The sequence below is a fragment of the Marmota monax genome, unplaced genomic scaffold (genome assembly GCF_021218885.2).
Source record: "Marmota monax isolate L192 unplaced genomic scaffold, Marmota_monax_Labrador192_F-V1.1 WCK01_AAM20220418_F8-fsc00155, whole genome shotgun sequence".
NCBI lineage: Eukaryota > Metazoa > Chordata > Mammalia > Rodentia > Sciuridae > Marmota > Marmota monax.
The window spans coordinates 3,934,297-4,006,385 of NW_026694554.1; the positions used below are offsets into that span (position 1 = coordinate 3,934,297).

Below are 72,089 nucleotides of genomic sequence, written 5' to 3' on the forward strand. Positions count from 1 at the left end.
TTTAGGTTTGTGACCGGTAAACACCACTAATTCATTACTGACTTCCGAATTTATATTTCCAACCCAATTTCTCTTCTGTGCTCCAGAACTATATGTCCCAGAAGTTCTACTTGATATCACCATCCTGGTTGCTATGAGACATCACAGACCATGTCTCTGAAACAAACAGCTACTACAGGTTGTAGCTCTGGACACCATATAATCTCTTTTTCATGCAAAATCCAGAGTAAAATTTTTCAGATCTAATGATACTACCAATAGAAACACTATAGTTTCAGCTTCTCACACTTAGAATAAAATTAAATCACCTTAATATTGCTTTTGAGGCCATGTGAGATGACACCTTTGTTTCCAATAGCATCTCATTCCATTCTGTGTGTGTGTGTGTGTGTGTGTGTATTTGCCTGTTACTGGGGATTGAACCCAGAAGTGCTCTCCCACTGAGCTACATCCACAGCACTTTTTTTATTTTTTGAGACAGGGTTTCCCTAAATTGCTGAGACTACCTTCGAACTTGTGATCCTTCTGCCTCAGCCTCCCAAGATGCTGGTATTACAGAGTGTATACCATCATGCCTGGCTTTTTCCCTAACTTATCATGCTTTGGTTTCACTGGCAGCTGTTTTCTATTCCTTGGATGTGTGAAGCTTTTTCTGCACCAAGACTTTTGACACTGGAATTCTAGATCTCATATAATATGTCATCTCAGAGACCATCTCTAACCTTTTTTTAAAAAAAAATTTAAATTGTGGATGGACACGATACCCTTAATTAATTAATTAATTTTGTGGTGCTGGGAATTGAACCTAGGGCCTTTTGCATGTGAGGCAAGGACTCTACCAACTGATCTATATCCCCAGACCTATTTATTTATTTTTACGTGGTGCTGAGGATCAAACCAAGTGCCTCACACAAGCTAGGCAAGTGCTCTACCACTGAACTACAACTACAGCTCCTCTGAACTTCTTATGTACACACAACAATCTCAAACCCCTGTGGAGTCCCAATCTTTCACATCACTTGTATATTAACTTCTCAGCACTCATAACAATTTATAAATATCTTACTTACTTGTTTGGCTTTTTTCATTTATTATTTCACCAATAGGATATAATAGCATGAGGGTTAGGGATTTTTCAATATTTTCACCACTTTTTTCAAGCAAAATTATTATGTGTTCAATAACTATCTGCCAAAGGAACAAAAGATTATGGATCTGATAACCAAGAAAGTAGTCTAAATTGGAAATACAGAGTTGTGATAGAGGTAGCATTTTAAATTATAGGAGTGAATAAGCACATCTAAGGACAACACAGAGAATGAAAAGAAGAGGGATCTGAAGATGATACTGGAGAAAACCAAAATTGGAGCCTTGGGTAGAAGAATAAGGAGTTCAAAGAAACTGAGAAAGATAAGCCAGAGGCAAAGGAAGAACATCAGTAGAATTTGATGTTGCAGAAATTAAGACAGGATAGAGTGTAATGGAGGGAATGTTCAACACCACTGCACTCTGTTAAAAGATGATATGAGAACTAACTTTCAAAGTATCCATTAGTGTTTCTACTAAAGTTGGAACTGCTGAAGACCTTTAGAATTTTCACTAGAGCATTGGGGGTGAAAACTAAAGTGCAGTAGGTTGAATGGTGGAGGGAACATAGTGAAGTGGACATAGCGAAGTGGACATAGCACAGACAATTCTCCTAATTGAAAAAAAAAAGGGTGGTGATGAGAAAAGCAAGACATGGGCTAGAGGGAGGAAATTATTTTAAGAATGGAAGGAACTATAACAGATTTACTGTATGGCATATCTAGTAACACAGGACATGAGGGAAATGCAGGAAAGTCAAGAGGGAAATAAAATCCCTGAGAAAATAGAACAGGAAGTACTGACATCTGGAGCATTGGAGATAGGGCTTAGCAAGGAAAGCTGGAGGCCTTCATAGCTCATTCCCTTGATTTTCTTGACAAGCAAGACTCCAAGATCGTTTGCTTAAGATGAGAAGGGAACAGTGCACGCAGACTGTATAGAAGGTTTGATAGAGCAACTGAGAGTAATGGGAGAGGGAGTTGAGCCAAAGAGTGCACCCGTGCACTCTCCTACCTCACCATGTTAGAAATCCATACTATGTGGCTGTATGTTGTCCTTCAGAAACTCTTGGAAACAGGGGTCCTCTCTGCACTCTCCGCATTGCCCCATCTAGCTTGCCCCGTAGAGCAGCAGCCCAACTACCAGACTGACAGGAAGAGCTCTGCCAAGGAATGTTGGTCCCAGCAGGCCTTGCGGCCAGCCTCAGTATCCATTATCTGTGACGTGCTAAGTCGTTGACGCTTTAGCCGCCTAAGAGGTTGATGTGAGAGAGAACTGGTTTTAAGGCTTGGGGCTTTGTGAAGAGAAAGGAGGGGGTAGGAGGTTAAGGAAGAGGCTATAGGATTGGGCAGGGACTGAAACACCACAGAGAGAGAGGAATTGAGAGGCGGGCCAGTTGGTAGCCCAAGGCTTACTACAGTAGAGGACGCAGCTCTGCTGACTAGGCCGCAGCGGCCATGGCCGTCGACTTCGGAGACCCCAGGAGCGGTTTCCGCCACAGCGAGGTGGTGGTGTTTATCAACGAAGAGGTGCTCAGTAATGGTGGTAGCCCAGACTTCTACCTGACCTTCCGTTCACGGCCCTGGAACGAGGTGGAAGACAACCTGCAGTCCGTCGTGGCCGACCCTCAGGTGCCGCGCGCCATTAAGAGGGCGTGCGCCTGGAGTGCCCTGGCCCTCGGGGTGCGAGTGGCCGCGAGGCAGCGGGAGCAGCAGGCGCGACGGGTCCGGCGGCTGAGCGGGCAGGTGGAGGAGTGGGAAGGAGCCGCCTGGGCTCTGGCCTCGGAACTGCAGCGGCTGCGTGAGGAGAGGGACGACGTGGTTTCTCAGTTGCATAGCGCCAGAGATGACCTGAAACAAGCGCTGGGGGAGCGCGATGCCCTGCGTGAGAGGCTGATCCAGTTCGAGCTGTCCCAGGAAGTCGCTCCTGAGTCGCCAGATGAGCAGCACAGGATTGGGGCATGGCCTGTGGATGCAGGGGGACGGAGAGAGGCGCTTGCCACAGGGTCGCAGGGTACGCAGGATGTGGAGTCTGAGGCCCAGATGGCATCCCCAACAGGTATGGCACCCCATTGTACTTGGGCCCAGGTTGCTCAACCCCCCTCTGTCAATGCATTCTTTATTTTTTGTTTATTTATTTATTTATTTATTTGGTACTGGGGATTGAACTCAGGGGCACTCGACCACTGAGCCACATCCCCAGCCCTGTTTTGTATTTTATTTAGAGATGGGGTCTCACTGAGTTGCTTAGCCCCTTCTAAATTGCGGAGGCTAGCTTTGAACTCCTGCCTCCACCTCCCAAGCCGCTGGGATCACAGGTGTTGCACCACCACACCCAGTCCCAGTGCCATTCTTCACACCATTCCCATTGGCATTCCCAGGACCAACACCTCCCCACCCAGAGTAATCTCAATAGAAGTGGCTGGAACTGCAGTCCAGATGCCCATTGGGTTCATCTATTCACCTGGCCTACAGTCGGCTCATTCAGGCCTTAGTTTAGTGGTGGGATCAGAGGAGCCAAGGTCAGGGAGTAGTCCTGTGAAGCCTCAGGGTACTAAAGCCAGGAGGAAAGTCCTGTGAGGCCTCACTTCTGTAGACTTCTCTGAGCTTAACTGAAGCCAAGGAAACAACAGCCTTAGGGACAGATGGCCAGAATGCCAAAAGATAAGAAAGCCTTTGAATCCCAGCAAGAGGAGAAACTTGTTCAGACATCAGAAGGAGGGTTTGGGACTGCCTGAGATGTAAAGTATGATTCATTTTTCCTGATATTTGGCCGGCTATAAATGTAAGAAAAATCTAGATAACCAGTGAGGTGGGAAGCCTTCACCAAAACAAGTTCCTACTGAATTCAAGGAGGTAGAAAAAGAATGGAGATATATTCCAAAGATAAATCAATTTTTGGAGGCCCCTTTCAAATAAAAAGATCTCCTTTATTTACATCATAAAAAAGATGAAACTCAAACAAAAATTCCATTATCCCACCATCAAGCAGTACTAGTATTTATTTCAGTGCTGGAAATCGAACCCAGGGCATTCCAAATGCTAGGCAAGCACTCTACCACTGGCCTACATCACCAACCTGCAATAACCATTTTTAACACATTAATACAAACTGGAGAAAGAGTTTAATATCATACATGTGTGTATATAATTTGTATGATTTTTGAAAAATATGAGATTCTGCTGAATATGTTAATTAGTCTTTGAAAGGAAAATTTCTCCAATTGCATTTAAGTTCACAGGTGGACTCTGGATGGCTGCTGTTGGTTAACATTCTGAAGAAGCTAATATTGTAGAACACTCTCTTTTTTCTCCTTTCTGTACTCTCCTTAACCTCCTTTTTCCATAACACCAGGTCTTCTGCTGGGAATAACAATGTTTTCAGAACATAAGATACATTATGTTCTAGGAACACTGGTGTTGTTTTTTTTTGTTTTTTTTTTTCCTGACAATGTTATTGTTGTACTGTAGATTGGAGCACTGTTCACATTTTTTTTCTCAGTTTGTTTTTATAACATTCATAGTGTCTGTTCTTTGTGTCTCTAAGCTCCAGGAACTTTGGGTGAAGCTGAAGAAGCTCTGGCTCCCAGTGTGTGACTCCTCATGATATACACTTCTGGCTCTCAGCAGCCTTCACCTATGACCTCAACTGGCTGGAGCTAAAAAGAGAACGAAGGCATCATGGAGAAGGACACATTCTGGCACACATTTTGGAACAAGACAGAACAGACCAATTTTGTTAGAACTTGATCCTTCTGTTGGAGAAAAGGGATTGACATTGCAGAGTCCAATTGAGAGAAGAATGGTAATCTTAGAGATTGTAGCAAATTTGTTTAATTTCATTCATTAGTTTATTGAACAAAAAGTTACTGATGGCCTAGTATGTGTTAGAAACTATAACTATGTTAATATCTAGTGTACACATTATAATCCGTTGGATGCGATTGGTTAGATGACAAAAGCAAGCCTAATTTGAGATATGTGGATCAGGTTGTCCCCTTTGTCTTGCATGAAATGTGACCTTTGGATATTCCCAATTGAAATAACATCAAGATCCAATTTTGGATAAAAAAAAAAAAACACTTTTGTGATTCTGGAGGCATGTCAAAGACACTTTCATGAAAGGGCTTGAGTGACCAATTGTTTATCACATTAATCCCAAAGAAGATGAATGAGCAGTGGCAAAAAATCAGGAAAGTATCCTGGCAAAAAGACAGGCAGGGCTTTTCTGATCCTCTGCTGATTTCCTTTCTTGAGACTCATCTATTTTTCCTGGCTGCACTGCAGCCTGCCTGAAAGATCACTGGGCTGTGTTGTAAAAAGACAGTGCTGGGGGAAGTATTTGCTACATACTCTAGTTCTCAGCCCCCGACTGTCCCCATCCCAGGTTCCTTTCCAATGAACAGTGGATGAAGAACAAAATGCATTCCAAAGAGAGACTTCAGGGCTGCTGTACTATGTGTGTATGGTGCTTCTCTTGGAAGGACTAATTGGACTATAAATAGAACTGGAGGAGGCCAGCAATCTCCAGAATGCCCCTGGGCCCCTTGCCTTCCACTGTTATCTGCAAATTCTTTGCTTCACCAAGACAGCTGCAAAGCAAGGAAGAGCCAGGGTAGAGCCCAGGGAGTGGGAGGTGCCATTCTGAACAGCTTTCCCAGAGGTCCCCTGGAGATCCAGCACAGCTCACCAAGATCAACCATTGTTGGGGGTTTTCTGATACTAACTAGTAATAAAGAGTTTATACTTGTCTCATGTCTTCTGTATAGTGTGTATAGAAGGCTTGTGGGAGGTGGCAGATTAAATCCTTCCTTCCATCTGAGTGAGATGAAGAGAATTTCAATCTCATTTCCAATTAGAGGGCCCCTTCTCTTCTTGCCAGTCACCCAAGAATTGGAGGCAACTCTTTGAGGCCTTCACTATCCAAGTCCACATGGTCCCTTCAGGTGGGCATGTGGGGGGAAAGGGGAATTAGGTGGGAGGGTGCTGCTTCTGCTTAAGCTTGATCCCTAAAGCCTAGGGAGTTACTGTCTTACCTGTCTGTAGTTCTGTGTGTAACTTGATCACTAAAGCCTACAGCTTCCCTCTGTATGCAGAAGTCATTTTCCTGAGGCCTTGTTTCCCCAATGTCCCTTGATGTCTCATGCACAGAAATTTCCTTCCTGCCTTTCTGCCCTCCAAGGCATGACCATCCCCTCCATCCTATGTATAATCCTATCAAAGTGCTCTTGATTCTAGACTGTCTGGTCACAAGATAAAAATTTCATGAGGCAAAAAGGGTTAGATGCTGGCTACCTATTTGGAATAGGGACAGGAATGGGGGAAGAGAATAAAAAGTGATCCTACCTCGCCAACATTCTCACTTTCCTCAGAGTTGTGATATTGAAAGGGCCTTGGTTACTTGGGAGGGGAGTGTTATAGACAAAAGGGTCCATCAGGAACATCAGACCTTAAAGCTAGATTTTCTGAATTAGGTGTTTTTCTGATATCCTTTTTTTAAAAAAAAATTTAGTTGTAGTTGAACACAATATTTTTATTTATTTTTATGTGGTGCTGAGGATTGAACCCAAAGCTTCACACATGAAGAGGCGGGCACTCTACCACTGAGCTACAGCCCCAGCCCTTGTGATATTCTTGTATGTACTGATAGTTCATTGGAATTTGAGGAAGGTGAGACACAGATGATATTTGAGAGTATTATGGTACATTTTAATGTGGTTTTTAATGGCCCAGCAGCATCAGGATCACTTGGGAACTTGTTATGAATGCAAATTCTCAGGCTCCTCCTCTTCTGTCTCTAGCAGTGCTGGAAATTGGGCTTAGCTGAAATTTGAGGACCTTTTTTAAAAAAATATTTTATTTTTAGTTACAGTTGGGCACAATACCTTTATTTTATTTGTTTACTTTTTTAAAGTGGTGCTGAGGATCGAACCCAGCACCTTGCATGTGCTAGGCAAGCATTCTACCGCTGAGCCACAACCCAGCCTCCCCACCAGGACCTTTGCTTTAATCCCTAGTGTAACGTGAACAAATCACCCTAGATCTCATTCTGGTTGGCTTATTTAGGTTTTCACAATACATTCTGATGTCCACTAGAATGTCTGTAGTTCTGTGTGTTGACTTTTATATAGTTTGATGAGATTACCCAATTTTGCAAGAAGACATTTTTCATGGTAAACTGCCTGATTCTCCCTTAATTCTGGGTTGAGCACAAGAAGGTAAGGGCAGTGAGATATCTGTTGAAAGAGCCTGGGTTTTGAATCCAGAGAACTTGGTTCAGACACCTGCTCTGCTATTCACTAGCTGTGTGACCTCAAACAAGCTACTGAATTTTTCCAAGCCCCCACAAGTGTTGGCTCCTTTCCCTGCCCTCTGGGTTCTGTTCTGTAATGATGAGGTAATGGATATTCACTGAGGGCCTACTCATATCATTGAGTGTCTACTATGTGAGACTTTATGGCTGTTATCCTATTGGTGACTTCTAAGGCTTGGGTGTTGTTTATCCCCACAAAGTTTATTGTGTTAAAAGCTTGGTACCCAGGGTTGCAATATTGAGAGGTGGTGGAACCTTTAAGAGGTGGCCTAGTGGGAGGTCCTTTGACCACTGGGGAATCACCCTCAGAAGGGGATACTGGTGTCCTGGAGTTCTTGCCAGAGCAATTTGTTATAGAAGCCTGAGCCTGAGCCCGAGTCACTCTCTAGCTTCTTGTTTCAAGATGAGATTTCTTCTTCACACAAGTGCTCCAGCCATGTAATGCAGCCAACAGGGCCCTAACCAGAGCTGAACAGATGTCAGTGCCATGCCCTTGAAACTCCCAAACTGAGAGCTAAATAAACTTATTTTCTTTATAAAGTTTGCTTGCCTCAAGTATATCATTGTAACACTGCAAAAAATGAAGTCATACAGTGATCTCCACAGCTACATAAATTATAATAGATACCCCCACTAAGTTCTTCAGGAAAGATATTGGACTCCATTTTACAGATATGCAACTCAATCACTTATCCAAAGTTGAGAGTTAGTGAAGCCTGGATTCCAATCCCAACTTGCCTGGTATTGAACTCCATGCTCTTTCTACTATAGCACAATGCCTTAACTTTTTACCCTTAATAATTAATAACAGTTAACAGTGTCTGCCAATAAATACCTTGACCCACAGTTGTGAAAATAGTGGAAGGACTTTGAGTTGCAGAGAATCTTCTGGTGAAAAGGGAAGTGAGTGGAGGTGGTGAAAGAATCAAGCTTCGTTCCTAGAGTTGGTACCAGAAAAGGACATGAGTGGTGCAAGGAGAATTGCGCACATGACTACTAGGGGTGTTGGCCTTGCAAAACCTTCAGATACAGAAATTAAGAGGCAGAGAAGCATGTGGCGGTTGGCATGTTCCCTACCCACACCCCCATGGAGGCCCTTGCCATCAACAATTCCACTCCTGTTTGTCTCTCTCAACTTCAAGTACTGGCTCCAACCTAGACCCTTCTTGTAAAGGCATCCACAGACAACATATGGAAAGGTGTAAGGATGAGAAGCACCTCTTACCTGTCATAGAACGCAACAATAGACCAAAAATGTGTGCTTCTGCATCTCTTCGGGGTGAGGACTATACAGGATTAGGGCCAGGTGACTGGACTAATAATCCATGTAAAACAAAGGACTCTTTTACTTTTTAAAAAATATTTTTTAGATGTTGATGGAGCTTTATTTTTATTTTATTCATTTATATGTGGTGCCGAAAATTGAACACAGTGCCTCACACGTGCTAGGCAAGTGCTCTACCACTGACCACAGCCTCAGCCCCAGAATTTTTTTCTTGATAAAAACATGTTTCAAATGAAGAGTGTCTTGATATCAGGTAGAAGTGGAGACTTTGTTCTTTCCTTGGACCAACTCTTCCTCATGTGAAGAATGCAAGAACGAACCAAGGAGATTCAAAACCCATTCTAAAGAAATCATTGTCCTAAGAACTTTCTGGTTATCAAAGCAAACTGGATTCAGTAAAACAGAACTATGAAAAGCAGTTAAAACCACCCATAAATTGAAAACCTGGATGTGACTGCTGTTTGTACTTTGATGTATTTACTTTTTACACATAAAATCTACCCCCTCCTTATATATATACACAAAAGACAGAATAAATAATAAATTATTGGGCTGGGGTTGTGGATACATGGTAGAGTGCTTGCCCAGCATGTATGAGGCACTGGGTTTGATCCTCGGCACCACATATAAATAAATGAATAAAATAGGGTCCAACCTCAACTAAAAATATGTATACAAATAATTTTTTTTAAAAAAAGAATAAATTATTTTATAGATGCCTCAAATGTACTGGCTCCAATCTGGAACCTCCAGTAGTGAACTGTACCCAGCATGTAGGAAAGTATAGGCATAGGGAGAAACACTTTTCTGGTGGTTGAGCAGTTATATAGAGAGGCAGGGTGTTAGCTTTTTCATCACTGTGACACAAATATTCGACAAGAACAACTTAGAGGAGGAAAAGTTTATTTGGGGCTCACAGTTTAATAGTTCTCAGTCCATAGATGTCTGACTCCATTGCTCTCAGGCCCAAGATGATGTACAGCATCATGGCTGAAGGATGCATTGGAGGAAAGCAGTTCACCTCAAGGCAGCCATGAAGCAGAGACAGAGGAGTGGGGATAAGGAGGCACAGGGAAGATGCACCCTTCCAGGGCATGACCCCAGTGACACCTCCTCTAGTCATGCTCCAGTTACCTACAGTTACCACCCAGTCATCCTTTCAAACTAGGATGGACAGTTCAATCATTTCACCTCACAGTCCAATGATTTCACCTCTGAATAATCCAGCATTAGGAGGAGCTTTTGTGGAACAACTCATATCCAAACTATAATACAGGAGGAGGACAGGGGTAGAGACAGAGTTTTACTTACCAAAACCAGAATGGGACATATATCTTTTCAATGTTCATTTTTTTAACTTTAACAGTAAGACATGACAGTGTTCTCATATTCTTGAGAATGTGATTTTAAGTGACTGTGTAACATTCTGTCATGTCAATGTTTCATAATATAGTTAACTAGTTCTATCTAATTGGGCATTTTAACTGTATCCAAATTTTCATTTTCACTCTCAAAATTATATTAGCACGCAGTTTTCTATACCATGGCCAAGAGTGAATATTATATCATTAAAAATACGTTAGCTGGTTTGAAAGGTATCTTATTTTAATTTGCTTTTGTTTATTAGGAAGACAGAACATTTTCACATTGCTTATCCATCTGTATTTCTTCTGTAATAGTTTAGCTATTAAAACCTCTATTCTAGGTCACTCATGGAATATTCATCTTATCTTGTTTTGTCAGTATTTGATAGTGTATTATCCTAACCCTTTGTCATACTTAAGATAGCAAGTATTTTTTTCTTGTTTTTACATTTGTTTTTAAATGTGTCTGATGGCATTATAATGGGTAGAAATATTAATTTTTACATATTAAAATCTTTTCAACTGTTATTTCTTTTCCTTTTATCCATAGGTCTTCTTGGAAATAATATATACAGCCATCTATATTTGAGTCTATTATATTTATACCTTAAAAATTTAATTCTTTAATCATACTTGAACTTATTTTGGTGTTGAGATGTAGGTGTCTAAATGTATTTTTTCACTAAATAATTAATCTAGTATCTTAGTATCTCAGCATCATTTTCAATATTCCATTCGTTCTCCACTGATCTGAAAAAACATCTTTAACAAATACTAGACAGAGAGAGAGAGAGAGAGAGAGAGAGAGAGAGAGAGAGAGAGAGAGAGAATATATGTGTATATACTGTTTTACCCTGTGAGCTGTTGGTATTCTTATACCCACCTAATATTTGTTTCCACCTTTTTTGGGGGGGGGGGGGTTACTGGGGATTGAACTCAGAGGCACCCAACCACTGAGCCACATCCCCAGCCAGATTTTGTATTTTATTTAGAGATAGGGTCTCACTGAGTTGCTTAGCACCTTGCTGTTGCTGAGGCTGGCTTTGAACTTGAGATCCTCCTGTCTCAGCCTCCCGAGCTGCTGGGATTATAGGTATGTGCCACTGCACCTGGCTGTTTCCAGCTTTTTGAGTAAATGCAGTGCAAGTTAGTACTCACTATTCATCTTTTTATTAATCTTAAGAACACATTTTATTTAAAAATTTTTAATTGACATACAATTGTACATATTTATAGGATACAGTGTTACATTTTAATACATTTTACTATACAGTATGTAGTAATCAAATCAGGGTAATTGGCATATCCATCACCTCATGTATCATTTTTGTGTTAAGAACATCCAAAATCCTATTAGCTATCTTGAAATATTCAATTAATTGTTGTCAATTATAGCTAATCTACTATGCTATAGAACATTAGAGGTTATTCCTCCTATCCAACTGCACCCCTCTACCCGTTAACCATTCTCTATCTTCCCATTCCCCACATCCTTCCCAGGCTCTGGTAGCCACTATTCTATTTCCTACTTCTATTAGATCAACTTTTTAGCTTTCACATGCTGGTGAGAACACATGGTACTTGTCTCTCTGTGACTATTTTATTTTACTTAATACAATGTCCTTTAGTTCCATCCATATTGCTGCAAATGACAGAATTTCATATTTTTAAAAATAAGTTGGATAATATTCTATTGTGTACATGGACCATATTTTCTTTATCCATTCATCAGCTGATGAACATTTAGGTTATTTCCATTTCTTGGCTATCGTGAATAGTGTTGCAATGAACATTGGAGGTCATATGTCTCCTTGACATACTGATTCCATTCCCTTTAAATATATACCCCATAGTAGAATTGCTGGATCATCTAATAGAGCTATTGATAGTTGTTCAACCTTCATACTGCTTTCCATAATGGCTGTACTAATTTATATTCCCATCAATAGTATATGAGAATTCCCCTTTCTTTACATCCTTTGCCAGAATTTGTTATTGTCTTTTTATACAGCCATTCTAGCTGTGGTTTCATCATTATTCATATTTTTCTGAACTTTTTTGGTAGTCATCACCTGTATACTCTCTCTCAAAATTTAATTCTCTATTCCTTTGAGTCCCAGATGTGCTTCCTTCAACTAGATTCTGTGAGACTACCCTGTAACTTAACAGTTTATTCTTTTAACCTAGTTTGAGTAGCTTTCTGTTCCTTAAGGTTTTATCTGAGCCCTACACTCTCTCTACTTTGTTCTTCTATGATATTATCTAAACATCTGATATTTATCATCTTTAGGAATAAGATTCAGATTGATATTTTTAAAAAGCTAACATTTATTGCTTACTGTGTACCTGGTAGCACTATCTTAATTTTCTTTAAAATCCTACAATATAGAAAATAGTGTTCTCATTTAGAGATGGGGAAACCTAGGCTTAGATAGGTTAAATAACTTGTCTAATGTCACAAAACACTGCAATATTTGAGAGAGCCAAGATTCAAATTCTGTTTTGACATACCCACCATGCTATACTATATAGCACTTGGCTTATTTTTGGAATTGAAAACGACACAAGAATCAGTTATACTAAAAGAAGGCTTAAAGGCATTGGCTAGACTGCTTGGATGATATATGATCAGTTATTAGTTAATTGACCAGTAATTAATTATTGATAGTAGATGATATCCATGTACAACACTCTCTACAGTTCCTGGTACATAGCAATTCCAAAATGCATATTTTTTTCACATTTTTAACATCTTTGAAATCAATAGGCCTTCCATTACTACAGTTTAATTGACAGTATTAATCTTACAATTGATGGCATTTTAGATTTGATGAAATAAGGCATTAAGTGCTTAATAAATGTCTAGTTTTTAAATGAGATGAGTTATTCATTCAGAAAATATTTGTCCTATGAACTATGTGCCAAGCACTGTTCTAGGAACTGGGACAGAGTAGTAAGTAAAGAAACAACTCCTACTCATGAAGTTTACCTTCTAGTGGGAAACATGAAGAACACAGATTAACAATGTCAGATAGTGATAAATGAAAAGGGATAAGGTGAATGTAAAGTGGCTGGGAGTGCTATCCTAAACAGGGTGGTCAATGGAATATTCATGCGACAAGAAACTTGGCTGGGGTGAAAGGAGTGAAAGGGAGAGCCATGAAGAGAGCTGGAGGAAGACCTTTCCAGGTGCAAGGCACAGCAAGTATAAGGGCCTTGACATGAGAGCACCCTTAGAGTCTTTGAAGAGTGGCAAGGGGGCTAGTATGGCTGAAGTGCAGAGTACAAGAAAGTAGTAGGCAAAGTAAGGTGGGGGTAAAGACTATGAAGGGAGAATTTGAAATATGTAGGTAAGGACCTTTGCGGGAAGCTATTGAGGATTGAACTCAGGGGCACTTGACCACTGAGCCACATCCTCAGCCCTATTTTGTATTTTATTTAGAGACAGGGTCTCACTGAGGTGCTTAGCACCTCACTTTTGCTGAGGCTGGCTTTGAACTCCCGATTCCCCTGCCTCAGTCTCCAGAGTTGCTGGGATTACAGGCGTGTGCCACCATACCTGGCAGGTCTTTTTTTTACCTCTTTTTTAATGTGGTGCTAAGGATTGAACCCAGTGCCTCCCTCATGCTAAGCAAGTGCTCTACCACTAAACCACAACCCTAGCCCAGGTAAGAATTTTTTTGAAACCCTTTCAAAAAGGCTCTAGATTTGAGTAGAAACTGTGTATTGGGGTTCATAACTACCTAGTAGGGGCTGCTGAGTGTCATGTCTACACTGCACTTGAAGCCAAGGGATGACTAGGAGCAAGGGTAGAGATGGCATTAATTTAAGGAATGTGAGGAGAGACAGTTCCATTTAGTCTCTTAAACACACTAATGCACAGTCAGAATGATTCATGGTGCAGAAGAGTTTGAGGGCAGAATGATAATGATACGTGATCAGAATAACAAGCTGAGGCTACTCTGAAAAAAAGTGACACTCAGGGTTCAACACTATTGATGATGTACAGTTCAAACTGGCCTTGGTTTAGATTTTTCAAGTCATGCTGCCACAACATCCGCCTGCCCTTCAAGTGGATTGGACAAAATTCAAATTATTTTAAGAATATTGAAAACATTTATAAAGTGACTACATATAAGATAGTAAAGTACAGAAGCTAGATTTCTATAACTGTTTTAATGTAAGGCATATGCTTTTATAAATCTACTGTTTCCTAGAAAGGCAAGATGTATAGTGGTTAAGAGCATGGTCTTTGGAGGCAGACCAAGCTGGTTCAAATGTCACTTTTGCTACTTCTATGTCACTTTAGTTAAGTAACCAACTCAAGCCTCAGTTATCTCATCTGTAAATTGGGAATACCACTTGACCTCAGAGAGTTGCTATGATTATTAAATAATGTGTGTGAAGTACATAGCACTGGGACCACTCAATAAAACTATAGCTGCTTTCTCCTAAAAATACATTGTATATCAAAATTTGTTATTCATTGTACATACATCTTGAAAGAAAGCAACCCAAATTCATAGTGCCATCAAAATACAGACAATAAAAGCAAAGGGAAAGAAAAACATTTCCTCGGAGTTCTAAAGGCAATACTTGCATTCAGAAAGTAGACATATTTAAATTAAAGATGAACCTTCAAATTGACTTTTTAAGATACATGGTAACTCTCACAAGAAACATACACAGAACCACTCTTCTTGCAAGCAGTAATCTTAAAGGGAGGCACAGAGCTGTGAACTATTCAATGAAGGAGCTGAGACAAGAAAAACAGTTTCTATTGAGACCCCTGTCACTAGTCCCACAAATGCAAGAGTACAGGTCATCAGTGCAGATAGACAATTGCTAAAAGTATATTTATCATGAAACTCTCATAATCATTAGACTTCCACATTTTGTTTTTAATGTTTTCTTGGAAATTTCATGACCATGTAGGCCCCCATATTTGAAATGTCTGTACAAGAGGTTCTACTGCCTTCCTAATGATGGGACTTAGTAAGCTGCAGACCTATGAGATCATGATTCCGACTGACAATTCAAGAGAATAGATTTTTTAAGGAACTTAGATTATACAAATCAATTTATGCTCTTAAACCTGAGCATATGGAATTAAAATGGAGTTAGCCATAATAACATGGAATGCATGATCTTTAATACATCAATCTAAAATCACACTATCAGATCAAACAGGAGTACCACAATATGCTTTATTTTTCAGGTATTAATGAGTTCTCTAAATTTCTATGTACAAACTTTAAGTAGCAGCAAATATCAGTTCTCCCAAAGAAGCTTAGGTGAAAAACAATTCATTCTATCCATGAGTTTAAAGCCCTGCTGTTTGATCCACTGTTGTACTAACAAAAAAATGAACTCAGTGAGAAAAGCTAATTGAATGCTCAGTTCATATATTTTGAGACTCCTATATTTTATCGGAGTTAAAGCAATGAACCCTTGGTAAATATTTTAGGGTTTTTTTTGGTGTGTGTGTGTGTGTGTGTGTGTGTGTGTGGTGCTGGGAATTGATTGAATTCAGGGCCTTGTGCATATGAGGCAAGCACTCTATCAACTGAGCTATATCCCCAGCCCCAATATTCTGTATTTTAATTATCAAGGAATTAAATATGTTTGCTAATTATCTCAGAAAAAGCCATGATACCTAATGAATAATCAGTGATACTAGTCTCCTACCTAAAAGATAGAAAACTTTGAAATGAATTCATAATTTGAACATATCTGAATATACCATTCATAGAATTAGCAAGGGTAATGAATCTGGCTTTTAGAAAATCATCTAAAAAATATCTACTGAAATGAAGCCACTGTTCTTTATGGTACTATATTAACCAAATGCCTTTTACCAAATAACAAATAAGCAGATGTTTTCAAAGGAGAACATTTTTAAAAGAAAACATTCTTATATGCCATAGCAAACAGAGAACTTGCATCTGCAAGGCAGAGCTACAGAATTTGAAAGGAGTTGTAATTGAGCAATCTGACTTTCTACTCCAGTCTGGAGTAAATGTGTGAATAGATAAGACCATAAGGAAGGATGTTGATGATCTTTTTCTTTGTAAGAAAAATTTGTAATTCCAGTTATTGGCAGAGTTTTTACATCGGCAGCAATACAGTGGTGAGCATCTACATTGTGCTGAGAGGTAGACTGGGACTTAATCCTTGGATTTAATAACAAACTAGCTTTAAGGTTTAAACTCAGTTTGTTTAGGCTTAACCTTAATTTTGAAAATTTCTGAAGTGAAGGCAGATCTTGAAGAATTTTTGCTTTTAGTTCACTGTAGAGATAAAATAGGTTGGTAAAATAAACATCTGCCTTATGCTGAGGACAGGTGTGTAAAGCTGCCATTTGGGTACTGCACAACCACATCACTGTGCTTCCGAATAAAAGAGCAACTCAGCAGCTGAACCAATCAAACAGACACAGGGATGAGTGGTCTCTAGTATTTTACTCCAGATGCCAGAGCCATTAGAGTTCCCTACAGGGATATAAGTCTTTATCAGGATCAACAAATTTACAGAACAAATCCCAGTCCAGCTTTGGCTAGGCGGCCAATTGACTGATTATATGTCAGGGCCCACTAGCCTCTAGAATTAGCACTTGCTGCTGTGAGAAAAAAAGAAATCAATGTGTTAAAAATATCAATTTGAACTTATTCATACAGGGAATAGAAAAGTACAGGAGGCACATGATAAAAGTATACAGAAGGCTTTTTTTTAAGTGCAGGATGAATTAACTTTCTGAACAAGTTAAGGCTCTGAGGGGAAAAAATTCTAAATCATAACCTTAAAAAATAGTCTGTTCTAAATTAACACCTTACAAAAGCTGAAATTCTTACTTCATCCTTCAGCATAAATGTCAAATCTGAAATCATCAATATATTTCAAACTCCAGAAGGGAAGGAAAAAAAGACATTCTTGTTAAAATATAGTAGCCACTAATGGTAATAGAGAAAACCACCAGATTTTTGCTATTAAATACATTATTGCAGTACTGGGGATTAAACCCATGGTCTCATTCATGCTAGGCAAGTATTCCACCTCTGAGCTACACTACCAGCCTTCTTTTAAAACTAAAAGAAAAACACAGATTTTAATAATCCTCATTAGAAAATTGGAAAGGAAGTCTTATTGTGAACCAAATTTTATGTTTGTCACCAATGAAAATGAATTCATTATGTTCTTGAATTTATTTCCGGAAGCACATTAAATTCTCTTACAGCTTTGATTTTGCAAATAACATCAAAATAGCAAAATACAAGTAACTGCAACATATAAAATTATACTTCAGTAGAAATACTTTCATAATTGGATCCAGAGGCTTAAAATAATTATTTACTTTAAAAAGACATATTCTGAGCCATAATTTTTCTTTCAGTTACATTTTAACAAAAGAGGAGGAAAGAAAAATAGAAACAATGGTCCTAATACATTTTTTTCTTAAATACCTGCTACTCATGCCCAAATTAGCTGGCAACTCACTGAGGTTAGTCCGAGATAGATCTTAATCAATCTACTATAAAGCATTTCCTGGCTTTTAGCCAATGGAAACATAACTTTTGATTGCAAAAAGAAAAAAAAAAGCATGAGATCTCAGTGACTATACAGACTGATAACCAGTGCGACTTTTCCTTCTTCCAATCATATAAGAGATAAATACAACAATTATAAGGAAGCCAAGGGCCACACCCACTGCAACAGGAATAAGAAAGTTGAGGTCAGAGTCAGCAGAACATTCTTCAGCTGTTAGAAAAGAACAGACAGCAAGGAGAGGAAATTAGTAAAGAATGTAATTAAGCAAAGCAAGCAAACAAGAAATAAGCATTCTGATAACAGGTTAGTCTTTTATAGCATTATCCTTATTTCTTAAGATCAATCCAAATATTTCATAGCAACTGATCACCCTATATCTCTTATTATAATCATCTAAAATCACACCAAATTCTTCAATACAAAAAAGCAGAAGTTAAAGGAAAAATGGGAAAAGGTCCAAAATACAGAATTATGCTTGCCCTATATAAAAAGATTTTAGGTTTAATTGTCTAATGGCACTAGGGAAAAGAGTAATCATCTACATTTAAAAAAAGAGACCACCAGGAAGGCAGTGGGTGAAATTTGAATTTCAAGCTCTGAATTTAGGCAAAACTGAATTTGAATCCTGACTCCTTCAAGTACTAGCTGAAGGACTTTGCCAAGTTATTTAAACTAGGCCTCACTTTCCTCATCTATAAAAGGAAAATAGTAATTGTGGTATTATAAGATATTTAAGAATTCATTCTAATTGTATTTTAAAGTATCTGATATACTTCATGCAGTCAACAAGTGTTCATTCCTTTCTCTTTTCTTCTCATGTTTGTGATCCCATCCAAAGATGTTTAGGGTTTGAAGTAATAACAAGCAGAGATCATAATAGGAGTGTCTCAGTACAGTACTATTGAAAAGGCCAATATTCAATGCTTTAAAAATACTTAAGCAAAATGATCCTGCAGTAGCTCAAAGTGCCCAACTGTGATCTCATTATTTCAAATTTAAACCAGCAGTTGTTTCACTATTGAATAATTAGATTTCATTGGGGCAGTTTTTATCAAAATGCAATGGTTTTTTTTGCCAGCTAGATATGTAACTTCAGTGAAGTCACTCCCCTTTCAGAAAATTATGTTGTTAAATAATCTTTAAGATACTTTCCAGCATAATTCTAAGGCAATTAACAAAATGTGATATTTGGTGTGATTTATTATTGTGCAATAACTTGCATTTTTCCTCTAATTTTAACTTTACCTCCTCTTACAGTTTTGCCATTCATAAAAAACAGTTTGGAAAGGTTTGGAAAACATAAGGTGAATTTCAGTAATCACATTAGCTTTTGTTGAAAAGATTTACTGTATTTTACTGCAAGCCCTCAGTTGGGGATTGAAAGCTGGGTACCAAGATACACTGTATTGTTAATCAGTAAGTTATATAAACTCTGAATAAGCTTATATATATATATATATATTTCAAACTTTCACTTCAATGTGAAAACTTCTCATCTATTAAGCTTCCTTCTTAGTTATCTATACATTCAATATCTGTGCCCCACTTATACCATAAAATGTTTCAATAAGGGCTGATTATTTAGCTAATTTTAATGCCAACAGCCTCTCTATACCCTCATCTATGTTCTGCCCCATGGGGGCTGTCTTGAAGAAGCAAGAGCCTAGTTGCTATGCTTCACTGCCTCCCTTCTGAGATTGCTGTTAGCTTACATTTCATAAGTACCAATCTGATGACAACACTAAATAGATTTTAATGCTCTAGAGATCAACAAGATGAGGTAGAAAAACACAACACAATCTGTCCTAATTAGTTCATAGAATATTTCTATCTTTCAATGCTAATCAGGCATCCAAAGAGGAGCAAAATACAAGGAATAAAAGGCAAGTAGTTAAATATACTTGAATGTTTTCAGTCTATATTGCTGAAAAATAAGTATTAAAAAAAAAACTCTAATTCTGGAGCCAGGTTAAGTTCTGTGGTAGCCTCTTGGGTCTGTTTTTTACCTAGGGGGAAAAAATCACAAACCTGAGATACTGATTTCATTTTTTTTTTTAAATTTTGAGACAGGGTCTCTCTAATTTGCTGAGGCTGACCTTGCAATCCCCTTGCCTCAGTCTCCCAAGCTGCTGGAATTACAGGTGTACACTACCACCCAGCACTGATTTAATTCTTTACTGGAACTCAAAAAAAAAATCAGTAAAAGTCGCATAACCTTAAAAATGTGGATGGCCCTAAGGACAGTGTTTGCTTCATTCCACTGAAAATCGAGTTCAAGCATATGTGATGGGCATTTATGCCACATCAACATTTACTTAATGAACTATATGCAAAGGCACAGTGATGAGTTTAAATCAGGATAGTTCTCATACATTGAAACAGAACACCAGTAGTGAAACAATATTTATTAATTCCACTAAAACACACTACATATTTTGTTTTTATAATGGCCATGTTAATAAGTTTCAGGCATCTTAGGTTAGGATCAAAATTTAGGCAAAGCTTCTTAAAACATTGCACACCAATGTTCTTTTTAACAAATTTGTCCTCAGAACCAGTAAATAAAACATTTTTTTTATTTTAAGCTAATCACAGAGAGAGAGAGCAGTTTTATTAATAAAGACTGATCTTAAAATACTGGGAATGATTTAGGAATTAAGGTTTCAATATATCATTTTTAAGAAGAAAAGTGTTTCATATACCAAGAGGCAACAAATCCTTATTATTTGCACGTATTTTTATATAATCAATCAGATTGCAGGTTCTAAAATTGCTCATATCCAGCATGATGACGCTTGAGACCAATAAAATAAGCCAGCAACACTAGAATAAGTACTCCTGCCAAGGCTGCTCCCACCGCTATGGGCACAAGGAAGTTGTCGTCATCTGCACTGCAGTCTTGAGCTAGATGTGGAGAAAGGACAATTGAGAACAGAAACAATGACAAATTTTCAAATCTGTCCATTTTAAGTTAAAATGACAGTACTTCCCAGCACACACATTTTGTTTTTCACATTAAGATAACAAGTCACTGGCATTATATTATTAGCAAATGAGATGTTCCACAGAAGTGACTTCCCAAATAACCAAACCATACACTTTTACATAACAAAAAATATGTAGTCATTTTGGGTGAAATGTATACAAAAATGATCACATTTTTCTCAGATTTCTTAAACAGAAGATAGTGAATAAATATAATTAACCTTTCCTTGATGATCAGGCTGTGAGCTTCAGAGACAAAATGTTATGATGTTAAAGAAGCACAGTGCTTGGAATACTGTATACTATTAAGTATTAACTAATGACAACTATACAAAAGAGACACAGAACTCAATACATGGAAATCTGGAGTCATTAAATAAGGAGGAAAGATAAAAACTGGCCCTAGTGGCATACTTGTTGGCTTCAAGAAGCTCAGTCTAGTGTGAGACTCAGGCAAGGAAGTAAGTGGTTATAATTTCAAAATATGCTGTGGTTGGGGCAAGCAATACACAAAGTTTCAATGGAAGTGTTTCAGAGGCACACTCAATTCAGCCTTGTTACACAAGACACACTTTTTAAAAGGTGACAATTGAGCTGAGTTTTTAAGGATGGATATGAATTACCCATACAGGTAATGAGATAAAGATATAAAGATATTCCAGGCATAAGAATCAGCACAGACAAAAATATGGAGGACAAGAACACTTGGCACTTCAGGGGCAACAAGCAAGCTGACATAGCTAGAACAATGGATCAACTGGGCAGGAGGCAGAAAAATGTATCAGAACCAACTTATAAGATCACTGTATACTCCTAGATAGTTTGGCCTTATCCTGATAGAAAAAAAAATATCAGCATCAAGATTTTAAGCAGGATATTTTTGTTTCAGAAGGTATGGCAGAAGGAAGCCTAGAGGTAGTTAAGTTAGGCGACACCTCTATTACTAGAGTCTAAGTGACCAATATTATGTCCCTGAACTAGGTTAATGAAGTGAAGATGCAGAAAGGACAGACTGGAGATTCAATTAGAAGGCAGAATTGACCAAATGGATGTAGAGGGTGTAGGAGGAGGTGCTAATAGGATAGTTTCCAATTCCACACTTAAGTAATTATGTTCATGCTGGTGCCATTCATCATGGTAATAATTCAAGAACAATACTGAACAATTTCAGTATTGTTATATTTGTAGTTATTTGATGGGGGAGGGTTGGGAGAGGATAAGCTAGAGAGTCACTCCATTTTGGATTTATGCCTGTGTTCAAACCAAGTGGTTATATGACAAGTGGTAGTTAAAACCATGTACAACAAAATTTCTCAGTGAGAGCAAGTCAAATAAAAAGAGGTCCAGAGACAAAACCCTTGGGAACACTCATATTTGAGAGATAGACCAGAGTAGGAAAAAGAAGTAGAAAAGACAGGTAGAAAATAGTGCCACTGAAGTGAAGGAAAGGGAGAGTTTCAATTAGCATAGGAGAATAGCAAAGTCTTAAGAGAAGTCTGAAAAATGTCCATTGAATCTAGGAATATAGACAGTCGAAGGGTATGAGTCAAATTGCCAAAGATTTACAAGTAAACGGGAAGTGATTGGTTAGGAAATCGAGAACATGGGATAAGGAACATATGCTCATTTCAAGGAGTTAAAAATGATTTAAGAAAAGAGAAGCAATATAGAGGTAGTTAGAACAAAGACAAGAAAAGATGGCAGGTGAGTGGAAGAGACTTACATGTTTATAGGATGAGACAAATGTTTAAAGAGCTATTAGCACATGATACGTTGAAAATGCTGACTGGTATAAGGTCTCCTAGGAGGCAGGAGGAATGGTATTTCAGAAGTATTAATCAAGAAAACCTACAGTGATACTAGAGAGAGGAAGGAATAGTACAAATGGACACACACTTGGAAAGGGAAGAAGAGAGCTCACATGTTAAACTGACACTTCTATTTCCCATTTCCTTGCCTCTTACTGCCCTAGTTCTCTTCCTAGCTTGCAATCTACCAGGGATTGATAAATCAGGCAATTAAGTTTATTTGAATTGGGTCAAAAATAAGAATGAATAGGCTGAAGGCAATTCTGAGTTTGCCTGCATTCAAGAAATGTGCCAGCCTTTTTTTTTTTCTTTTTCTTTTCCTGTAACCCTCTGGGACAGTAACTGGGAACAAGATGCAACCTCGGAGTTTATGGACTTTTTGACATTGACTTTGGCTGCCAGCTCAATGATGTTTTTTAACTTGGTTCTGTTAAGAATCCAGATAGCTGAGGTTGCCAGATGTGAGTTGTGAATAGATGATGTTAAGAGTCCTCAGTGAGTGCCACCCCTTCAATTTCCCAAATTACCATTCAGCCTATAAACTATTAGGTGACACGTATCATAAAGTATTATGCTTTGAATTTAATATCTCTTGGATTTTAAAAAATTCATTAGTAGATTAATTTCTTATTCTGGCAACAGACTCACAGTCCTCTCTTTCCCAAATTGGGTATTTGACCTAGTACTGAAACGACTTTCATAAATACTGCCAATAAGGCTTTCATGTAAGACAAATATTCCCAGAGTAGATCAAAAAGGCAATTCCGCTAATACAAAGATCTTTCCAGATGCTGTCACTTACTTAAAATGCTCTCAATTAGTGTGTGAAATATTAATTTATAATAACTATTGATTTTATGAATTCAATCTTTAAAAATTCTTTAGGTAATGGAAAGAAATTTTGGGAAAACAGTAATTTAATAGGATTGTATCCTGAAAAAAGAAAACTCTCATTCCAAAAGTCATTTCGACCTGACCTATTTGCCGAAAATATTTCTGGGGAAAGGAAAAGTACATCTGTGGAGGAGTTTAATAGCCAGAAGCAATGAATATTTTTTTAAGACTAAAAAAGTTTCATGACCAATGAAATTTCAATGAAAACTTTCATTGAAACAGTAGATTATAAACAGTTAATCTTCAATGTTCTGTTCAGAAATTTTTCAAATAAAATTTTCAGCATAAGAATTGGAAAGCTGAGATATACATTTATGACAAAATGTAAAACTCCCTTAAAAAGCAGTTGAGGGGCTGGGGATATAGCTCAGTTGGTAGAGTGTTTGCCTTGCATGCACCAAGGCCAAGGGTTCAATCCCCAGCACCACACACTAAGAATCTACTCTAAGACTCACATTCTTATGCGACATATATATGTTATATACCTTTTAGATCAATACTCAAACCAAAGTAAATCACATAAAGCTGAAAGGGTACTTAAAGCTTCTACCACTTATGCATGTCTACACTTTTCAAAGAGAACATAAAACAGTTATTGATGCAGAAAATTAGCTACCAAGGTAAGACATGGTAGCTAAAAGGAGATGAGCAAGACAGACGAATGCAAGAAAATTTGACATTATCTAACTTTAAAAATCAGATGAAATGATATTAATCTTAAAAACCTAACTCTTGTGTGGCTAAGTTAAAATGAGGCCAACCTTAGTAACTTGGCGAGTCTCTAAGCATCTTAGACATTGTCTCAAAATAAAAAATAAAAAAAGGCTGGGGGATGTATATCCGTGGTAAAGTGCCCCTGAGTTCAATTCCCAGTACCAAAAGAAAGAAAAACAAATCTGAATCTTATAAGAATTCCTCCTGGAAAAAAATGCAGGAAATAAGATAGGTGCACTATACACTGAGGGGTTAATACTTTATTGAATGTAGAGTATGATCTTGATACATAACAAGTCACTTCTTATCAGATTCCTTCTAAAAATACTCAAATGTATATTTATCTTCTTTGAAATGGAAATTATCACTCAAAGAAATAAGAGTAGCAGGATTTTAAAGCCCCAATCCCTAAATGAAGAAAATTGAGATCCCAGGAGTGAAGCAACCTGGCCAAAATCACATGGTAGCTAATAGCAGTATTGGGAGCCATGACTCACAGCATTCATATGGCTTAACTGGGTAACCCAGAGAAAAATTACCAGCTTAGTTTTCTTGTGTGATTACTACAGTGACCAGGAAACTATTTGGAAATTGGAAGATTGAAGTATTTTAAGATGAGTTAAGAGATGGATTGCACACAATCCTACTTCGGTTCAGATCAATAGCTCACTTTGGATAGCTGCTATGAAAAGCTGCTATGTACAGATATGAAATATTGGTCTCACTTTAGGAATTGAGAAGTGTAGGAAGAGATACTCTGAAGCTTTTACTGTGAAATAAATATTCTAGATTTCTGGGTCCCTCTCTGACTATGCATCAGATTCAGCAGGGAAATGTGCACGCGCGCGCACACACACACACACACACACACACCCCTCATCCCAGATCTGCTAAGTGACATACTCTAGGGTTGGAGTCTGGGAAAACCTGGGAAGTGTATTTGTAATAAAGTATGTGTTTTTACTAAAAACACAATTCCCGGGTAATTCTTATTCTGTAGCCAGTTTAGCATCTTTCAAGGCCTATGTATGCCCCTTCTTCCAGAGAATACTACACAGAATATTTCTACTTCTAAGCATTTACAAAGATTTTTCTTTTGAAAGAAATTGCGATTGTGTAGTATACAAAATCTTGACTTTAACCAACAGGAAAAAATGTGAGCAAATTTACTTAAGAAATAAAAGAATCTTTATTGTTTTAGAAGCAATGTTGAGCAAACACGCAAATATCTAAAGAGAGATACCATACAATAACTAGTGGTTTAAACATTGAGGAAAAAAACATGGAAAGTATTTACATGGACCAGTTTCTTTATACAAATGCTTTAACATGAAAAACACCCCAAACCAAATAGAATTTTAGCATCAAGGTGCAAACTCAGTAAAACAAAACAACAACACTACAAAAAATACAGAGAACGTGTGGCTATAGGAAATCATAGTGTAAATAGCAGAATATAAACTGGCCCATGTAGAATACAAAAATATTCACTTAAGTCAGATTTTATATAAAACAGTGCTTATTAGAGGTATTTTAATATGAATCAGATATATAATCTAAAGGTAGAAACTTTTAGAAACATTAACAGCATTAAGCCAATGCCACCCACTTGTGCTTCTAAGTTTTTGTTTTTGCTTTTGTTTTTAAAACTGCTGTTTTGACTCATGAAAAATCTCTAAGGCCCACATTCTTAAAAGTATTATCCAGTCTTATAAGATTAACAATTTTATACTAAAACATATTTCAAATAAAAAAAATAATTTTTAAAAATCAGATTTAGTCTTTAGGAAGCAATTTAAGCTGGCATTCAGCTCAAAGTAGCTCTAGGAGAGGGGTTAAGTCAATCAGGAATCTGATTCTGAGCCAGTAAGATTTTCAGGCTAAACAGACAGCAAATTTAAGTGAGAGAAATTATTTATCATTCTAATGACAGTTACAGACATAAACATGCTAACATGCAATTATCTATATATGCGTGCATGTATGTACTGATGTATTCAACATCAAAATTTTGGAACCCAGATAGTTCCTCATTTTTTTGTTTGTTTTTGTCTTTGCAGTACTGTGTGTAGAACCCAGAGCCCTGTGCATGCAGGCAGGCACTCCAACATTGAATAGTATCCCCAGTACTAGCTCTTCATTTCCTACTGATGGGGAGGCATATAATCTGCCCTCCCCAAATAACCACAGGAACCTTGCACATGTGGCTGCACATTGATATTTTTAAAAATAATTTGCTCAGCCATACCAATGTGTGTGTGTGTGTGTGTGTGTGTGTTGTGTGTGTGTGTGTGTATGTGAGCGTGCTCACGCACGTGCGTGCAGAATCTGCAAGGAATACTTGATGTGTTAACTATATATGCTGAAAAAGTTTGCTTTCTTACATAAGCATTAGGTGATGCACAGTAAATAGACAATTGGTACATCTCTCCCATCACAAAACTGAATACAAAGTATATGAATTAGTAATGATTCTACCATAATGAACAATAACAATGTAAGTTTTGATTAACACAGAACCATTTAAATGTAAAAGCCAAATTACTAAATGTTGTAGCAATCAATGCAAACTAGAAATGAATAACTTTTTAATAGACTGAGGGAAGACCAAGACTTTTGGGTTGAGTACAAGTTATTTTTTAAGTGTAAGTGCACTTGATCTAGGTTCTAGGACATACTGGCATTTCTTCTTTGAGAAAAAGAATAAAATACATTACCACCAACAAGGAAGACTGGAAGGTTAAAGAGAAATCTACATTAATTTTAGTACTACATGTAGAGGCCAATTTACGGGTACAAAAGACTAATGCCCTCAATTGGCACTGCCTAGCAATTATCTTTAAAGCACCTAAAAAATAGATTGAAATGCCCAGTTGGAATAGTCTTGCATCTTGCAATTTAAAAGATTGAAATGTCCAGTTTTTTGAAAAAAAAAAGCATTAAACAATAAGATTAACACCTATTCTAAAATTGAAAAAGCTTTTATGTCTTTTGTCATTACAGCCACATTAAGTACAAATGTATTCAAAAAGCATGAGAAAAGCATTCATTTGTAAGAACATAATATACTAGGCCCTGTTCAAATCTACTAGCATCTCTTTCATGGATCAAATAATGCAGCAATGCCAAAGTAGCTAAGTTAACCTGCAAACTAAATCACAAAAAAAAGCAAAAGGAGCAAGTACAAATCCACTATAGAATATGTTGTCCCAACTCAACCTCATGCAAGGAAAAGATATCGTTTCAAAAATTGTTTTTCCTAAGCTGTATATTTCTAGTCAGATATATGTAAGTGAAAACACTGAAATCTAATTCAAGACAGTAAAATAGAACCTATAATACAGGTGATTTTGCATGTGTCTTTTACTATAGAAATAACTATTCCTTGGTTGGGAAACCAATATCACATGGCTAATTTATAGTTTATAGGATTTTTTTGTTTAAGTTCAAAAATCTCTCATACCACCCATTCTAAGAGCAGGACTACAACTAAATATACCTTAAATTGAACAGTATTGCAGGTTGGAACTTGTACTTGCTTTATTGTTTGATAACAGAGATCACATGTGGATTAGTGTTACAGAGTCTGATATCCAGCATAACTTTTTCTTCTGCCAATTAGGTAAGCAATCACTATAACGATAATCAAGCCTGAAAGACCAGCACCAACTATAATTGGTATTAGAATGGTGTCATCATCCAGCGAACATTCCTGGGCTGTAGGTGAGAAAAAGTGTGTAACAAATAATGAGTATAATCAAAAAAAGAATGTTCAAAAGTAAAAGATGTTGATTCAAAAGTCAGAAATGCTTACAAAATCAATTTTAATTATGACAGGTATATTTTTATGATAAAGCTACAGAAAATTAGGGGCTATTCTAAAACTAAAATCCTAAAACTTGTCTTCTTATATTTATATTTATGCTCATGTGTATATATGAATTCATACACATGAATATGTATAAATTCATTTATGTCTATGAACACACACACTGGATTACACGGTATACATACGTGTGTGTATGGTTGTGTATTTGTTTACATTCCAAGTTCTTTCCAAAACAGGAGTATCACTTAATCAGAAATTAAGAGAGCTAATTTAGCCTATTTCTACATAGCCAGATTAGACTCCCAGTGGTACTGTGATTGTCTCTGGGGGAAACAGGATAGCAGGGTATTACAAGATTAGAAGAACCAGGCTGGCTTTAGAGTTCCTCTATACTTGGGTCAGTCAACTACAGTTCATGGCAAAATCTGGCCCAAGAGCTAAAAATCATATTTATAATTCTAAATGGTTGTGGGAGAGACATATATTCTGTGACACATGAAAGTTGCATGAAATTCAAATTTCAGTGTCCATTAAAAAAGCATTATTGGAGCACAGTCACACTCATCTGTTTATGTATTACCTATGGCTGTCTTCATGTTATAATGACAGATTGAATAGTTGCGACAAAGACAATGTGGCCCCAAAGCCTAAAAAATACTGTCTGGATCTTTTAAGAAAAAGTTTTCAGATCTCTGATTGAGACTATATGATTTTAGTGGCTACATGAGTCAAGAAACTGGGACCTCTTACTAACCTGAGTGTGGTTACTACCTTTCTTATCAATTTGGTCCAGGCTAGCAGCCTACAGGGACTATTTTTCTATTTCTGGAGAATAGTCTGATCCAATAAAATCCAATCAACACTCTTCTACCTTATTGCAATTCTATTTCCTCCCCATATACACTCAAGTATTACCTATGTGCTGTATTTATAGGTACCCATAGCCAAGAACCTAGTTCCACAGATAGATTATGCATTTAATAGTATTAAATGCTATATACTTCTTTGGGTGACATTTTAAATTCTATGCACATAAAACCCAGAAATTTAAAGAAAAAGAACAGCTCATCTATATTATAACTGACTAGATAAATAGACCTTAACTGATAATAACACTGAAAAAGATTTTAAATTCTAAACACAAATCTGGATCTAAAATTATAGTGAAGATATAGGGGAGCTAGATTAAGACTCCATAAATAAAGCTACTAAAGGATGAAAAAATGAAGTACATAAGTAAAACCAACAAAAGAAAAAATGAATTCTTAAAAATAACTCTTAAAGTTGTGATTAACATCCCTACTCACAAGAATGGTAGGGTGAAAAGCCCATTTATTGACGAGGTATTCATCACCTTTGAAGAAGTAGTTGAATGGCTCACAGCATATTCACTTTTTGTTTGTTTGTTTGTTTCAGGGATTGAACCCAGGGGTGCTTAACCACTGAACCACATCCCTAGCCAGCATATTCACTTTTAAACATTGCTTCTACATTTCCTTCTAAACCATAGAATTGTTTAAAAGGATATGGATGACTGGAATAGCTATGCTCAGCAAATCTGTGATGCACAAACCTCCAATTTTAAGTAATTGGTTTAAAAGGACAAGTTACTTAAGGAATTTTGTGTACTTTGTTTTCTTTATGCAAATTTTCATCTTGTGAATGCCAAATACATCTTTCACATTCACATGAACATGTTATAATGAAAGTCCTTCAAAGAACTTTCATCAAAAATCTTATAAATGCCATCATTAGCCCTGAGTTGATTTTCAAAAAGCCTCATTTGCACTGGTACATGCTTTGAGGACTTGTCAGATAATTCTGGCTGCTAATAACATAGTTCGCAATATTTGAGGCTTTGCTATCCCTCTTTATTTTTGTTTCTTGAGATCAGACCAAACTGCTTTCATTCAGGTAGGAAAATGTTTCCAATGAGAAGATGGCCCCAAGAAGGCAGATAAGATACTCAAAGCTGCTGCTCCAAGGTACCATCCCCTCCAAACTGAAACCAAGACGCAACTATATTTTAAGTAAGCTCACTTAAAGCTCTAAATAGTTTTCAGATCATAAAAACATTTGGCTTGAGCAAAATGATGGGCCAAATATAGTTACACAACTTGTCCATTGCCATAAGAACTCTACATCGTAGAGTCAAGAGGAGAGTTCGTATTTCTCTATTTAAATATATAAATTTCCATGACTCAAAGAAAAAGCCACCTATCAGTCAATGTAAGAACATAATTATTAATAAAACTTGCTTGATTCTTACCTGTAGAATACTTTCCTTCCATCACATTGAAAGGCTGAACTCTTAATTCAAAGGTATTTATCTGAAATGTTCTAGATACTGAAACAGTCTGCTCTTTGTGGCACATATAAGAACTTCCCAGAGGAGCATCCCAGTAGCTAAGGTTGTTATTTGCAATGCTGAAAACTTTCCAGGAAAAAAAAAACAGGTTAGTAATTTCTTATCCTATCAACATCAAAAATGGACAGTTCTCAGTGTTTTTTAGTAAAGTATGGGAGCTTAGGAAACATGGTCTACCAACGAAAAGCAAGTCTTACCACCACTACTTTTTTTTTTCTTTTGGCAGTACTGAGGTTTTAACCTAGGGCCTCAGATATGCCAGGCAAGTGCTCTACCACTGAGCTACCTCCCCAACCCTTAGCCCTTTCTCTTTTATTTTGACAGAGGTCTTATTAAGTTGCCCAAGTTGGCCTTAAGCTTGCAATATTACTGACTCAGCCACATGAATAGCTGGGATTACAGTCATAAACTACCTCCCTCATCTTTCTATAGATGTTTCTTTTTTTTTTTTTTTTAATTTTCTATAGATGTTTCTACAGCTTAAAAATCATTTGCATCCTGAACTATTAACTACCATGTTTGAAAAGATGAGATATAGCAACATATAGAATATCACAACTCAAATATTCAAAGTTACATATTTTAAGTGGTGGTCAAGGTATACTTTTTACAAGGTTCCACTGAATAAGGCACTCTTTGATAATAAGACGTGTATAGTTTCTAGTCCTTCAATATAACTCACACTCTTCTCCCTTAGACCAATGCTTTGCTTACCAGAGCCATTAGCCAAATTCAAGCTGACATTCACTTCCTTCAGATAGAATCGGTTTTCATTTTTCTGTTTCAAAGAGAACATCCAATTAATCAACATATCACAACTGTCTACAGGTAAAGTTAATATCTACAGAAGAAAAGTTATCTAGTAGTAATACAGAGAAGAGGCTACCATGGATTAGACCTGGGCTAGTATAATAAACTGCAACTAAGCAAAGAGAACTCAAAGTGGCAAAACTCTTTTTCTCTTCATTTAATTTCCAACTTGTGGACTACCAGAGTAGTTATGTGGTTCTTGGATAACAATGTGATTCATCTTGATTTCAGAGTCCACACCACTTCTATCCCAGATCATGACAGTCTCTTACTGGACTCTCTGCCTTTCAATCACTCCAGCTCTATTCTTTCCTTTCTACTGCTTCTCTCTCTCTCTCTCTCTCTCTCTCTCTCTCTCTCTCTCTCTCTCTCTCTCTCTCTCTCTGGGGATTGAACCCTTGGCCTTGATGCATGCAAAGCAAGCACTCTACCAACTGAGCTATATCCCCAGGCCTGCTATTCTCTTTTGTTTGTTTGATAATTTTATTTATTTTTCTTCTTGCTATTACATTTTTTTTCTTTTGGTGTTGGTGCTGGGAATTGAACTCATGGCCCATGCATGCTAGGCAAGCTCTATCAGTGAGCTATATCCTCAGACCTTTTTTAAAATTTTATTTTCAGGTAGGGTCTTGCTAAGTTGCCCAGGTGGGCCTTGAACTTGTGATCTCTTACCTCAGTTACCCAGATAGCTGGAATTGTTACTACATTTTAAGATTTTAATTTAATGTTATTAGTGTTTTGTTTTGTTTTTTTTTTTTTTTGCAGTACTAGAAATGGAACCAAGGCCTTGTGCATACTAGGCATATGCCCTACCACTAAACTACACTCCTAGACTTTTTTTTTTTTTTTTTGTGTGTGTGTGTGTATGGTATTGGGGATTGAACCCAGGGCCTTGTGCATGCGAGGCAAGCACTCTACCAACTGAGCTATGTCCCCAGCCCTGTTTTTGTTTTATTTGTTCTAATTATCCCTGTGTGTGTGTGTGTGTGTGTGTGTGTGTGTGTGTGTGAAATTAGAGATTGAACACAGAATGCTCTACCACTGTGCTACATTCCTAGCCATTTTTATTTTTTCATTTGGAGAAAGGATCTTGCTGAATTGTGCAGGCTGGCCTCAAACTTTTGTGATCCTCCTGCTTCAGCCTCTAGGATAGCTGGGATTATAGGTATTCACTACCTTGCCTGGCTGGATTCTATTTTAAAATAGCCTACAGGGCAAAACAAATATTATAATTATTAATATTAAACATTTCCATGTAAGATCAGAAGATCATTTTCCATTAAAGAGCCTACCACAGTGGTCAGATGTATCACTCAAAAGGGAATGACCCCAAATATTACTTTCCTCATTTTTATTAACCATAACTTCTATGAGATAACAGAATATATCTAAGGAGGTCTGCTCTTACCATACTGAAGAGGATAAGTTTTTTTGTTTTTTGTTTTTTTTGGTGTGTGTGTATGTGTGTGTGTGTATGTATGTATGTTGCTAAGGATGGAACCCAGGGCCTCACAAATTAGGCAAGTACTCTACCACTGAGCTTCACCCCCAGCCTGAAGAAAACAAGTTTAGACACTTATACACTTTCTTCTTTTTAATTTTACAGTGCTGGAAATGGAACCCAGGGCCTCATGCATGCTAGGCAATGCTCTACCACTGAGCAACACCCTAGCCTATCTGACATTTTTAACAGTGACTCACTAGTCATATAACAGAGGAATTATTAGAATGTAAGAAAAAGAAAAATTTTGTAATCCTTTCTAAAATATAATTGTCTAATATAATTTTCAATTACTCAGCACATATTTTATAGAGAAAAATACTTTAGACTCAAGATACCAAGTTCAGATATGAAATTACAACATACCTCTCATCTACATATCAGATGTTATATATCAGTAATCTGATTACAAAGCAGAACTTGTTTTTATCCAATTATATAATAGCTCTTATTTTGAGAACTATTGGTGGTTCATTTTCCCTTATCTGTAGCTATCCCCTATTGCTCATTTCCATTTGCTACAATATGTATACAGATATATCCCCTCACAGAAATATTATGAGGAAAACAATTGCTTCTGAGAAGGTAGAAATAAAGGTCCCCAATGACTAATTAATTCTAGCAAGAAGTAGGACAGATATACGTAACCTGAAACCTTCTGTTCAGGGTTCAGCTTTTCATACAAATGTGAACAACAACACAAACTCGAATGCTGGCATTTTAAGCTATCCTGATTTAATGAGTTAATATGTGCCCTTACACAATGTTTTATATTTAGAAAGTACAGTCTTCCCTTAGTATTGATATTCTCATAGGATTGGTTCCAGGACCAGCAACAGATACCAAAATTTGAGTTTGTTTAAGCCCTTTTTATAAAATGGTGTAGTATTTGCATATAACCTACACACATCCTCCTACATACTTTAAATCACTTCTAAATTACTAATAATACCTAATGTAATGTAAATGCTATGTAAGTAATTGTTACACTATCTTGCTTAGGGATTAGTGACAAGAACATAAGTCTGTACATGTTCAGTACATATATAACTCTTTTTTTTTTTTGGTAGTACTGGGTGAAATCCAGGGCCTCACACATGCTAGGCAAGCACTCTACCACTGAGCTATACCCCAGCCCATCTTTCTTAATATTGGTGACCCAAGGTTGGTGAATCCATGAAAGCTGTACCCACAGATACAGAGGCCTTATCATACTCAACAAATGTATTATTATTATTATTATTATTATTATTATTATTACTAACACTATTACAAATGGCATTACTTCCAAAAGGCTGAAAATATTATAATACACAAACATGAGGGTTGTCTAACCAATAAGAGAAAAAAATATTATCCTGAAAATTATTTATATGTGGAGAGATTAGAGAATTTTCTTTTAATGTGAGTTAATTCTTGCTCCTACCCTAGAGACATGTAATAGAAAGGCCATTTTGGTGAATATTAATAAAAGAGTCCAGCCACAGAACACCAAGCAGACTTTGAGGAATGAAGAGGGATCAATGGACTACACTGTATAATTAATAGTGTTGAAATGGAAAATAAAACAAGACATGAACACCCCCATACACAATTGTTTAAACTTTCAGATGTGTTTCTCAGAGAATGAACCCAACTTTAGAAAAAAATCTGTTACTTACAACAGCAAAGACGAAGTCAAGATACTTAATGTTGCTGCTGTTTAGCCTAAGCTGAGCAGTCTGAGGATGGCAGCTGCCAGTGACACCAGTTGAATTGGGGTTAATGTTAATGACTGAAGAAACCTTCAGGGGAAGAAGAAAGGGGAGGTACAGATTAAAAATCTGACAGCAAAGCCTTACACTCTAATAAGACCAACTTCAATGCAGAACAAAACCTCCTTTGTTTGGATACTTAAATTCATGGTGTCTTACTTTCAAACAAACTTGGCACAAACCCTCAAGCTATGACTCAGATGACTTAAACAACAACAACAAGAGGGAAGCTTCCTCAGTAATGAGCCAAATGAAAACACACATTTTTACGGAGCACAAGAGCCATCTGTCTAGTTTCTTTCAATCACAGGATCCTGGAAACAAGATTTGTTCACTGGCACTCCCTCTGGAGCCCAAGTGGAACACTGCAACTAGAAAAGCTATCATGTACTTGAATGTGTCTTTACGATCTGAATCATCAAATAGCTGGAAAAAACAGAAAGCTGCACTACTCCTGAACAACAAGCTTCAGTACATTTCAGATAAAAGTATGAAGGAGTTATAGTTTAATTTTTGGTGGTGCTGGGGATGGAACCCAGGGCCTCAAGCATTCTAGGCAAATGTTCTACCACTGAGCTATTTTAAAGCTACTGAAATACAACTCAGCTATGTGTACTTTGACCTACTAAGGGAAAACAGAATCTAAACTCCAAAGAATCCTATAAACTGATAGGTTTTCTGCTGACCAAGTCAATGCCTTACAAGAAATATTAACTCTTCATGCTCACAGTAACCAATCAAAACTCAAAGTCAACATCGAATCTCTATTTAAAACTGAATTATTCTAGTAACACTACTCATGGGCTGACAGTAGGATACACAGTATTTGGAAGGAAACACAAAAAGGCTGTAATGATAAAAATAGACAGTCATACCTTATCTTGAGTGATGTTCAGCTGCAGCCCCATGGTAGCCAGTAGACAAGTGCTATTACCATCACGAACCGAATAGTTTCCCACATAGGGATTTTCCTTTGGAGTGGGTGTTGGAGTAGGAGATGGCACAGTGGTGTGAATGATGGGTTCCACTGTTGTGGCATGTTTGTCTTCATCACATAGATATTCTAAAACCAACCAACAAAAGACAATAAACAAAAGTGTTTTTAGTCAAGGTTAGAAAATAAGAATCTAATTTTCAAGCTTTTGTCTTGGAACTTGATAAAGAGTGGATGATTAAGCTATTCGAGGATATGATCAAACAAAAATCAGGTTTTATCAGCTGAAAACATTATAGGTAGAGCCTTTTGAGAGACCATTCCAGAGCTGGTGATGTATATAGCTCAATGGTAGAGCACATGCCTAGCATGAGATTCTGGTTTTGACCCACAACACCACATTAAAAAAAAGACTTGCTGAAAGATCATTCCACGTGTATATAATAAACTTTAAATTTTAAATTCCACAAGAGGGGCTCGGGTTGTAGCTCAGCAGTAGAGCACTCGCCTAGCACATGCGAGGCCCTGGGTTCAATCCACAGCACCACATAAAAATAAATAAAGGTATTGTGTCCACCTACAACTAAAAAAATTTTTTAAAAAAAGTTTTAAAAAATTCCACAAAAACTGCTATTATTTACAAAAAAAAATTATGGTCTTGTGTAAGCCACAAGTCTTAAAATATAAATGCTTTGAGATAATGACCTTAATGAATACCACCCGATATACTTTTTTATTTTATTGGTTTTTCTTAGTTATACATGACAGTAGAATTCATTTTGATGTAATTATACAAGCATGGAATATATTTAATACCACTCTTAAATTAGGATCCTAGTATAGAAAAACATACTTTAAATACTCACCTTTTGTGCTCACCGTGCCATTTTGGACAAAAGCTTGTACAAGAACATTCCAAATGTGCTGAGTGACATTATTATTTTCTATAGTTAACAAACTATTGCATCTAAAGATGTCATTCAATGGAACATTTAATGCCACACGGTTGTCAATGGTAATAATTCCTACAAAACAAGATTAACAATGACTGTTTCCAAGAAGGCAAGAAAAGAGTGATAATATAAATATATTTGTAATAACTTTCTTCTCACTTCATGCATGAAGTAAACAAAGGGATGTTGAAGGGAATAACAAGCATGTTGAAGGTAATGACAAGTTCACTGTAGCTGAAACATAGGGAATAAGGAAGAAGTAATGGGGGCTAAGAAGAAAAGACAAGTTGCATGTGGTCTCATTTTGAGGAATCTTCTACCAACTAAGGACAGTACAGACTTTCTCTATTGGCAATGGAGGGCTAATTTCAGTGTTACAAGCAGTAACTAGGATACATATAATTTATTTTAAGGGAGAGAGCAAATTTGTAGGGGACAGGCTGAGCAGAAAACTTTTAAGGGAAGCCACCTAAGAGGGGAAACCAGTTAGAAGGCCAATGGTATGGGAGGTGAAAGGTAAGGTGGGGAGTAGGAAGAAAACAAGGGGATCTAATTGAAAATACCTATCTAAGGTAGAATTAAAAGGACTTATTGACTATAGATATAGAAGAAAGAGAGATGAATTAATACAGATTTTATAGTAAAATCCTTACTTTTGTGCTACTATCCCAAAGTAATATCAACTTTAATGGGCTTACAGAGCTTCTTTTTAGATGGAATCTAAAGGCTGTTCCATTTCAGGAAATCTTCAGAAGGTGAAAGCGACAGTGCAACCATTCTATCCAGGTTTTATTAGAATAGCTAGAGTAGAATTTCAAAAGACAACAATGAGGCACAGTGGGGCCCGCCTGTATTCCCAATGACTTGGGAAGCTGAGGCAAGAGGATCGCATGTTCAAGGCTAGTCTCAGCAACTTAGCAAGGCCCTGAGAAACTTAGTGAGAACCTGTCTCAAAATAAAACAAAAAAAGGAATGGGGATGTAACTCAGTGGTAAAGCACCCCTGAGTTCACCCCTGAGTTCAATCTCAGTCCCCCCACCAAAAAAAAAACAAAAAAACTACAATCATATAAATCTATATGGCTTCATTTCTTTTGGAGAAGCAGCAAGAATGGAAGATATTTCCAATCAAGGCCCTTAATATAGGATGCCTTCTGTACCTCTCCATCGTGTAGCTGCCTTGGCACTAGCTAATAGTCAAAGTAATTGTTAAACCAATGAACTAGAAGATTTTTCCCCAAACTGTTTCTCACTGTTAACAAAAATGAATAGATACGTGAACTGGCTGCATATGAAACAGACCTCAAAAACAAATGAGTTAAAAAAAAAGTTGTAGATATATTGGGGTTACACTATGAAACTATAAGTTTTTAAAACTATGTATTATTTATGAATAGGTACAAATGCAGTAAAATATAAGCACAAAGACAAGAAGTTTACATCTCAAAGTTGTGAGAGTGCTGCCTCCTAGCAGGCAGGGAGAAAAATGGAGTTGGGGAGTGAGGACAAAGGAAACCTCAAATGTATCTGTAAAATTTTATCTCTTTAAATAAATAAAATGAAGCAAACACTGAAACACAGCATTTATTAATTATGGGTAATGAGTACCTGTGGGTCTGTTAAATTATTCTCTGTATTTTTTAAATTTTAATCATGAAGAAATGTTTTTAAAAAGAAAATAACAGCTTCAAAGTCACTTCAATTATCAGATGCCTAAAAATAAGCTAGAATTTCAAAACGCTCAATTATTTTAAAAACAATTACCAACAGTGCATATAAGGAAGCCATTTAAAATTCCAACAAGTTTCAGATATCATAATCAAAAATCCCTCCCTTCTTAAAATGAAAGGGGGAGATAGATGTTAGCATGTCAGTTTTTCTGTCCAAATATATCAGACTAAACCTCTCCTTTAACCACTGCCTGCGTAGCACAGGCATTTATTACATCATCCCTTGATAACTGTATCAGCCTCTGAAGCTGGCACCACTGCCTGCAGTCTCCTCATTTCTGAATTAATCCTGTAGAATATTTCTTATAAACTACTCTCTCTGCTTTTGTTATATCTTTCTCTGGCTTTAAAAACCTACAATGGTTCCCCAGTGCCTAGCCCATCAAGCTAAATGTCTGTCCCTGGCTTCCACGGCCCCCTGTAATTTAGACCCACTGCACTGGCCAACTTTGTTTTCCTTCTGCTACACACACAGCCTCTATTTTAATCAGGCAGCTCTCCAATTACTGTTGCACATACTATGCTTCCCCCTGCTGGAAACATCCTGCTCAAAATCCTCTGCTTACTCAAATTTGACTGTTAGCCCAGTTTCAGCTCAGGTCCTATTTGGCCACCCAGCCTTCTCACTCCTCTATTGCTTAATGACCTCTTCTTTCTCTCTGCTCCTAATCAGGATCACTGATAAGAACATTTTTGAAGCTGGCACTCTTGGCCACATGGATGGGTTCAGGGACTAAATGCCATATGCAGAATTTACTGTGCACTTTTTCTTTTCTGAGAGAGTATCTAAAGCTTGCCTCACATTGTCAGAAAAGATTCATGAACACTCTCTCCCCTCAAACAAAAACATGAACAGATTAAAAAAGATCAGACTGAGCTCAATGCTTTCCAAATTCATAAAACCTGGGAACACAAGTCAGCTCCACTGGTTTCTAAGTTCCTTGAAATGAGGGACAAATTTTATCTGACTTCTCAAAAACAATGCAGAACACTAAGATAAATAAATAACATAGCCAATAATCTGCCTTAGTTATTCTCTCAAACTAAGATATCAGTAAAAAGAAAACCAGGATTTAATTTTTTTAAGTCTTAGTCTGTGCTATCTCCCACGTTTTCTGTAAACTCACACACTTCTAGATCTTTAAAATATAGTTTTTTTGAGATTTGTAAGTCCATATGAGTTATTAATCCCCAGATTGGGCTGGGGTTGTAGCTCAGTGGTAAAGTGCTTGCCTTGCATGCGTGAGGCCCTGGGTTCGATCCTCAGCACCACATTAATAAATAAAAATAAAGATTAAAAAAAAAATCCCATGTCTGAGCGACTAATGCCTATCTGCCTCTGTTTGTGAAGTCAGAATGAAACACTATCTGTGGGAAGAGCTATGCCACTACAAACACCATGATAACCTCAATAGAGGGGAAGAAAGGAGAGAATTATATTCCCAATAAAATTAAAATCTCCACTATACATGTCTTCAAAATGTTTTAATATGCATTTAAGTTATGGGAATTACAAGAATAAACCTAATTGCCAATACTTTCCCAAGTTCATTTTGATCTGAAATTGTTTCAAAATGGCAGCAAATGTTGACTTTTGTCATTTTAACTTTAATCCCATTTAATTTTTAGTCATTTTAAATGGCGAAAACATGTACAGATGAGGCATTTCCTCTTGCTTCAGGTTATTGAATTTGAACATATTTAAAATAGTTATCAGCAAAGGATTTTCTCATTTATTCAACATTTGTTCAGGGCCTACTACTTAATAAAATAAATAATAAGTGTACAAATTCTGCAGCTGAACAGACTTTGGTTTGAACACCAGCTGCTGGCCCACCTACTAGATTTATAACCTTTGGGAAAGTCAATGTCATCAAACCTTGATCCCTTTACCTGTAAAACTTTGATAATATCTACTTCCCAAGGTTCTTGTTAAGGATTAAGTGAGAAGTCAAAAGAAATACAGGGTAATAAACTGTACAGAATAAAGCTCTCAAGCCATGCAATCAACATCATTACTATGTCTAACACTGTGCTATGCATGAGCTTACAAGAGGAGATAAAGAACACGACTTTCCATTCTAGTTAGGAAGAAAGACATGCATAATGATGGTTTTTAAGTTGCTTACATTATTAATTAAAAGCAAGACAACATAACACAAATCCAATTCTTAAAGTTACCTTTATGTTCAGCATCAGGAAATGTTGTGTGATTATGAATATTGTAGGAAAACGAGATGGTATCAATCAAATAATCAGGAGCATGTTTGGTGAAGTTTACAATCCAGGAAAAACCAGATCCAAATTGCACTGCTATTCTGGGACCATTCTGGTCATCTCCACAAGTGCTTCCCTCATATGTCACATTGCTAAGGTCTGAAATGTTTACCGTTTTCTAGTAGAAAGAGAAATTTAGGGGTGAAGAACAGGTTACAGTGAACACCAAACATGGGGAGACTAGCTGGGTGTGCCACTTCAGTCTATGTCACACATTCTTCATGGCCAGGTTGCCCTTTGCCTGGTGTTCCCCATAAATTAGTCTCAAGATTTTCAGCTACACTCCAGTCCCCTGTATATCTAAAGAGAAAAGGAAAACTGTCCTGATCTATTGTTCTCTAGCTGATTTTGTTTGTTTGTTTGGCAGTGCTGGGGATGGAACCCTCAGCCACACACATGCTCACCACTGAGCTTTACCTGCAGCTCCTCAGCTGATTTTTTTCAATTAAGCTTTAAAGTAGGTAGAACCTTAACAAAAGAAAATAAGACAAAAGGGTTAAGAATAAATTCCCCAAAAGGAAGATTTTAATATCAAGCTATTTTTTAAAAAGGGCAAGCTTTAGGGGCTGGGGCTATAACTCAGTGGTAAAGCACGCATGAGGCATGGGTTTGATCCTCAGCACCAAATAAAAATAAAGATATTTTAAAAAAAGATTTTAAAAAGGGCAAGCTTTAATTCTAGCATATTTTAAATATATTACAGAGGTAATTAGACCTGAATATCATGTAGCTTCAGATCATTTGCACTTAACCATCTCTAAGAAAAACTCTCTAAAGAACTAATTGATTAAACTGAGCACAGTGGTTCACGCCTGTAATCCCAGAAGCTCAGGAGGCTGAGACAAGGGGATCCCAGGTTCAAAGCCAGCCTCAGCAACAGCGAGGTGCTAAGCAACTCAGTGAGACCCTGTCTCTAAATAAAATACAAAATAGGGCTGCAGATGAGGCTCAGTGGTTGAGTGCCCCTGAGTTCAATCCCTGGTACCAAAAAAAAAAAAAAAAGAACTAATTGATTAGAAGAAATATGAATTCCAACACTAAACAGAATACCTACAAGAGTCTACAAGAGTATAATGTTAAAAAATACTCCAGAGAGTTTAAGTGTTAGGTCAGTTAACATGAAACCTTATTTTGTATAAATGTACTTAAGGAATAAAAAAGGAGTCAGAATTAAATTTCTACTATAAAACTAAAATATTTACTTACATAAGTTTTGTTTGTAGTTTCATACGTTACTGTGAAATTCATCTGCCACTTTGCATAAAGGCAAGTAGCATTTGATGAGTCCGTCAAATTAAGTTCCAAGGCATGAGACTGGTCAGCTCCTGTATTTATTGAAAAAAAATTAATTATACTACTATATATACATATATATATATATACACACATATATATAAAATAAAACAAGTTCTAGGTACTACTTAAGTTCAACCAGCTCTAAAATGAAACAAAGTATTTTTAAATATATATAGTATCCTGGTAATTGCTTTGCTTTATAAATTTTTAATAGAAGTAGCATTTCCAGGCTGGGGATATAGCTCTGTTGGTAGAGTGCTTGCCTCGCATGCACAAAGCCCTGGATTCAATCCCCAATACCACAAACACGCACACAAAAAAGTAGCATTTCCCTTCCCAGAGAATGGTTGCTTGACTTGGGATGCTTGAGTACAGACTGGTGATATTCACCTTCTGCCTCCTAATAATCATTTCCATACTCATCTGTGCACCTTGCTAGTTATGTCTTAGGCAATTATAGTTTGCCTTTTGGGGGATTTTGAAGTAAATGAAGTAAGGGGAAGCCTCTGAAGGGGATGATGAATTCCTGCTTCTCTCAAATCAGCTGGTGAAATTTTCTCTGCAATAATGATAGACTCGATGCTCCATAGTCTGTTGCAAGCTACATGCCCTAGGGCACACAAATCTCTTCCCAAATGATTTGATTCTGATATGATTTAGATATGGGATAGCTCTTCTAAGCTATTGTATGACCAAAAGAAGGAGTAATGCAAAGGCCTGTTAGATTCATAAAAAGGTTAATCTTTATAAATGTGGAGTTCATCACTTTCACTTTAAAATGGAAAGGCCTGATACATCTTTTGACATATACTCAAAATTACTTCCTAAATTCTCAACCTGCTATTTGCTACTTTTTTTTCCTTTTTCTGCAGTACTGGGGATGGGACCCAGGGCCTCACGCATGACAGGCAAGTGCTCTACCACTGAGCTGCACCCCCACCATATGTGTCCTCTTTAGGCAGAAAAAACATACAGAGCCACTGAGAAAGAAAGGCTTTGGGAATTTTCAGCCAACAGCTAACTTTCTCTAATCTTCATAGGGACATTCCCTGCTAAACTGGCCTCAAATTACTAATGCAGAAAGGGGAAATATTCCAGCAAACACACCTGTAGCATAAATAGTGGGCAACCATTTGAAGATTTTTTCTTCACTGTCTCACACATTACCCAAGGAGTAACCTGTTTCTTTTTTTTTTATTATTGGTTGTTCAAAACAACCTGTTTCTTATTAAGATGGCTACACACCCTTTAGTGACAGCTGAGCAATCCAGTGTCATCTACAGGTAGGGACATGTTCTAGACCAGAGAGAATAAAATCCTCAGATGAATACCAAGAAGGCATGCCTCAGCAACAGCTTTCAAGCTGTACACAGAAGCCTACAGTCATGCTCAGGAAACCTGGCTGCCTTAGCAAGCCCAAATAGTATGCCAAAGCTTATGGTTACTGACTGTGACTAAATGTATTGGCTTAGGCTCAAAAAGACTTGTGAGACCCAAATAGGTTTTCTATCCACTCTCTTTTTTTATGTTAATCCTTTGTTATTTTGTTTTCCCTTCATTCTTTTCTAATGGAGCTGGCATACACACCTTAGGCATACCCTGCAGCCCAAAGTGCTGGTAATTATAATCTTTTCTAATCATCTGTAAGTTTGTTTTTCATATGTTCTCTCTCTCTGTCTGCATTGAAGTCCCTCACCTTTGAACCATCCTGCATCCCTAGGATAAATCCCACTTGAGCATGATGAATGACCTTTTTGATATGTCGTTGGATTTGCTTTGCAGGTATTTTATTGAGAATTTATGCATCTATGCTCATTAGCAATATTGGTTTCCTTTTTTGTTGTGTTCTAGGAGTAGAATGGTGGTTATCAGAGGCTGTGTTAAACAACCTCTGGTGTGTTAAACAATGGGTACTAAGTTACAGTTAGATAGAAGTAAGAAGCTCTGATCTGCTGCTGCATAGTAGGGGAACTATAGACAACAATAACATACTGCATGTTAAAAGAAGCTAGAAGAAATTATTTTGAGCTTTCATCATAAAGAAACAATAAGTGTTTGAGGAGATAGATATGTTTAACCTGAGGCTGGGCATGGTGGTGCATGCTAGCGGAGGCAGGAGGATCAAAGCCAGTCTCAACAAGTTAGTAAGGCCCTAAGCAACTAAATAAAATACAAAAAAGGGATGGGGATGTGGCTCAGTGGTTAAGTGCACTTGGGTCCAATCCCTAGTACCGAAAAAAAAAAAAAAAAAAAAGTTTAACCTGATTTAAACATCACACAATCTATACATGTATCAAAACATCACATGATAGTCCATTATGTTTTATGTTTGCTAAATAAAATAAAAAATAAATAATTTAGCACATTCTTCTCATATTCACAGCATTCAAAGCTATTAAAAAATAACCAATGGTCTGGGATTGTGGCTCAGAGGTAGTGCGCTCGCCTAGTATGTGTGAGGCACTGGGTTCGATCCTCAGCACCACATAAATATAAAATAATGACACTGTGTCCACCAAAAAAAATAATAACCAAGAATGCTGGGGCTGTAGCTCAGGGGTAAAGTGCTTGCCTTGCATGTGTGAGGCACTGGGTTCAATGCTCAGCACTGCATAAAAAATAAATAAAAATACTGTGTGTTCATCTACAACTAAATAAATATTTAAAAAAACAAGCAAGAAAAACATCTCATGTATTAATCATCTTCTGTAAAAAGATATTAGAGTAACAGAAAATTATGTAAAATAGTAATAGGATCAAGCTGTCCTGAGGTGGGAAAATTGAAGCTTTCTGAAGCAGAAGACACAGGTTGTGGTTCACATTTATCATTTGAAATAAAATTCAAGTTAGTCTATCTAACCTGGTGGCCCATGACAAAGAAAAGAGAAATGTGCCCAAGAGACCCAACACACAGTTTCAATCCTTTCACACCTTTCTCTGAAAGAGTGATTTTTTTCACTCTTGTTCTCCATCTCCAACTGCACAGGAATCATTTTTTGCACAAATATCCATCATCTCAAACTCAACAATTCCAAAACTAAAACTCATTCTTCTTACTTCTTCCTCCAAACGGGCTTCCTCTAAGTGAAAGGCAGGGCCAGGGACTTGGGCTCAGGACTCAGGCATTTGAGGAAACAACTTCTAGCTTCAAATTGTCTCTTAAATCCAATATTTGCCTTTTATTTCTACTCCCCATCTACCACTCCACTCCTAAATTACTATAGATGCCTCCTAGCTGCCCCTGAAAGTGCTGCCAGATTAGTATTCCTTAAATACAATTTCCTCTCAGGACATTCTCCTGTTCAAAACTTTTTACTGCTTCCAAAATTCCCATATTAAATTTAAATTCCTCTGCCTGACTTTCAAAGCAATCCTTAATCCTGTCACACCCTATTTCTTCAATGTCTATCACACCATTTTCCCAGAACACACCCTTTAATCCAGTTAAACCTGTTTCCCCTGGACCCAAATACCTAACTCCATTCAACTTCTACCCCTAGGCTTCTATTGTTCCTAACACTTGAAATCTACTTTATTCTGCTGACTTAAATGTTCACCTCAAAGATGTTCCTCTTTTTGGCTGGCCAAAATCTGAAACAGCTTCTTCCCCTACAACCTGGTTATAATTTTTGATCAATATCACTGCCAACTATAGAATCTGAAAACACTGGATACTTGTTTTCCCAGCTTCCCTTACAGCAAGAAGAACTTATGTTAGGCTCTACCTAACCAAAGGTAGAAGCAAAGAAGCCTAAGAATGGAGCCAGAAGTGGAAGAAGGGCCAGGGAGTAGCTACAGCTGGATCAAGTGCCTTAGCAACAACAAGGTAGCAGTGGCCAGTGGTGCAATGTGAAGTTTCAACTTGGTGGTGGTGGTAGTGCAATTCAGTGGTATGACTTAAGGTCATCCATCAGGCTTTGGGATGTACAGCCAGGAACTCCAATATTCTGAGTTACATAACATCTTACTGATATGTAACATACATACAGAAAAGTATACAACATAATACATGTAAGGAAAAAGCATATAGCTCAAAGAATTTTCACAATTGAACCCTTAGGTGTCAAGGAATAGAGTACTACAAATACAGTCATCCCTCAGTACCTAAGGGAACTGACTGGTTCCAGGACTCTAAGGATACCAAAATCCTTGGATGCTCAAGGCTCAAATAAAATGGTGTATAATTTGCATATAACCTAGACATCCTCCATATCCTCTAAATCATCCCTAGATTACTTATAATATCTAACAACATGGAGATATTATATAAATGGCTGTTATACTGTATTGTTTAGAAAACAAGAACAAAAGTCTATACATGTTCACTATGGATATAATTTTCCCCTAATATTTCAGATCTACAGTTGGTTGAATCTCTAGATATGGATCCCACACATAAGGAGGGCCAACTGTACTCTCAAAGTTATTATTCTCCTCCTGAGGATAACTACCGCGCTGACTTCTAACAGTAAAGACCTGCTTTTCAACTTGATATAAATGGAATCATTCACTATGCTCTCTTCTGTGTCTGGCTTCTTTTACTCAATATTATGTTTTGTGAGATTCACCCATGTTGTACATAATTGTAGTTTATTCAGTGTTACTGCTGCATAGCTTTTCCTTCCTTCTTTCTTCCTTCCCTCCCTCTTTCCCTCCCTCCCTCCATCCCTTCTTTCCTTCCTTCCTTCCTTCTTTCCTTCCTTTCAGTACCAGGAATTGAATCCAGGGGTGCTTAACCACTGGCCGCATCCCTATACCTTTTTAAATTTTTATTTTAAGATAGGGTCTCACTAAATGGCTTAGGACCTTGCTAAACTGCTGAGGCAGACCTTGAACTTGCAATCCTCCTGCCTCAGGGATTACAGATATGTGCTACCACACCCTGCTCTGCACAGCTTTTGATGTGCTACTCATCTATGTTATTGCTGATGGACATTTGGATAGCTTCCAGTTTAGTTCTATTACAAATGCTGCTGTAAACATTCTTGAATGTACCAGTAAACATGTGCATGTGCGTGTGTGTGTGTATGTGTGTGTGTGTGTGTACGTGTACGTGTTGGGTATATATCTATGAATAAAACTATAGGGTCAAAGGGCATGCAATGTCCCAGTATCTTTGTAATAAATTAATTTCCTTTCTGCCTAGAATCAATCAGATTTTATTTCTCTTGCTTGAAATCAAGAACCTAGACTGATATGCCATCCATTATTTCAGCAGCCACTGTTTCCACAAAGCTTTCTTGACTATAAAAGCCCTGGAGAAGCAGTCATAATGCTTGTCCCCACTTTTCAGTATATTTTACACTATCCTAAATTACTCAAAGTTATTTTACACTGGTTAATCCTGACTTTCTTACTGTCAAAAGCTCCAAAACAGCAGTTTTCAACCGTCACTTTACAGCAAGCCAGTGTGCCATGGAAAATTATACTATATAGCAAATATTTCATAACTAATAAAAAGTACCAAAGTATATGAATGATATATATGGATAGATTCAAGACTCCCTTTTGATAGTGTTTCTCTTGCTCATTTGAATTCTAATATGCTCCCTTAATCAGATAATCTTATCTATGCCACTGCCCCTAGGAGTGTGCCTTTTAAATGAATGTCATCTATCATGTGTGTCACGATGGAAGAGATGAGGTGTATTACTTTTCTTCTGTCTCCTACCATAGTAGGACCAAGTATGTCCTACTAGTGCTGAATACATATTAGATTTTCAATAAATACTGATTTATTACATCAAGGTGAAAATACCCAGCAATAAAGACCTGAAATACAACTTAATCTGATTATAGGATAGCTAGTCCTTTTATGAACCTATTAGTCTTCTGGAAACTCCCTCAAACCTCATGTCAGTTTTCTCCTCAATAAATTCTGAATGGATTTCAAGCTAGGAAAAATGCTTTTCACACAAGGTAAGTTTACAGGTGAAACACTGTGGCAAAAAGTCCCCACATTGCCATTTCTATCCTTATTGCTATGCTTGATATAGGAATAGCCAAATCATTTTTGCTTAAAAGGCTTTATGATATTAAAAAGGCACAGCTGAGACTGGGCATAGTGGCGCATGCCTATAATTCCAGTGTGACTGGGGAAGCTGAGACAGAAGGATGAGGATTGGGAGTTTAAAGCCACCCTCAGCAAAAGCGAGGTGCTAAGCAACTCAGTGAGACCCTGCCTCTAAAAAAAATACAAAATAGGGCTGGGAATGTGGCTTAGTGGTCAAGCACCTCTGGGTTAAGTACCTCTGGTGATCCAACTTACTAGCTGTGAGAATAGTAGTTCTTATTTCTCTAGCAGGTTATCGTTTCAGGGCTAAGAGAACTTTGCCAAACAAGAAGTTAGACATTCCAGGTTACAAGTCTCACTTCTAGTAAACAATACCTAAAGGGACCCTTCCCAGTTTTTAGGCCTGTGTTTATTTTCATCATTTTAAGTTACAGACTCTTGTACTCAACTTTATCCATTCAGAATGAATATTGGCAAAAAGGTCTTAAAAAAATAAGGACTTAGAGGCATACCAAACCTACTGACTCTTTCTTTTGGTTTCCCCATAGGTTTAAGTCGATTAATTGTTCCTCATTTACAATTTCTAATATAGGTTTACTTGCTACATTCAGCTGCTTATAGTCTTGCTTTCTGGAAAGTCTCTTAAAATGGGAAAGTGATAATATGCTTTTAAGCTACAAATGTTGGACATGTGAAAAGGAATATTAAAAATTAATAAAAATATGGTTTTAACCTACAAAATGACTTAATTTTTTAAGGTCAGACAGTGGGTAAGGAAACGAAATTCAACTCTATTCAACTAATGGAAATTGCTTATTGCTGAGCAGTGTTTGGCAGACCTCCAGCATTCTTTTGCAATGCACAGCAGGACACCAACAAGTACTTATAAAATAATTTTGGGATCTGAGGGGATCTCTGATCACTTTAATATGAAATTATGATCAGAGAACTTTTGTCACTATACAAGGAAGAGCAGCCTTCCCACACCAAGGGACACTTAAGTTAGCTCCAGTGCTGTGAAAGATAATCCTTGGTTATAGACAAAGTCCACCAAGGATATAGGGGAAGAAAGCTGTACACTTGGGAATAGCTAACTATTTCTAATCCTAGTAAATGTGGTAATCACTGACTAATGAACTAATGACAAGTATGTCCTTTCAATTATCTCTATTACAGCTAGAATAATTTTGACAAAACCTCGAAGTCAAAGTTATAAATTAAACAAAATGTGGTAAGGCTGCAGAAAAATTTCAGCACTTGCATTCTCTTTTATAGATGCTTCCAAAAGGGGAAATATTAGCTCTTTGTGAAAACCTAACTCTCACAGGGCACAGTGGCACATGCCTGTAATCACAGCAGCTCAGGAGGCTGAGGGAGGAGAATCACAAGTTCAAAGCCAGCCTAGCAACTTAGCGAGACCCTGTCTCAAAATAAAATATAAAAAAGGACTGGGGATGTGGCTCAGTGGTTAAGTGCCCCTGGGTTCAATAACCCCCCAAAAACAAACCAAAACAAAAAAAAATACCTTTCATCTGGTACACAGTAGAGCATGCCTGTAATCCCAGTGGCTCAGGAGGCTGAGGCAGGAGAAACGCAAGTTCAAAGCCAGCCTCAGCAAAAGCAAAGCAAAAAGCAACTCAGTGAGACCCTATCTCTAAATAAAGTACAAAAAATAGGGCTGGGGATGTGGCTCAGTGATTAACTGCCCTTGTACCCCTCTCCCTGCAAAAAAAAAAAAAAAAAAAAAATCACAAAGAACTTTCTAGTTCTCCATATCAACCTTCATGACTATGCAGGTAGATCTAAAGGAGCACAAGAAAGAGACCAGCATTATTAGATAGGATTATACTTTAGTAACTTGGCCTATAATTACTTGTATGCTTAAAAACTTATTTTGAAGTTCTCAATCCAAAGACACAAAAGAACTTATTGCAAAGATCATCTAAAGTTCACAGAAAGAAAGAAGATCAAAGTTGGTCTAGTTCATCATCATATTTACCAGTGCCCACCAATGAATACCCTCAACAAGAATTTACTGAGGGTTAACCATGTACCAGACCTGGTGCTAGCTAGGCCTTGGGAAATAGCCATACGTAATACAGTCTCTGCTCTCCAAAACTAATACTCATAAAAGAGACTTGACTAGAACTAGGAGAAAATGAACAGAAAATAGGCCAGTGTTAATAACCTAAGAGTTTTAGAAAGACAAGATTTATTCTTTTTCCCCCAAATGGTTACTTGTCTGGCCTCCTTATAACACCCAGGCCTCTGCCCAAAAGTCACTCAACAACAGATGGCCCTCTGACAACACAATATTAATACAAATCATTCCCCAACACCCACCCCTCTCATCTGCTCATTCTCCTTCCTCATTATCTGCTTTATTTTCTTCACAGTGTTGATCACTATCTGGAATCATATTATTTACACATTGGACTCTGTTCCTCTACTAAAATATAAGTCCCACAAGAGCAGGACCTCATTTGTCTTGTCTACTGCTCCCTCCCTTTCACCTAGTATAGTGGCTGGTGCACAACAGGCATTCAAAAAACATTTGTGGGGGCTGGGATTGTGACTTAGAGGTAGAGTGCTTGCCTAGCATGTGTGAGGCACTGGGTTTGATTCTCAGCACCACATACAAATAAATAAAATAAAAAATTTCATCAACAACTAATAAAAAATATTAAAAAAAACATTTGTGGAATGGAGGTGCTCCCACCAGTGAAGTACACACTAAGGATATTTATAGATTTTTCTCACCCAGAAGAGCATCAATTCTCAAAGAAAGCCTCACTCAACCCTGAAAAAAACAGAAGTCAAGCTAGTTATGAGAATCAATAACCAGTGAAATATTCTGAAATCTCTGATTTGGAAACAAAGGAAACAATTAAGCAATGGTGCTAGGAAAGTATTTTCATGCACTGCCCTTTTACTCTAAGTTACATAGTTTGTTTCCAGAATGTTCTCTGATCAGTTATCATTCATTCAAATAAATATCAACATAACTGAATTTCTATGAAAAAGATCAATACATAGACTAAGAATTATTTTTTAGTCTTATTGTAAAACAACTTTTTTTTTTTTTTTTGCTTTTTTCCCCACAGTGCTAGGGATGGAACCCAAGGCCTCGTGCATATTAAGCAAGTGCTCTACCACTGAGATACATTTCAAGTCCTAAAGTAGCTATTTTTAAAAGGCTTCTAATAGAGCTGGGATAGTTATAAAGTTACAAAGTAAAATTGGCAGCTAGTACACCAATGCTAATGAGACTATAAATTCAGGACAGACTCTCCTACAATGGTACCCTCTATAGTACCCTGGCATAACACTAGATACATAGTAAGTACTTTACTAACATTTATTTATTGAGTTATGAAGAACTTATTCTTGGTATCCATTTTGGTATAGAAAAATAATGTACAAAACCCATCAAATAACTAAAGACTTGCCAAATTCTTAACAGAAAAAGGTACATGGAAGGGCTTTGAGTTCCACACTGAACCAAAAGCCGTAAGAAAAAAAGTAGCTGTATAGAAAGATATTTACCATTGCATCCTGGAACCCTTAAAAATGGGATCTAGCTACATTATAACTTTTACTGCTCCAAATAGTGTTCTAAACTTGGGAGGTGGAGGGAATCAATCTTGGAAATGTTCCAAGAGGATGAATCCAGTTAGTCCTAATCAATAAATGGCAAACTAGCAGATGAGCTGATGGGTTCTTTTATGTGCTTCTTTTTGCCTGTTTATTTTCTGCAGTGAGCAGCACCACTTTCGTAAAAACAAAACAAAAAAAGCTTTCATTAAAAAAAAATATTTAATGACTTGGAAAGCCAACAAATAGGACAACTATTACTTTTTTTTATCCCTTTCTCTAAACAATAACCATGTTGTTTTTGTGCACAGATTCAACTGGCAGGGAACCTCTGATTACCAGATGTCATGGTCAGATGTGTTCTAGTCACTGATAAGGTGCTTTCTATTGTAAACAAGGCACTCTTAGAGTCAGTTAGCCCTTGGTAAGGGCTTTGCAGTACAGTTAAGGCTTCAAATTAAGTGTTCAAGCAAAGCCTCATGGTCCCATTTCAAAAGTGCTAGGAGTCTCCTGCACCCTATGGCCAGCTGGACTAGATCAAAACTTTCCTATCCATGGAGGACCTCACAAAGATTTGGATTATGTGAATTATAACTATCGGTATTCACTGTAATAGAAATTAAAATTGAGAAATAAATAACACACAAGAACATTAGAGCCATCAGGATGTTGATATCATCACACATTATGTAGCCTCTGGAAAACTCCACTGTACCCTGGTGAAAAGGCAAGAGTGAAGAGGACAAACACCTTCTTAGTATTATTCTGAAAAGTTTTGATTTCAGAGACCCCCAGAAAAGGTCCTTGAGAATGACTGGATTAGATAATCAAGATTCCTTCTGATGCTATGATTCTGAAGCAGGGTTTCTCAACCTGGACACTATTAACACTTTGAAGCAGACAATTCTTTGTTGAGAAGGGCTGCCCTGTGCCTATAGGAAATTTAGCAGCATATCTGGCCTCTATCCACCAGATGCCAAAAGCAATCCCCCAGTTGTGACAACCAAAAATATCTCCAGATATTGCCAAATATCCCCTGGTGGAGAACCCACTCTTTCAGGGTGTTGATTTTATTCTACTAAAATTTGAATTACAAAATGTTTACCAATCATTGCCTTCTCAGACTTCCAAATAGGTCTGTTTCTTTCCCACTCCCATCTGGGTCTGTTCCTTCTTTTCTTTCAAGTCACAAACAGCAAGAGTCAGTGGGTAACAAGCTCAGTACAAATCAGGTCAGGAAGAGCCATTCTGGTCAAAGTGCACGTTTAGGCATTAAAGCTGTTAAGGGCCCAAGGTCTATTGGGGCACAGCACTATCAGCTAACATTCATTCACCCAGACATTCTTAGGACCTGATAACAACCCAAATTACCTACCCTTTCCTCCAAAAAAAGAGGTAGCAGAATAATTGAGTGATGGGGAGGAAGAAAACAAGAGATTCTGAGAGCAAAGAGGTAGTATACAAAACTTAGATACACAACCACCAAAACCTCTCATCTGGGAAGCTTTCCCAACTGAAGCATCTGGGGATTTTTTGATCAGGGTCTGGCTGGGAGGAAGTAGCACAACTGATAGAAAATTCGCAACACCTCCAAGTCGGATATTCACTCCCCACCAAAGACCTCACCCATCCTTTGAGTCTTGGTCCAAGTTTTCTCTCCTGAAAATTGCCCCCAACCTACTTACGTCCCTTTACCCTTAAAACTCTGAGAAGAAAACGCCAAATCCAGTATCATTCCTCATGTCTTCACTCACCCTTTACTCCACAACCTCAAATTCCTACCTACAAAACCCCTAGCTCCCTGCCCTCCAGCTCTACTTTCCTCTCTTCTCCCCACCCAAACTTCCCCCGCCGCCCCACAGCCTGGCCGCCAGCTAGTTCACGCAGGTACAGTGTCTTCCCTCCCAATCTCCTTTCTCACGGTATAGTTTTTCCACCATCTTCAAAACTCTTCCCTGATCCTTGGAAAACCAAGAATCCCCTAATTTTCTCTGCCGCCCCAGAATTTGCATGTACCGCCCTCCAGCGCTCACTCCTCAGTGTCTTCCCTAAGTTACACTTTCTACCCCGACCTCCTCCACTCTTCACTCTTTCCTGCCTGCTCCCTTGACGTCCACCCCCCCACCCCTACTTGCCCCTTGTTACTCTCATGGGCCCTTATTCCCCGCCATTCTCGGTCAGGCCTTCTCTAGGTCACTGCTCGTCTCCCAGGGGCAACTGCCGCCGCCCAGTGTCAGCTGCTGAGCTTCTCAGCTCCCTCCCCCTCAGTCCAGTCTTTCAGGTTGTGGCCTTTGAACCTGCGCCCCGGGCCCAAGCTGAGAAACTAATCTGAAGGGCCCGGACAACTCACCCAGGACGAGACAGAGCAGCAGAAGCCCGGAGCCTGAAAGCCGGGAGGGACGGAAGTACACCATGATCCTACAGGGCTGGAGGCGGCGGTGACAACAAGGGAAGCAATACCAGCGAAATGGCTCACAGGACCTGGGGACAGCGCACGGGTGACCACCGACCACAGCGCTGTGAGAGCCAAGAATCGCCGCTTCAGCCCGAGTCATAAGACCAGGGGCGGGGCTCTTTCTTGCGTTCAGCCAATCCCCACGCTTGAAAGCGGCGAGAGGGGTGGTGATGTAGGGGCTGGTGGGCGGGGCGACCACGCCCTGGCTTTTTGGTTCACAACCCTTCTTTAGTTCCTAGGATATTTGCGCGGACGGTATTTTCCAAAGCTAAGGAGAGAGGATGAACTTTTGAGGACTGTAGATAAGAGATTATTTCTGTTCTGGCCCTTTAAGGAAGAAAAAGAGATTTGCTTACAAAAAGCAGTGTTAGGCATACAAAATAATATATGATTATTCTTAAAACGCTGTTGTTAACTATGTAGTTTATACTAGTAGATGGGCCAGGAAGCTAGGGGTTACTGTGGAGTCACTGACCACCAGAGGAGGACGTGGACTTAAAGTTCACCAAGTTACAACACCCTGTTTTTCGGATGGGGAAATTGAACTCAAAAAGAGGAACTGTCTTTTTTTTTTTCCTTTCTTTCTTTCTTTCTTCTTCTTTTTTTGTACCGGGAATTGAACCCAGGGACACTCAATGACTGAGCCACATCCTCAGCCCTATTTTGTATTTTATTTAGAGACAGGGTCTTCACTGAGTTACTCAGCATCTTGCTTCTGCTGAGACTGGCTTTGAAGTTGCGATTCTCCTGCCTCAGTCTCCAGAGCTTCTAGGATTGCAGGCAAGCACCACCACACCCAGCTTGGGAACTGCCTTTTTTTAAATACAGGAAGAAAAAAAAAATGAGAGACATAGAAGGATTAAGTGTTAGGGTTAATTAAAGATCACTCACGTAGGGTTGGGATTGTGGCTCAGCGGTAGAGTGCTCACCTAAGCACGTGCTAGGCCCTGGGTTCGATCCTCAGCACCACATAAAAATAAATAAATGTACTGTGTCCAACCACAACTAAGAAATTTTAAAAAGATCATTCATATTATTACCCAGATAGATCTGTTAACATTCTATACATGTATTCTGTAATGGTATATTTGCCAAGTGAAAAGACAAAACCTAAGGCAACAGATCAAAGCATCCGAACACCCTAAAAATCTCAAGTTGGAGTAAAATGCTGATTCTCAAATGTTAGTCTTCAAAAGAATCATCTCACTGTTTTTAAAAACAACTGATACCAGTACCTCATTTCCCAGGGATTCTGAAATAGAAAACCTATGGTAGGCCTACATATATGTTATTTACTTTTTCTTTTTCCTTTTTTGGACTGGGGATTGAACCCAGTAGCACCTTTCCACTGACCTACATCTCCAGTCCTTTTTTATTAAAACTGAATACCAAATTATTTTTTTTATATCTCATTTTATTTATTTTTATGTGGTGCTGAGGATCTAACTCAGTGCCTCACACATGCTAGGCAAGTACTCTACCACTGAGCCACAACTCCAACCCCTCCAGTCCTTTTTGCTTTTCATTTTGAGACAAGGTCTAAGTTGCTAAATTATAGAATAAATTGCTAAACTGCTGAGGCTGGCCTCTAACTTGCAATCCCCTTGTCTCAGCCTCCAGACTAGCTGGGAAGGCATCCTTCACCACACAAGGAAAAATCTGATATTATCTTTAAACAAACACTCTCTTGATGTTGTTGTCCTTGGGCCACACTTTGCAAAACACTAAAATACAACTTCAAAATCCTCTAGTTCAGGAGATCTTCACCTGGGGTCTATAAATGTGCTTGGGCATAGGTTTGGAGTGTGGGAAGGCTCTTCAGTGAATTCAGTGAATTCTTAGAACTTACATGTGACATTTATGTATGTGTATTTTTTGGGGGAACTTTATAGCTTTAACTAGTTCCCAAATGGAACCTGTGACTCCCCACCCTAGTCCTCACTCCAACCCAAATGTTAAGAACCACTGATGGGGGCTGGGGGTATAGTTCAGTTGGTAGAGTGCTTGTCTGGCAAGCAGAAGGCCCTGGGTTCAATCCCCAGCACCAAAAAAAAAAAAAAAAAAAAAAAAAAAAAAAAACACCACTGATCTGCCCATACTATCATTTACTTTAACTTGGTTAACTCCTGAAAGTGAGAATACTGTGATGGGGAAACTAACTCATGAGCAAGTGACTTGCCCAACACAGGCTAATATACACTCAGTATTAGTCATTGCTTTAAGCAAGATGTCATTTGACTGCCTCGCCATCAATAAGATTCAGCTAGAGCTGTGCTGAATCAAAGAACACATGACTGAGGTGAACCCTCAGAAGTTGCCCCACCAATCCTTACTGATGGACTCTGGCCCTTCTCTCTCAAAGCAAGTTGCATAACTTTAATATTCAGCAAAACTCTATGTTCTAGAGGAAAAGACAAAAGAGCCTAGTGGAAAGAGTATTAGATTCGCTGAGAGCTGGGTATGAGACACCACTTACTAGAAGCGTAACCCTGGGAAAATTGCTCCATCTCTTTAAGCTTCTGTATCATTATCTATAAAATGAAATAGTAAGACTAGAACTGTGGTTCTCAATCCTGGATACACATTGGAATCACTTGTGGAGCTTTAAAATAGAGATGCCTCTTAGTCCCATCCTTTGAGATCCTGATTTGATTGCTCTGGAGTCAGACCTCAGCATGGTAATCTCAAAACCCTCAAAGGCAGCTGGGTACAGTGGTGCATCCCTATAATCCCAGTGACTCAAGAGACTGACACAGGAGGATCACCAGTGAGGCCTGCCTCAACCACTTAGACCCTGTCTCAAAATGAAAAGTAAAAAGGACTGGGGATGTAATTCAATGGTAAAGCTTTATCATTCCAGGGTTCTATATAAGTAAACACTCATTTATTTATTTAAAATATAAGGAATCAGGTGTCTCAAGCAGTCAGATACCTGGTTTAATATATTGCTGCCCTTTATCTCTTGCAAATGTCATCAAATTTACAAAAGAGGGGGCTCGGGATGCAGCTTAGTGGTAGAGTACTTGCCTAGCACAATTTTTGAAAAAGAACACAGTAAAATATGAGCAGTCTCATTAGGTAAGCATTCAACTCAAACAAAAACAAAATTCTGTTTCTTTGCAATAAGGCTGGGCACAGTGGCACATGGCTGTAATCCCAGTAAATTGGGAGGTTGAGACTGAAGATCACAAGTTCAAAGCCAGCCTCAGCAAACTCAATGAGGCCCTAAGCAACTTAGCAAGACCCTGTCTCTAAATAAAAAATAAAAAGGCCTGGGGTTGTAGCTAGTGGTTAAGTACCCCTGGGTTCAGTCTCTTTGCCACCCCACCCCTCGGAAAAAAAAATTGACTGGGATATGTGCCCTCATGAGATAGACTGATGTTTTTGGACATGGTAGACATTTTGTCAGAATAAATAGGCTAAAAATTCTCAAATCTTTGTTGGGTCCGAGTTTCATATTCACAATTGTTTAATGCTTTACCCCTGAAACACTCAGATCTTTCACTTTCTGCATGTCATTATCCTGCCCCAGATTGAAGGAATTTTTCCTGGGCTTTCTGTGGTAGAGGAAGATCTACACATGGGACCAAGGTCCATGTTTGAGTAATTTGGATAGATTCTCTCTTATGCAAGCTTCACATCTGTTCACTCGCTTGCTGATACTGCTGTATCCAAAGCACTTCCATGTGCTTCTTGGCCATACCTCATACCTTTCCAGTGCACAAAACTCCTCAGCAGGCCTGCCTCAACCACTATATGACTCTTTTAAGTAACTTTGAGCGTTCATGACCAAAGAATTTTGGACCAAAGAGTAGAGGATCACTGACAAAATCTTCCTTAAATGTCAAGGCACTGAATAGTGTAAGAAATGTTGAGCCTATTGGATTTCGGAAATGATAGACAATAAAATGTAGGGATGGGAAAAAGAAATGAACTTAAAGGTGCAGAGATTAAAACTGGTAAAATGATGAACACATTAAATAAACAAGTGGCTGTGAGGGAATAGTGTCATCTACTTGCTACCATGTGATCTTTATTTTTTAAATTTTCATTCTCTCTTTTTTTATGTTCTCATCCTCCTTTTAATTTATCTTACACTCTCTCTTCCCTTTCTTTTCTAGCATTTTCTCCTTTTCTGGATAATGCTTTCAGGCTGTACAGTGTGGTGATCACTCAAATCCTACAGAGAGATGGGGTGGAGGGGTTGCCAACTCTTGAGCTGGAGCTCTCTGGGGAAATGGAAGTATGCCATTTTGCTTTTGCGTTTGTTTTCCCCAGAAGGTTTCTCTTTAACCTCCCCTGGGAAAACAACCGAGCTAATCAGCTAAAATGACATGTTTCTCACCTTTGAGCCTGCATTACAATCACCTGAAGGACCCCACTGCAAATCTGACCAGGAGAGGAGAGCATTAGAATCTGCTTTTTTAGCAACTTCCCAGGTGACCCAGACACTGCTGGACTGGTGACCATACTCTGAACCCTGGGATCCTGAACTCATCAGGGATTCCCTGTCCTTGGCGGATGTGATTAAGAAGTGGGGAAGGGAAGGAAAAGGGGATTGGGGGAAGGAGGAAGGAAAAGGAGATAGGGAAAAGGGGGGATCATGAACTGAAATTGAATTCCATGCACATATAAATTTGTCATAAAAACCCAAAACTATGTATAACCATAAAGCTCTAATAAAAAAGTGGGGGACTTATATTAATTTCTGCAGTATTTATATTTGTATAACAAATAGATTGTTTTTATAATAATGATTTTTAAATTAGTTAAGGCAAATCATTTTAAAAATCAAATAATTTTGGAAAGTATGTGTGCTGGAAACGTAGTTCAGTGATTGGTCACTTGCTTATCATGTATGAGGCTCTGGGCTCAATCCTCAGCACCAAAAATAAAAATATAGAAACAAGTATAAAATTCATATATAACCAGAGGAATGAAAAGCTGTGCTCCATTTATGTAAAAAAATAAAATTAAATAATTTTTAAAAAGAAATAAGTATAAAATCAAAAGAAAACACTTTTTCCCATTCCTTGCATCCCATTCCCTCTCCTCAAAGCAACAACTGTTAACAGCTTCTCTTTATGTACTCTTTGGAAAAAATATATGCACACACCAGCATTTTATCCTTTTTAAAATTAGACAAATACGAGCATGGTAATATTGCTTAGTTATTTGCTTTTCTCACTTAGTGGCCTATCTTTAAGATGTTTTTTATAAGTTATATAGCTTTACCTCATTTTTTTTTTCAATCACAGTGCTGGTGATTAAACCCATGGGCTTTAGCACTTACTAGAAAGGGCTCTACCACTGAGCCACATTCCCAGCCCCTTCTACCTCATTCTTTTAAATGGCTGCATAATATTTATTTGTATAGCTCTACTATAATTTATTTTAAAAATATTCTATCCCCTCCCCAACAAATCCCTATATCTAAGCCTATCTGCAGCATCACCATGTGGTTAGTATAAAAATTGTATCACAGAACTGCACCATTTTATTATTATTATTTTTTTTTTTTTGGTTTATATTTGGTTTTGTTTATTTGAGATAGAATCTTGCCATGTTGCCCAGGCTGGCCTTGAACTCCTAGACTCAAGTGATTCTCCTGCCTCAGCCCTCTGAGTACCTGGAACCTCAGCACCCAACTCACCACCATTTTATTTTATAGGATTTTTTTGTACCAAAAATTGAACCCAGAGGTGCTTAGCCACTGAGCCACATCCCCAGACCTTTTTTGTATTTTATTTAGAGACAGGGTCTCACTAAGTTGGTTAGGGCCTTGCTGTTCCTGAGGCTGGCTCTTAGTTCTTGATCCTCCTGCCTCAGCCTGCCCAGCTGCTGGGATTATAGGCAAGTGCCACCATTCCTGGCAGAAAACAGAGGGCTGGGGTTGTGGCTCAGTGGTAAAATGCTTGCCTAGCACAAGTCAGGCACTGGGTTTGATTCCCCTGTACCACATTAAAAAATAAAATAAACCTACACAAACAAAATAAAGGTATCATGTCCATCTACAACTAAAAATGCTCTCTGAGTAAATGAAGGTATGCCATTTTGCATATGTTTTCCCCAGAAGGATTTTCTTTAACCTCCCCTGGTAAACATCTGAGCTAATCTGCTAGAATGACATGTTTCTCACCTTTGAGCCTGCATTACAGTCACCTGAAGGGCCCCACTGTGAATTTGAGCAGGAGAGGGGGGGGGGGGGGAAAACAACAGAAGTTAAAGTGTATAAAGTCTCTGAAATTATAGGTGTGGGTCAGTGTGCCCAGCTATTTTATAGGGAATTTTAAGTAACCATTGAGATTTGTGTCAGAGTTTTAGAAATTGGAGATGTATCACAAGATAAACATTGTTGGTATCAGCAGAGCAAAGCAGGATATAGCAGTTCTGATGCTGAACTAGATTTCTGGAACCCATTCAGCCATCCAATTATCATGCAACCTTAGGAAAACCATTTCACGTCTTTTGTGCATCTGATGGACCTTCCACACACAAATTAAGACACCCATGTTGACCTGAAAGTCATTCCTACCCTTCATATTTTATAATTCTTTTTATATAAATGTAATTCATGTTGGATGAAGAACATTTTAAAAACACTGTTAGATATAAAAAATAAAAATAAAATTAAAACAACCTGTAGTCCTACTTCTGCTGAGCACATTCCTTCTCCTCCCACCTTCTCCCCACCAAGCTGAATCCTGTTCCTCCTTCAGGCAACATGACTTTTGGCAGAGGAAGCCTCCTTAACCAGCCAAGATCAAGTCCAGAGATTTAGACTGTGTTCTCCAATGTGTTGGATATTGCTCAGGTAATTTTCCTTCACTGGTGCAGACCCTGTAGCAGTTGTGAGCTTCTTTTTTTTTTTTTTTAACTTTCTTAAACTTTATTTTATTAGTTTACTTTTTTAAATGTGGTGCTGAGGATTGAACCCAGTGCCTCACATGTGCTAGGCAAGTGTTCTACCACTGAGCCACAACCCCAGCCCAATTGTGAGCTTCTGTAGGGAAGAGAGTGTTGTCATTTTTTTCACTAATCTATTCTCATAGTAAGTGATCAGTAAATGTTTTTTGAATTAATGAATACATAGAAAACATGAGAATAGGTTCTGGCTTTTGGAGACCATATGATCTCAGTGCTGAGCAGGTGAAAGGATCTTCCCAGCTTGTTTCCCAGGCTTTTTTTTTCCATTTGTGTCACATTAGGGAAAGTGGCAGGATATGTGCTTTTTTTCCACTATCCTAGTCAGCTGCTGTTGGCCAAGTTCTGACTTCCACTTTGACCACTTCCACTTTCTCCTTAGCTATGTGTTTGTCTCTTTCTGAGCTTTTCTTTCTTTTTTTCTCTTCCTTTCTTTCTTTCTCTCCCTCCCTCCCTCCCTCCCTCCTTCCTCCTTTCTCTCTCTCTCTCTCTCTCTCTCTCTCTCTCTCTCTCTCTCTCTCTCTCTCTTTCTTTCTTTCTTTCTCCAGGGATTGAACCCAGGGGTGCTTAACCACTGAGCCACATCCCATCCCCTTTTTATATTTTATTTAGAGACAGGTTCTCACTAAGTTGCTTAGGGCCTCACTAAGTTGCTGAGGCTGGCTTTGAATTTCAGATCCTCCTGCCTCAGCCGCCCAGACCACTGGGATTACATGTGTGCGTCCCTGTGCCCGGCTGTTTCTTTCTCTATGTCATTCATGCTATTTCTCTTTCTTTCAAACACACACACACACACACACACCACCCCTACTCAGCTCTCCACTGTGATTTCCATGTGCTCTTTCCGCTCAATAGATTATAAAAAAGAATAATCCCAAGACATTATGAGCTGTCAAACTCCAAAATGATGCATTGCTTAAGAAATAATGGAAATAATATCATATTCTTCTCTTCCTTTGCAGTAGGGGTTTGGAGGAGAGATGTCAGATTCAGAATTTCTTACCTCACCCTTAATGACACTATTTTTAAAAATATTTTTACTTGTAGATGGACATAATAACTTTATTTCATTTATTTATTTTGATGTGGTGCTGAGGATTGAACCTAGTGCCTCACATGTGATAGACAAGTGCTCTAAGCTACAACCCCAGCCCCCTTAATGATACTGTTAATGATGACAATAACCTTTCTCTGCAAGTGTGACTAAAAAGGTTGCAGACAGCCCTTTGGTATAAGATGGCAGCCACTTGTTGCAGACTCTTTTTTTTTTTTTTTTTTTGGTATCAGGGATTGAACTCAGGGCACTTGACCACTGAGCCACATCCCCAGCCCTATTTTGTATTGTATTTAGAGACAGGGGTTCACTGAGTTGCTTAGGGCCTTGCTAAGTTGCTGAGTCTAGCTTCGAAATAGTAATCCTCCTGTCTCAGCCTCCTGAGAAGCTGGGATTACAGGCATGTGCCATGTGTCCGGCCTTATTTATTTCCTTTTCCAGATGACTGATCATGTAAATATTTGGTGGTTTTGCAAGAAGACAGTGCATCCAGCCAATCCCTTTATTAAGGATTTAATAGAATGTAATAAAAATAACTCATCAGAATATCATGTGGAACACCTTAAGTGAATACAATTTTTATTTGTCAATTATACCTCAGAAAAAGCTGAAAGAATTGCTTTCTTCTTTTGAAAAATATACTAATATATTTTGATACATTGTGTTATAAATTACATGCCATCAATTAATTTTCCTATAACAAATAAAGAAGCATATTGCACACACAAACAAAAATAATAAATACAGCTCAGTTGATTGATTTTAAATATTGCTCAGGGATTTATTTTACCCTCTAATTAAGTGTTTCTTAATCTGGGGAACAGAGATAAAATTTAGGGCTCTATGAACATTTTCATGTCCACAATCTCTAACTGAAATTTAGCACTTCCTTCAACTATTACAGTGGACAATGAACCAAAATGAAATTATCAGTATGTGCGATTTGCTAGCAACAGAAATTGCAGATTTTAAAATTTTTATTTTATTTATTTATTATTAATTTATGGTACTGGGGATTGAACCCTGGGATGCTTTGTTTTTTCACTGAGCTACATCCCCAGTCCTTTTTATTTTTATTTATTTATTTATTTATTTATTTTTGAGACAGGGTCTTGCTAAATTGCTTAGGGCATCAATAAGTTGCTGAGGTTGGGTCTTGAACTTGCAATCCTCCTGCCTTAGCTTCCCCAGTTGCTGGGATTATAGGCATGTGCCACTGCACCCAGCCATATATTTTTACAAAATAGATCTGCTGCAAATATCTTGAAATATTATTCACATTCATTGCTATGATGGAGTTTTGAATTATTAGACATGCTACTGAATATGGTTATTTAATGTATTAATAAAGAACATATTGCACACAGAGACAAAAGAAAAATCAGTTGATTTTTATATAGCTCAGTTGATTCTATCCCTTCCCATACCATATTTTCCAGTCTTTTCTTGCCAGATACCATGGTTTCTGAGATGAAGATTAGACTACAGGAACAGACAATAAAACCAAAGAGCTAAATCTTGCAGGCCCTGCTGATACTTCAACCTTCAACATACTGTCACATCCAGCACAGTGCTTGAACCTAAGACTCACTCACTTTTTTTATTTAATATTTTTATTGATACATTATAATTACACATAATAGTGAGATTCATGTGACACATTTATATATGAACATAACATAATCTAGTCAATTTTCACTCACTTGTCTCAACAAAAAGTCAGCTTTCTTATTAATTTTTGTCTTCTTAATCGACACATAATTGCACATATTTATGGGGTACAATGTGATAATTTGATACATATATACAATGTACTCATCAAATCAGGGTAATTAGCATTTTCATCTCCTTACACTTTCTAAAATTTTATTATTATCAAAATTTAAGCTGGGCACAGTGGCAGACACCTGTAATCCCTGCAGCTCAGGAGGCTGAGACAGAAGGATTAAGAGTTCAAAGCCAGCCTCAGCAACAGCAAGGTGCTGAGCAACTCTACCAACTGAGCTATATTCCCAGCCCTTTAATTTTTATTTTGAGACAGGGTCTCACTAAGTTGCTGAGGCTGGCTTCAAAATTAAAATCCTCCTGCCTCAGCTCCCCAAATCGGTGGGATTGCAAGTGTGCACCACTGTGTCAGCATCAAATTGAATATGTCTTAAGCCAAATTCATTATTTCTCTTTTCCTGCAACCCAAAGGTCCCTCCTAATTTTCTTTGTACCCATCATTCTCCCAGTCAAACAGACTAGAAGTCTTGGATTGTCTTTAATCCATCTCCTTCATACCCCAAACTAGCCACTCATGAGAATAAAAGAAAATTCAACACTTACTCTTGTCTGAGACCATCTATCTAGTCTCCTTGATTCCAATCCATCCTACATACCACTGTCACATTGATCTTCTTCAGATATTGCTCTTACCGTATCCACCTCCTGATCAAAACCCTTCAATAGCTCCCTCTTTCCTACTGTATATAATATTCTTCTGATTGGGTTTTAAGGGTTTCCCAATTTGGTTCCTCTCTCCCAAGCTAATTTTATTTTCACATTACATAGTCACTGCTCTAACCTGGCTGGTCTCCTTACTGCTACATAAGTATTCATTCAGATTACATCTGTCACAGACACAGCTTAGTAACAGAACATTATGTCACAGATGACAGTGTGTTCAGCTGAGAGAAATGAATCACAATTGTTTTGAGCCAGTCACACACACTTTGTTAGTGATGGATGTTAGAATGACCAGGTGACTTACTTCTAGCTAATGGGACACAAGGACTCTAAGGAAGTGTTGTGTAAAGATTTTCCCTGTCTGAAAAAGAGATAGATGTAGAAAAGGCCTCCATCAATCTCTTACTTGAAATAATAGAGTTAGGATGTGATGCTTGGTGTCATAGCAGCCATCTCAGAATCATGAGGGAAGACAGCTATTGTACTGAGAATGTCAGAGCACAAAGATAAAAACACTGATGAGGGGGCTGGGGATGTGGCTCAAGCGGTAGCGCGCTCGCCTGGTGTGCCTGCGGCCCGGGTTCGATCCTCAGCACCACATACAAACAAAGATGTTGTGTCCGCCAAAAACTAAAATAAATAAATAAATATTTAAAAAAAAAAAAACACTGATGAGGTTTTTTAAGTTGCTACACAAACCCAGGACATCTACCTCTCAATTTCTTGTTAAGTGGTGCTGTGGACTAAATATGTCCTCCCAAAATTCATATATTGAAGCTCTCATTCCCACTATGATATTTGGAGGGGGGTCCTTTGGGAGGTAATTCAGTATAGATAAGGTCCTGAGAGGAAAGCCCCTGTGATAGGATTACTGTACTTCTAAGATGAGGAAGAGGTCATAGCCCTCTTTCTCTCCATGATGTGAGAATACAGCAAGGAGTTAGTCACCCTGCCAGGCACAGTGGCCCACACCTATAATCTCAACAACTGGAGAGGCTAAGGCAGGCAGGAGGATTGCAAGTTCAAGACCAGATTCAGAAGCTTAGCAAAGCCCTAAGCAACTTAGCAAGACCCTGTCTCAAAATACAAAATAAAAAGCGCCAGGATCCAGGTGCAGTGTGGCACACTCCTAAGATCCCAGTGGCTGGGGAAGCTGAAGCAGGAGGATCACGAGTTCAAAGCCAGCCTCAACAATTTATTGAGGCCCTAAGCAACTCTGCAAGACTCTGTCTCTAAATATAAAATAAAAAGGGCTGGGGTCTGGGGAAATAGCTCATTTGGTAGAGCTTGCTCGAATGCACAAAGCCCCAGATTCAATCTTCAGCACTACAAAAAAATAAAAATAAGGGTTAAGGATGTGGCTCTGTGGTTAAACACCCCTGGGTTCAGTCCACCGTACAAAAAAAGAAAAAAAAAAAATTAAAAAGCTAGCTGCCTGTAAACAAGGAAGAAAACCCTCACCAGATGTGTCTGCATCTTGATCTTGGACTTCCATTCCAGTCTCCAGAACAATGAGAAATATATGTTTGTTGTTTAAACTATGGCCTTTTCTTAAAGCAGTCTTAGCAAACCAAAACAAGTGGGATAACAAACGTCTGTTAAGCTTAACCCCTTACTACCTAGGGAATTCTGTTATTTGCATTTGAAAATATGAATGCACTTCACCCAGGAAGCTTCCTGTTTGTTTGCAATGTCAGTTCAAATCCTTCAGTTTCCAAGATGCAGCTCAAAACCTACTTTGCTGGAAAATCTTTCCCTGCCCAAGGCAGAACTCACCAACCTCCTTATCAGCTGAACTTCTGAAGTAGCATTTAACATGTGTTCCTCAGTTTTGTATTTCATTACAAAATGCTTTTGTATAACTTTTCACAGTAGTTTCTCAACCTTCTCTATCTGAAGAATAACATGACAGTTGCTATGGGAACATTTAGGGCTAGACACCTCAAGTCTCCCCCTCATAATAGCACTTTTTACTCTAGGACAAGTAATTCCAGCCCAAAGTAAACAGGTGACATTTTATGAGCTGAAAGGGTTTTATGAAATTTAAGTTGTTAAATATTATTTAATGCTCAAATCTATATTGTAGAGCATATAAATCAGTGTTTATCAATAATGGCTGCACATTGCGGCTGGGGCTGTAGCTCAGTGGCAGAGTGCTTGCCTAGCACTTGTAAGGCAGTAGGTTCGATCCTCAGCACCACATAAAAATAAACACATAAAATGAAGATATTGTGTCCATCTACAACTACAAAAAAGAAAAAAAAAGAAAGAAAGAATGGCTGCTCATTACAATCATCTGGGAAATTCATTTTAAACATGATCCAGACATGGTGGCACAGGCCTATAATCCCTTTGACTCAGGAGGCTGAGGCAGGAGCATTACAAGTTCAAGGCCAACCATGGCAATTTAGCGAGACCCTGTCATAAAAATAAATAAACATGGGGCTGGGGATATAGCTCAGTTGGCAGAGTGCTTGCCTCACATAAACAAGGCCCCTGAGTTCAATCCCCAGCAACACACACACACACACACACACACACAAACATACCCATGTCAGGTTCCTACTCCTGTGCTAAGGCAGAGTCCTTAAACTCCTGTGTACATAAGAACCACATGTGGTTTATTTAAAATGGTTTCTGAGCTGTACTACCAGAAAAATCTAAAAGTCTGTGTGGGGCACAGGAGTCTTCATTTTAAGAACAGTCAAGTGAGAAAGATACATGTGGTCTGTGGGTGACACTTTGAGAAATTGTTCTATAAGAACTTATATCTAGAAAATTATGTGGTCTATGTTTTTACTTGCTTAAAAGTACACTTGACAGAAAATTAATCTGTAGCTGTTGTTGTAAGACATGGGAAAAATAATTATAGCTCTCTGCTCTAAAGAAAGGAAAACAGCAAGATTTTTTTTAGGTTAAACTGAGGTTCAAACTGAAGGATAATGTTGATTTCCAGTGTTCTAAATGTCAGAATAGTTATGGGGGGAAAAAAGAAATTACATTTTAAATGAGAGGAACGTTTTCCTGAAAATTAAGTGAGCATAAACTTTGCAAATGATCCAAATTTAGCAGGGCAAGCTAGTCTGATGATTCAGATTGAAATGAATCAAGATTTGTAATTATCTGAAACAAAATTAAATAGTGGGTTAAACTCAGTGAAATCAAACTGAACAGACATAAACATAAAGTTTGAATTTAGATTTTTTCAAATCTTATCTGACGAATACAAGATGGAAGAGAGTACACTTAGCAAAAATTCATGTGAGAAAGATCTTCAGGATTTTGTTACTGACAAACTTAATGTGAGTCAACAGTGTGACTGTTTAAAAAAAAAGGGGTACAAAGTGCAAGCTGGGGCCACTTAGGTGGAAAGTTCTAGTCAAGGGAGGTGAAGTGATAACCCAGTGGACTCTACCATAGAGTTATATATTCTTATTCTAGGTTCCACAGTTACAGAGGAACATTAACAAAGTAGAGAACCTTAGAGGTCAGAATGGGGGAACTGTGGACAATCTTCCTGTGGGCCCATGACCAGGCTTGCGAATATAAGTCTTAGTAGGGGAGCCATCTTCAAATACCTACTGAGCAAGCACAGGGAAAAGGGAAGGTGTTTTAGAAAGCTCCAGAGAGAAAAGTAGGAAGAATAGTTTGAAATTAAAAGGACTGAGTTCAGTCAGTAGGAAGGGAGGATTTTTAAAGACACCTTAAAAAATACTCCTAGTGACTTGACCAGAATCTCTGAAAATGTTTGAAGGGAAGCCAAACAAGCACTTATCCAGAAAACATGAGTTTCAGCATCAGAAGAGAAGCTAGATAAGTGCTCTATCAACTGTGATCCTACAGCTTTTTGAAATTTCTTGTGCCTCAGTATTTGTTAGAGGAGGAAGTTTATAGTGGATGAATCCAAAAGGCTCTGGACATGCTGGCACAGGCCTGGGATCTGGGAGAAGAAGGAGGATCACAAGTTCAAAGCCAACCTCAGCAATTTAGCAAGGCCCTAGGTAATTTAGTGAGACCCTATCTCTCCCTGTCTCTAAATAATAAATGAAAAGGACTGGGGATGTGGCTTAGTGGTTACATGCCACTGGGTTAATTCCCCATGTACAAAAAAATAAAAAAAAGAAAAGAAAGAAAGAAAAAACAAAAAACATTCAACATTGATATTAAAAGCTGCCATCAAATTTCTTTTGACACTGGCTGGGGGTATAGGTCAGAGGTAGAACACTTGCCTAGCATGCAGGAGACCCTGGGTTCAATCCCTAATATCACAAAAAAAGAAAAGAAAATATTTGGCAATTATTTTAGAAAGGCTCGACCTTTTGTTAATTAGAAAACCACAAGAGAGGGACTGGGGGTGTGGTAGAGGCTTGCCTAGCATGTGTGAGGCCCTGTGTTCCATCCCCAGCACTGCAAAAACAAAACAAAACCAAATAAGAGTGGAAACACATTCTCTACCTCTATTCAAGAGTTTCCTGCTTTGGTAGGCAGAACAATGCTCCCATCAAATGTGCCCATTTCCCCAGGAAAAAGGGAGGATGAAGATCTTAGATGGAAATGAGCATTCTTTCTCAGGTATTCACAAGGGTGCTAGTGAAAGAAGGAGGTGACAGTCAGTTGAAGATAGTGTCAATGGAAGGAGAGATCAGCATAATTCAACATGAGAAAGACTCCAGCAGTCATTGCTCCCTTTGAAAATGGAGGAAGGAGCCAGGAGCCTGGAAATGAAACTACAAAAGGCCAGGAAATGACTCTCCCCTAGAACCTCCAGAAGGAAAACAGCCCCGGGGACCCCTTGATTTTAGGATTTTGGGTCTCCAAAATGTAAGATGATAAATTTGTGTTGTTTTAAGCCACCAAGTTTGTAATGCTTTGATAAGCAGCAACAATAGGAAGGATAGTTAGAATGAATCAGACATTATTACCCTATGGGCATATAGGATTATAGGACCTGTGGAATTATACATCATGTACAATCAGACCAATGACAAGTTATACTCCATGCATGTATGATGTAGCAAAAATTGAAAAAAGAAGAGGCAGAGAGGCTAAAAGTGATACATATGAGAAGTTATACTCCATCTATGTTTGTTATGTCAAAATGAGTCTACTGTCATGTATAACTAATTAGAACAAAAAAATGAAGAATAAAAAATTAAAGCAGCAACAAAAAATATATACAAGCGCTATATGTAAAAGAAGCAGGCTGTAAGGAAAAAAGATGTGGGCCTTTGGTCATTTTCCTTCCTGAAATTAGCATTTAGAAGATGTCAATAGGAAATGCAGGCGGGGGTGGGGGTGAGGGGTTGTTTTTAATTTTGGTTATTTTCTTTCCACTAAACAAAAATATCAGGATAAGAGTACATAACAGTTTTCAATAGTCTTCAACACTTTGGTTTTTCATCCTTCAGAAATTTGCACATCTGGTGTACAATGGACTCCACTGACATTCATTGTTTATTGTTAGAATTTTAATGAGGAAAATAATAGAACCAATGAATGACAGAACTATCAAAATGGCAAACACATTAGATATCAGGAGGACCATTGCAGTTTCCTCATCTCGAAATGGCCAGCTTAAAATAATAATGATAGTAATATAGGAATGAAGATCTGTGAATGCACCTCATCAGGAAGGGTCAATTCACCTGGGCTTGGTGGCACATACCTATAATACTAGCAGCTAGGGAGGCCAAAACAGAAGGATCTTAAATTGAAAGCTAGCCTCAGTAACTTAGTGAGGCTCTAAGCAACTCAATGAGACTCTGTCTCTAAATAAAAATATAAAAAAGGGCTGGTGAGGGCTGGGGATGTGGCTCATGCGCTCACCTGGCATGCGTGCGGCCCAGGTTCAATCCTCAGCACCACGTACAAAGATGTTGTGTGTGCCAAAAACTAAAAAATAAATATTAAAAAAAGGGCTGGGGATGTGGTTCAGTGGTTAAACACCCCAGTACAAAAAAAGGAAGGGTCAACTCATCAAGTGTTGGAGGGTTTATTCTAAAATGTCTATTATTTAATTTAATCTGGAAAAATAGCTTCCTTTAAAAATAACTTTAAAGGGAATCATTTTGTAGATTTTCCAAGTTTTATGAAAAGATTGGGGAAAATACTCAACTTTAAATGGTAACAGAATACAAAAGGGGTTTTTTTTTTTAGTGTGTAAATAAATATAATCATGGTTTCAATAAGAAATGTATTTTAAGACCTATAGAATGACTTAAATATATTCCTGTATGTGTTACTTCATGTGAATTTTGTATTGTTGGGCATTTTACTTAGGAATGCCAGTGGGAAACATAAATTACATAGTGGATACAGTATCATATACCAGAGTTCCTACTCTCCAGGACCAAAATTGTTTCTTTGTTTCTGAGTAAATACAACTTGTCAAGAGAAGTATGGCTCATTAAAAATGAATTTCAAGCTGGGTCTGATGTGCATGCCTGTAATCCTAGTGGCTTGGGAGACTGAGGCAGGTGGATCGGGAATTCAAAGCCAGCCTCAGCAAAAAGTGAGGTGCTAAGCAACTCAGTGAGACCCTGTTTCTAAATAAAATACAAAGTAGGGCTCAGTGGTTGAGTGCTCCTAAGTTCAATCCCCAGTACCAATAAATAAATAAATAAATACATACATACATACATAAATAAAAGAATTCCAACATTAAAAAATAAATAAATAAATAAATAACAGAAAGAAAAATATTTGCACAACTGGGCCATGATCACCCATTTGAGGCCCTGACTCCATTTTATAGCTGTTCTGCCCCTCCGCTCCCTTACATAACTCAAGTTTCCAGAAGCCAGCCTAGAACCATCTTCCAATATTAACTTCTTTCCAACTCAGCAGCTGCTGAAGTACTCCAGCCTTCATTTTTTTTTTTTTTTGCAGCTTTTTTCATACTTGCTAACATCTTGCTTTCGAATCATCTATCTAGCCATTTATTCATTGAAGCAATCAGCTTGGTTCAGTTCTGTCCACATGAACATTCCTGTTATTCTTCAGGTACACCCCCAAGTTCAGGGCTTTGACACTGGCTGTTTTGTCTGCCTGGGACATTCTTCCCTTGAATATCCAGATGGCTAACTCACTTCCTCCAAGTTTTTGCTTAATTGTCACTTTCTTAAAGAAGAGCCTATTTAATACTGATCCCTCCCTGCCATACACACATACACACACACACACAGACACCACCACCACCACACATTTTCAAGCTCTTTTCCTGGCTGCCCATTTCCTTTCTTCCTTCCTTCCTTCCTTCCCCCCACCCCTCTCATTCTGAGGATTGAACCCAAGGTTCTTTACCACTAACTGCATCCTCACACTTTTGATTTTTAAATTTTAAGGCAGGACCTCATTAAGTTGCTGAGGCTGGCCTCAAACTTTCAAACCTTCTGCTTAGTCTCACAAGTTGCTGGGATGACAAGTCTGCACTACTGTACCCACTATGCTTTTTAAAATTTTTTTAATTTTTTTAGTTATAGGTGGACACAATATCTTTATTTTATTTTTATATGGTGCTGAGAATCGAACCCAGTGCCTCACACATGGCAGACAAGTGCTCTATGACTGCGCCACATCCCCAGCCCCATCCAGCATGCTCATTTTTAAAATAGCATTTATTTCCCTTTTTAAAAAAAATTGAAAATATTTTTAAAAGTTGTAGATGGACACAATACTTTTAATTTTATTTATTTCTTTTTATGTGGTGCTGAGGATTGAATGTGCTAGGCAAATGCTCTACCTCTAAACTACAGCCCCAGCACGCACTTATCTTTTTCTAACATGAAATATTGCTTATTATGTTTTTGTGTTTAGTATCTACTTTCCCTTATTAAAATGTTAATGCCACAAAGTAGGGATTTCCATCTTTTATGTTCACTGATAAAAGAACAAGGACTAAGGTAAAGACCAAGAACATTGCCTGTCACATGGCTGATACTCAATAAATGTTGAGTGAATGAATTTATCTTCTCTGTGACTCTATTAGGCCAGACTCTGGGGTAGGACTGTAAAAGAATATGACGAAGTGTCATTTAGAATCTGCCTGTCCAGGAGGGCTGTCATTGTGCACACCTGTAATCCCCTGAGGCAGGAGGATCACAAGTACAGAGATAGTCTCAGCAATTTAGCAAGGCTCTAAACAAGTTAGTGAGTCCC

General features: G+C 38.0%; 2 protein-coding genes across 3 annotated transcripts; one reads left to right on the forward strand and one right to left on the reverse strand.

Annotated features, from left to right (window-relative positions):
- The first annotated feature begins 2,543 nt into the window (after positions 1 to 2,543).
- On the forward strand, positions 2,544 to 4,682 carry LOC124076880 (testis-expressed protein 13C-1-like). The gene is made up of 2 exons (XM_046420955.1): positions 2,544 to 3,144; positions 4,633 to 4,682. The coding sequence occupies exons 1-2, from the start codon at positions 2,544 to 2,546 to the stop codon at positions 4,680 to 4,682; spliced, it is 651 nt and encodes a 216-aa protein (XP_046276911.1).
- Positions 4,683 to 19,982: 15,300 nt separating this feature from the next.
- Positions 19,983 to 53,670, reverse strand: Lamp2 (lysosomal associated membrane protein 2). Of its 2 annotated transcripts, none has more exons than XM_046420900.2 (9): positions 53,402 to 53,670; positions 41,355 to 41,473; positions 40,053 to 40,266; positions 36,056 to 36,214; positions 35,131 to 35,318; positions 34,163 to 34,285; positions 30,905 to 30,968; positions 30,092 to 30,256; positions 19,983 to 20,496 (listed from the first exon to the last, which is right to left on the reverse strand). In XM_046420900.2, the coding sequence occupies exons 1-9, from the start codon at positions 53,604 to 53,606 to the stop codon at positions 20,357 to 20,359; spliced, it is 1,377 nt and encodes a 458-aa protein (XP_046276856.1). In that variant the 5' UTR covers positions 53,607 to 53,670; the 3' UTR covers positions 19,983 to 20,356. The 2 variants fall into 2 exon arrangements, with proteins under 2 accessions (XP_046276856.1, XP_046276857.1); XM_046420901.2 differs by lacking the exon at positions 19,983 to 20,496 and adding an exon at positions 25,159 to 27,710.
- Between the last annotated feature and the right edge of the window lie 18,419 nt (positions 53,671 to 72,089).

Excerpts from the sequence above, each read along its gene's own strand:
- LOC124076880 (XM_046420955.1), top strand. The coding sequence starts at position 2,544 with ATGGCCGTCGACTTCGGAGACCCCAGGAGCGGTTTCCGCCACAGCGAG. Across the intron at positions 3,145-4,632 it reads CCAGATGGCATCCCCAACAG|CTCCAGGAACTTTGGGTGAA; the intron begins GTATGGCACCCC and ends TGTGTCTCTAAG.
- Lamp2 (XM_046420900.2), bottom strand. The coding sequence starts at position 53,606 with ATGACTCGGGCTGAAGCGGCGATTCTTGGCTCTCACAGCGCTGTGGTC. Across the intron at positions 41,474-53,401 it reads GCTGCTCTGTCTCGTCCTGG|GAGCTGACCAGTCTCATGCC; the intron begins GTGAGTTGTCCG and ends CAATAAATACAG. Across the intron at positions 30,969-34,162 it reads TTGACTTCGTCTTTGCTGTT|AAAAATGAAAACCGATTCTA; the intron begins GTAAGTAACAGA and ends TCTTTGAAACAG.